Raw genomic sequence first — 72,089 nt, forward strand, 5'->3', positions numbered from 1 at the left:
ACGCGATAATTTTGTGCCATGAGTTTATGTTCAAGTGAGTTGTTTATTTATAAACATTTTGAGTTTGGAGTTAAATTTAGGTGTGGAAAACACTTGAGCGTGTGAGTGATTGTAAACTTTAATTTTCTGATTATCGTGGATTATTTGCTGCCGGCTCTCCCTGTGGACGTAGGTACCGATACTCGGATCGAATCATGTAAATTTTTGGTGTCCTTATTATTTCTCATTTATTTCTCTGGCAATTTCGTGTTGACGTAAATTGCAAGATCTTGTTATTTCTGCGTATTATATTCCAACATACTTGATTTTATTTTTGGAGTTCAACAGAAAAAATAATGATAGTAACTTGCCGAAATTGTTGTAAGGTACCCACTTCGGCATCATAATTTTTTCGAAGGATTATATGAGTTCAAAAAACGATTGCTTAAGTAACTTCGACGACTTTTTATTTTGGTTGAAATTTTGACGACTTAGATTGCCAAAAACCTTGACATGTCATTACTTCAATGAAAAAAGCTTGCTAGCATCACTTAAATTGGCGGTTTTATAAAGCTTTCACACTAAAGCGATCATTCAAAAAGTTTTGGCACTATCTCAATCGTTGGTAATGTTTTGGCCCTAGCGTTGCATATTAGTAATTTTAGAGAATGATATAGCACCTTGCAACACTTTATTATGTTGATGCATAGCATCATTGGTACTCAAATTTTGGAAAGGCATAACTTTTTTTTTTCAACTCTTGGTTTACATTACTTGGATCTCAAGATCTAGCAATGCTAAAGGGCAAGGCCAGCCAGGGCAGGGCACAGGCCGTTTATGCGACAGGCCAAGCGGCGTCGTGGTCAGGTGGTAAAATTCAAAAGCAGTTGATCCTTCTCAAGTGAAGAAGCAGCTAATTTCTACACGAACTTGAAAGTAGTAAAACCAGTATTTCAAGTTACCTAACAATAAAATCTTTTACTTGTCAAATTGAAGACACTTGATGATCTAGTAAGATCCCCTTATCAAATTGAAGAACCATTATTTGTAGTGGTTATTATCAATTGTTCTAAAAACTTAAACGGTTAAATGAATGAATTATTTATTGTTTAAATATTCTAATATCTATTATGAGATTCGAAAATAATAGTCATAATTTGAAGTTGCTGACCAGCCAACGATCATGGCGCTACCTTTCCGATGACGATTGTTTAGCAATATTTGGGGAAACTGAAAAGAAACGTCATTCTCTAAGTCATTCTCTAAAAGTCAGAGAATCATTTGATGTAATCGGTAAGTCAGAGAATCATATATTGCGATCGGTATTCTTTGCGATATATGAGACGAGGCTTCTTTTTTAAAAGCGGTATTCTATTCTTTATTGGTTTACATCAACAGCTGCTACTTAATCGGGATCACTAAACCCATTTTGCGTGACTCAGGTTGCCAAAATAGTAGTTGACAATCTTTGGAATCATGGCTGATGGAGTCAGACGTTTTTAAAATTATGCACCGAAGTCCTTAACTCATAGTCGGTCCGGCGTGGCCTATGTTATTGTGAGGAAGTGTCAATCAATGTATTCGTTTAAGAACAATGATTGCACATTTTTTAAATACTCTAGAACTCTACTGATTAAATATAAACATTTAGAACTCAATCGGCCTGTCAATGCGACGTGTAGGACTTCCATTGTACTAAGCTCTTGGTTGGATAGGAAGTTTTTTGTGATTTTCATTTCTATGTCATCCCTTGGTGGTCGATAAAATTTTGTGACTTCCTAGGATGAGTCGCCGACCCTTTCATTTTATTGCACATGTGGAAGCGAAAACCAAATTCCCTAATAGTACTCATCTTGGGATAGAAAAGCAGGACAATAGATTCTTAAACAAAACATGCTTTTACATACACTGAGTCAGATACAAAAGTTTACAACCAAAAATACTTCAATGGACCAACTCTCAAAAGAAGCTGTCCTATCTGACCTACACTTCAGATCCCCTCAACTCGACTTCAAGTCCTCCATTCTATGGTCCTGAAAAGTTAAAGCCCACGACGGGTAAGATATAAATCTCAGCTAGTTCACGCTCTAAACTCCGATGAGGAGGGTGATACACCTAGAGTGTCCTAATCACACAACTACACAGTCGTAGAGACTTACCTCATCTCAACTCCTCCCTACACGTCAACACAATTTATATAACACATAAGTGCAGTAATAACACCCAATCAATTGGAGCGCCTTAAACCACATCTCCCTCAATCACCACCTCTCAGTCAATCATGCACTCCAAATGATTACAATCACACAGATACGATCTAACTGTCACCCAGCGGATCTAACTATCACATAGTAGGTTTATCCATCACACAGCGGATTTATCCATCACAAAGCGGATCTAACGGACACACGGCGAATCTATCCATCACACAGCTAAGCATCATCTCGCCCCATCGTGTCTGCCTCAAGATGGCTTTTAACATAAAAGCATTGTTCACTCAACACACAGCGGGAGACGAATTCTCTTAACCAACACACGATTATCCAATCTTGGCCAAGGACATTGTGCTTCGCACTTAAATTCCTCAATTAAAATAATGTCTAGCCTAATTTCATTATGATAATAATACCCGATAAAATAATCGTGTATGGGTACATGGTCGGCTTGAGCCAAAATTTCAATATCTTTACTTTAGAAAATCCCACTATTTATCTAGTGTCTGAAAAAAATTTTGGCGTTGTAAACCGACACTCCGGAAATTTTCTAATTAATTATTGAAATTACTTAATTTTAGGATAAATACCCAAAAAATTATAGTTTCCACTCAATTGCACAATTCAACACTCAATTGCAAAAATTAACCACACCATTACAATCAGCATAAAATTCCGGTCACCGACTATTTCGGTCTAATTTCTGGAAAATAATTTAATAATTAATTAATTAATTACCGAAATTAATTAAATAAAATATACATTAATTCAATAAATACAAACTTCAGCTTAAAATTGCTAATCTAACCATCTATTGAACTAATTAAATTATCATAACCATTTTAACTATAAGGCTACACAATAAACTAACTAATTACAATTTCTAACCACATAAATCATAATCTAACTAACCTAAATTAATTAAACAAACTAATAATTAAATTAATTACACTTAAATTAATCTAATCACCCTTAAATGTCATTAGCCTATTAAGTGGAGTTTAGTGCATAAACTCACTGGTTTAACGTGAAAATCGGTTTATTGCGACGGCGGCCGAAACTCGGGCCTACGGTGATGCTGAGGGGAGCTTGGGCTGGGCCAAACAAACCTTGCAAGCCCACAGCAACTGTTGGGCTAGACTGAGCTTAATCGATGGGCTGAGACGCACGAGCCGGGCTGATTTTGCGGGTTGCAGCGGCTGAACTTGCGGGCTGAAAAAGGGCTGGGCCTGACTTCAAGTGGGCTGATGACCTTGGCTTGACGGGCTGAACAAAATTGCGTGGGCTGCAGACAGTAACTTGCTGGGCTGAATTGGAGCTGGCCGCGGCAAAGAAACGGAAAGGGCTGCTGCTTGAGGAGACGTGGAGCGATGGGCGAAGGCAAGAGGCGATCGTGGCTGTTTCGGTGGAGTTGGGGCAGAGAAAGGCGAAGCAGCAAAAATCCACGTGGAGAGGATCGTGGGGTTGCCTCGCTGGGTTGACTCGGCAGCTGCAAGGGGATGAAGGAAGACGCGCGGCAGCAGCTGGCTTCGCTGGCTTCGGTCAGCGATGGAAGGAGACAGGCGCTGGCAGAAGTTGATGGTGGACCGAAGATGGTGGAGGCGTGTGTGAGCTGCAGTTGGGGTGGCAGGTGGCGTCGCGGCAAGGGAGAGGGGAAACGGACGTATGGCAGGGAGCAGCGAAAATGGAAGGGAAAGATGAAAGAAAAGCAGAACCGAAGGAGGGTCGGGGAATTGGTCGCTTGAAGAAGAAGGGGGAGGCTGAGACGTGCTGAGGAAGTTTGAGAAAAAGAGGAGGTACAAAGTCTACAAGCTTATCCCCTTAATTAAAGGCTTGTCTCCCCTAAAGCCCTCATACAAATCTCTAATGTCCCCCATTTCTTTCTTGAAAATTTATCCACATGCCAAATGTTGCACCCCAATGCCTAGCTTCGAATTTCTTTAAATTTGGACTTCAATCCCTCACTAATTCTTCAATTTGAGGTCCAATTGTGTTGAAGAAAAAACCCACAAAATTTCTACAAGCCCCTTGAACCAAATAGCTCGGTTTGGAAGCCAAAAATCCATTCATTTTGGCCCATCCGAATTTTCATTATTTTCCGAATTGTCCGGATCGATTTTTCGTAAAAATTCCGAACTCGACGAAATTTCTCTGAAAGACAAGACAACGTCCTATAATTTAATCGTGACATGCTCGAACGTCCGGTTCCCGAAATCGAATTCAATTTCATGGTTAACGTGATTTTAGTTCAATCTGACATATCGGGTAGCTTTGAGAGATTTTAGCGCGGTTATATCTCTTAATGGTTTCACCTAATAAATTGGTTAACTCATAAGTGATCAGTTCAGAGAAAAAAGGACCATAGGCACGTTGACGAAAAACCCATTTCGTTTTATCGAGACGGGTCGAAAATTAGGATGTCACAAAGTCATGGATGGGACCCTTTTTTTTTTTTTTCAGATCAATATGTTGAGTGGTGGGTTACGTAGATAGATAGTGCAGATATTTTGATCTAACTAAAGATGAATATAATTGATGTTCATCTAAGCAAAACTGGCAATCATAAGTTTGGTTAACATGACCCATAAAAAAAAAAAAAAAAAGCGAAAAAAAGAGAGAAGAAGGGTAATTAATTTTGAGAAATGATTGAGTGACGGTTTTTAATTTATTATAACAATAACAATATTTTTAAAATATAAAAAACTAAATATTAAATAATTATAAATTATTGCGGGGTTAATTTCTTTAGGAATTTGTGGCTCATAACAAAATGGTATTCTCACATTAACCTAAAGATTATTATACTAGCAAAGATTGTTAATTTTTGAAAAATGAGAGTGTGACGGAGCCTTTACTCTCCTATAAGTAATGGTGTTGTCCCACCACACATTTTCCCTAAGAAAATCACCAAGTAAGATTTCTCCAATTAGAAAAAAAAATATTAGCCAAAATAAAGATGAGCGAATAAAAAAGGAACTTATTAGCATCGTCTCATGTAAAATATTTTTACAGTAAGTGTACAAAAGAATGATTCAAACATTTTTATTTCAAGAGAATATAAATTTAGGATCACTAGCCACAACACCTATGCAAAATAGTTTTCACACCTATAGTCGTGAATGAAAAATATCTATGATCTATTGAAATGTGTTCTCGAAATTGAACTTAAATATTTTATACCACCAACGTTAAAACTCCATAAGTATATAGAGGGATGACTACTAAATATTATACGTCAAGTAACATTTATCTTTGTGCAATTAAAGTCAAAAGAGATCGACAACCTAGAAGTCAAATGTCTGGCTATCTAGAAGTCTACGGAACACTTGTAACTCCATGAAGCGGTTAAAAGTTTCAGTACACACCACCTTTAGCCTGTAAAGTAACTCTGATCCAAAGCACTTTGTACATAATAAGTGAAATTTGAACATATTATTTTTGGTGTCGAAGCTGGACATTTCCCAGTGCATTGACTACTTTAGCGGCGGGGAAGAGAGACTAATTTGTTTTATAATATTTAAATGGAAGGATTTTTTATTTTAGGGTTAATACCCTGAAAAACCCAAAACTGGTACACCCATGACAAATTTACCCCAAATTATTTTTTTGATCACCAAAAATCTCAAACCGGTATACCTTTGACAAATTTATTCAAAATTGGTATACTTGTGACAAATTTATCCTATGTTAGTTTTCGTTAAATTTTACAGTCAAATTATTAAGTTAGATGACACGTGACGGTTATTTGGTATACCAATTTGGGATTTTACGCTCCATTTGTCACAATTTACAATTTTTGTGATTTTTTTGTGGTATTAATCAAATTTGGTGGATGGTATATTTGTCACAAATTTACCAATTTGAAGTTTTTGCCGTCAAATAAATTAGTTTGGGATAAATTTGTCATAAATGTACCAGTTTAAGTTTTTTATTATTTTTTATTATTTTTATTTTTTTTATGGTCAGTTGGGATAAATTTGTCACGGGTGTCGGTTTGGAGTTTTTCATGGCAAAATATAGTTTGTGGGAAATTTGTCATAGGTATACCGATTTGGGGTTTTGTATGTTAAAATATAGTTTTGGGTAAATTTATCACAAATATACTGGTTTGGAGTTTTTTAGGGTATTAACCCTTTATTTTATGCATGCAAATACATCACAAAACACTAATTGAAAGTCCACGGAATGTGTTATCCATGTGTAAGATATTTACAATTAACTTTTGTATTAATTGCTATATAGCTATTTTTCTTATATTTGGAGCGATATTCACCCTTTAACTACAAATTAATGCTCTCTCTCTCAACATTTTAATTTCCTTTCAGTTGTTCAATTCCATGAACATGAAACATGAGATCCATATTGCACCATTACTAAAGAGAGGTAACGGTAACCATTGGGGGTTCGCCTCAGTGGCCACCCTTCCAACTTGGAAGGGGGAGCTGAGGGGTTCAAATCCTCATCTTTTCAAGGGGGATTGGGGTGGGGACGATTTCATTTCAGGAGTGGGTTTTGACTTCCGCGCCCTATAAGGAGGCATGACAAAAGTCTGAGAGTGAGCGTTAGAGTAGGATTAGAGTAGGACCGACCCAAAAAAAAAAAAAAAGAGGTAACGGTGCCGTAAGTCTCTAAGTATTTGATGCTAATATAAAATAGAATACATATTTATTTAAAATACTCGTTACTAAGTAGGGCCAAGCATCTCTAAGTTGAGTGTACTTTTAGTTTTTCGCAATATGATATAACTGGTTGACTTCGTTAAAATACTTAATCGAAAATTAGTTTCATGTAAAATATAACATGGGAGAATTACCAAAAAAGTCCTAAACCTATTGCAATTGTGTTAATTTAGTGCTAAACTTTTTTTGGCCAATTTAATCTTAAACCTTTTACAATTGTACTAGTTTAGTCAATTCAGCCAAATTTGGCTGGACAGTCTTGACGTGGATGTCGGCCGGCGGAAGTTGATATGGCAATTTTTAAATTTTAAAATTTTTAAAATAGTTTTTGAATTTTTTGAATTTTTGAATTCTTTTTTTCCCACCTTCTCCCTTCTCGGCCGGCCAGCGTCGGCCCGAGGTGAGGGCCGATGAGGTCTGCCTGCTGGCCGGTGGTGAGGCTCGTCCTCACCGGCCATTGGCGAAGGCGAGCCTCGCCCAGCGACGGCGAAGGCGAGCCTCGCCCGACGACGAAGGCGAGCCTCGCCCGGCGACAGCGAGGCTGCCGTCGCCGCATTTGGCGAGGCTTGGGCTCGCCTAGCCAAGGTGATGGTCGATCTTGCTAGTCGTTGTTGTCATCGCCGTCATCATCATCATTTTTGTGGCACAAACCTATCTACTCTATGTGAGTTTTGAAATTCAAGAATATAATGCTGAAATTGAGATAAACAACAGACTACAATAAGATGAGAATCTTTACACTTTTTTGTCGGCTCAGCCCATCGAGATCCGGTATCTTATTGCGGAAAACTTGCTGAACTCCTCTTCTGCTCTGTCTTGCCAGTTTGTCTACTTTGCTCAACAAAATCAGAGTCCACATAAGCCAAATAGAAGTTGAGATAGCTAGTCTAAACACCTAGAGGGGGGTGAATAGGTGCACAAACAATTTATCGAAATACGATCGAGGTAGAGAGAGAGAGAGAATTGAACACAGGATTTATAGTGGTTCGGCTTATTCCAAGCCTACGTCCACTCTTCCGCACTGACAGCCCACCGGCTGGATTTCACTATGATCAAAAGAGAAGTTACAGCACAGCTTTGCCTTGATTCCCAAAGTGTAGATGTTCTACCACACCTCCTCAAGGTTTCTCACAAATATAGACTCTCTTTTGTATACAAGTATTCGCTCAAAGGAATTGTCTAAACAAAAGGAGCTTCAGACTTTGGAATTTTTCTATCACGCACACCTCGAACAACTAAGACCGTCTTCCTTATATACTCCTTTATGCCATCATACCCGTTGGCACTTACCAAAGGAATTCCTCCAATCTACCCGTTGGACAGAATCAATTAGGAAGATTGTTCGAGCTATTAAAGGAACGTGTTGATAGCCCATCAATCGTTCGCCCATACAATCGGGATCTCGGTTTCCATAAGTAGAACCTTCCAATAATATTTAGACAATCATCGAATCTTCAATCATTGAATCAATCTTGATCAATCAAAGGATTCATTACGTCTTTTCCAGCCATGAGATCTTCTCCAGATGATAAGGTTAAATCCTTAACGGAACATCCAGTTCGGATAACCTTTCTTCAACGGATCGAGACTGTCAATGAGGATAGACTTTGAGTCTTGAGTCTCGGCTGTCCGTAAGTCTTCGAGACTTTAAATATCGTAGTCCGCAAGCCTTCGGACTAGGCGATAGAAAAGTTTTGTCAGCTTCAAAATACTTCAAGAGGATTTCTCCAACAATCTCCCCTTTTTGATGGTGACAAAACTTTCCTGCAGATTTGGATAACTTTGACCTGCAAGACAATTCTCAAACACATATGCATATCTTATAGAGATAAATGGCTAAAAGAATAACCCTAGAATCTGCAACCACAGACAATAGGTTAGTCTAATATATAATAAAGCCATCCATAAGATATCAATACTCGTTAATAGAAGCAGTCAAGTCCAAGTCTAGTTCAGTTCTCATCCAGACACAAAACAAAGTCAAACAGAGTTAAAACAACAAACAATCCAACAAACAGTTAAAAGTTTAATGATAAAGTTTGATCAAATCTTGCATCTCTCCCCCTTTTTGTCATCATTAAAAAGAATGAGATGAAGTCAAGATTGCTTGGGAACGCGGACAAGCTGGAAATCTTCCATAGCGAACGATGCCTTCCAGCCTTTTGAAGTCTTCCTTCAGCTGTGCAATCTCCTCACTCTTGGCATTGGCCTGATTTTGAACAGAGAGGGCTTGCATCTTATCATTCAATGAACATGAAGAAGCTTGACTTTCATTCTTCAAGCTTTGAACTTCGCATCCCAAGGCATAAATTTGACCTCGCATTTCCAAGAGAATATCCATGATTCTGCGAAAATCTGCTCCATTATCAGTCTGAGTACTTGCTTCGGCTCGATCTGATGGAGTAAATGCAGACGATGGTAGATCAGCATAATCTCGCAGGTTTGGCAATGAATCTTCATGACCTTCTTCTGGAAATTGAGATGCATAAACATCCTCTGGGTCTGCAGGCGAACGACTGACTCCTTCACTTGCATTAGGATATGAAGACTTTCCTCCTTTCTCCTGATCTCCCCCTGTTTCCATGCCTATAGGTGGAGAAGAGATTTCCTCAGGTTCTCTTTCTTCTTCAGGTCTTTCCTCCTCTGCTTCTTTTTCAGCTTCTCTTTCTTCTTCTTCCTTCTCCTCTGCTTCTTTAGTCATTTGTTCCGATTCTTTCGTGGAACGGGACGACTCAAATTCTTCAAAGCCATTGCGAGATGGTGATGTCTTCGTCATCATCTTCATCCTCAACGAGGAGAGCTCTTCTTCTCTTGGATGGAGCAACCATGGGCTCCTTCCCTTTTCTCTTAGATGCGAAGAGATTTGATGAGATTTTGCAGAGTCTTCTCCTTGAATTTCTCCAATTCCTTGCTCGGTTCCTTCGGACGCATTTTGGTCACCATTTTCAGTCCTACCACCATATGATCGCATGGTCGAACACAAAAGATTTGTGGTGGCTGAATATTCAGATGTCGAATAACTTCGTAACAAGGCTTGGGTAAGGGAGTTGACCTCTGTCCTTCATCATTGCTCTATACATGTGAAACATAACGGTGTGAGGAGAGAAAACCTTTTTCCAAAGAGAATGGCATACATCGGCTTGGCCTCGAACTTGAAACATCGGTCTTGGAAGTTGATTTCGGTCGGAGGCAATTAATCACAATCTTGTGAAGCAAGATGTTGAATGCACTCATCCTTAAATAGGTGATATTCTCATATGTTCTCCTGTCCTTCACCAGTTCAAGTGTGGCTCGAGCAATGGAAACTTTGATCGATTGATATTTTCCTCTTTCAACTCCTAACACATCTGCCAGCATGTTCATGTCCACAACATAATCTTGGTCTTTAACGCTGAAGGAGAATCTATTCGCATCCAAAAAGCTAAGATTTGAATAGAAATATGCAGTCAATTCAGCATAAGCCTCTGTATTGTCAGAACAGAACTTTTCAAGTTGAAGATGATTGAACTTTTTCCTTAAGTTCACACTCACAGCATCCAGAAAATCAAAATCCACACTCCTCGGGTTTATTACCCCACGCTTCAGCAATTTCGAGTACAGATCTTTTTGTTCCTTTGATCTGAACAAATCTCCCCTTTTTCCTTGAGATTCAGCCGCAATACCCATTTTCGGTTGAAATAGGCTGTACAAATTGTCATCATCATTTCCATCTGAGATTATTTGATCCACGAGGATCACTTGGGATATTCGCAAGGGTTTCCTCAGCCACCCCTTTACGAGCAATTCCCAAACTTTCCATTTTCCGCAGAAAAATATATTCGTTCCTATATCCTTTGTCTTTAAGGAAGTCATCAACATAGTTCAAAGGAGTACGAGTTTCTTTTAAGGGACGATATAGCTTGTAAATAAAAGCGGGCTTTTGAACTCTTACGGGGTCTGCATCCTCGATGATTTCTTCCTGTTGCTGATGAACAACGCCTTGAGGACTAGATGGTGGAGAATGACGCTGCTGAGAATGTTGTGGGCTCGTTTGCTGTTCTGGATTCTCTTCCTCCTCAGTAAGATCGAAGTGCGTAGGCCCCTCACTCATTTGCCGTGGACCCCTGCTTGCGATTCTTGAAGACTTTCTCGAAGATGACATCTTTCTTAGTTTTTGGAAGATTCCTTGCTTGATTTTCCGCGGAAAGATGACAACTTTTTGAAGATTAATCAAAGAAGACAAATGGAAATGGAGGATCGATGCTTTCTAGGGTTTTCAAGAGTGAAGTGAAGAGGAATCGTCAGTGCACGATCGGTTAAAAAGAGAAATAAACGAACCGTCATAAAGGAAATAAAAAAAATGCCTTTTCAAAATAACTGTCTTCTTCCGCAAAAATAGCAATTTCAAAAATAACTTCCTTTTTGAAAATGAAACGATGCAATATTTACGTCGATTAAATATAGCAATAATTAAAACACGGTCGACGATCGTACCTTTTCAAGATTAAATTAGAGAGAGAAAGACTTACGGTCGACGGTCGTGCCAAGACTGTCTTTCGATAAAGTCTTGTAAGTTCGAGTCGAAAGTCTTTAGACTTTGATATCCTTATACCTCAAAATGTTGAGTACGGAGCGTATAGATTCAAATAGATTTTTCTCCAAAGGCTTTGTGAATATATCCGCCGGTTGATCCTTTGAGTCAACAAACTGAATTGAAACATCTCCATTTTGAACATGGTCTCTAATAAAGTGATGTCGAATTTCTATATGCTTTGCTCTTGAGTGGAGAATTGGATTTTTGGTGAGGTTGATGGCGCTGGTGTTGTCGCAATTAATCTCCGTGCATGAGTCTTCAATTTCAAAGTCTCTTAGCTGTTGTTTTATCCATAGAATTTGCGAACAGCAACTTCCAAGAGCTACATACTCCGCTTCTGTTGTTGAAAGAGACACAGTGCTTTGTTTCCTTGAAAACCAAGACACTCGGCCCCGCTTCCAAGCAAGCGGCAAGTTTCGAAGTGCTCTTTCTATCAACTCGCAACCGGCCAGATCTGCGTCGAATATCCCGGAAGATTAAAGTCTCCCTTCTTAGGATACCAAAGACCGATGCTTGATGATGAAGCCACGTATTTAATGATGCGTTTTGCAGCACTGAGATGAGATTCTCTAGGATCTGATTGAAACCTAGCACAGATGCAAACACTCAACAAAATGTCAGGTCTAGAAGCAGTAAGATAAAGGAGTGATCCAATGATGCTCCTGTATAGCTTTTGATCAACTTTCTTCCCTTCTTCATCTTTGTCTATCTTTAAAGAACTTGACATTGGTATGACGGTCTTTTTGCACTTTTCCAGTCCAAACCTTTTGACAAGATCATTAACATATTTTTCTTGATAAATAAAAGTTCCCTCCTTCAATTGTTTTACTTGAAGACCAAGAAAGAATGTTAATTCTCCCATCATACTCATTTCAAACTCATCATGCATAGACTTGGAAAATTTCTTGCACAGACTTTCGTTAGAGGATCCAAAAATAATATCATCCACATATATTTGAACAAGTAAGAAACTTTTGTTTTCCTTTTTGATAAATAAAGTCGTATCTATTTTACCTTTGACAAAACCATTTTGTATTAAGAACTTACTTAATATGTCGTACCAAGCCCGAGGTGCTTGCTTTAAACCATACAAAGCCTTTTCGGTCCGAAGACTGAGTCGGCTTCTTTGGGTCTTCAAACTCTGGTGGTTGTTCCACATAAACTTCCTCATGGATAAATCCATTTAGGAAGGCGCTTTTGACGTCCATTTGGAATAACCTGAAATTCTTATAACAAGCAAACGCAAGTAATAGTCGAATAGCTTCTAACCTTGCCACAGGAGCGTAAGTTTCATCATAGTCTATTCATTCTTCTTGCGTATATCCCTTGGCGACGAGTCTTGCTTTGTTTCGTACGACTTTTCCTTTCTCATTCATCTTGTTTCGAACACCCATTTAGCTCCAATAATGGTTTTACCTTTTGGTTTGGATGTCAATTCCCGGACATCATTAATGTTGAACTGTCTGAGCTCTTCTTGCATAGCTTCAATCCAGCTTTCATCAGATAAAGCTTCTTCTATGCTCTTTGGTTCAATTTCAGAAACGAGAGCAACGGCACTAGACTCTTCTCGCCTTTTGGATCTGGTGCGAATTCCTTCATTAATTTCGCCAATTATAAGATCTTTGGGATGACTGGACTTATGCTTCCAGTTACTTGTTGACTTGTCTGATTGATGATCTCTTTCTTTATTTGGATCTTCACTAGCAACTTGATGCTGTTCTTCCAGAGACTGAGATGCTTCTTGAGTTGTAAGCTTTGGAGAGAGTGCGGAGTTCGAGACTCTTCTTGATGAGTCGACTTGATTCATCTTGCGTTGAGTCTTGAAATTTGACATTCATTGACTCCTCCCGAGGCCGGCTCTTCTTGTTATAGACTTTGTAGGCTTTGCTTGATGTAGAATACCCAAGGAAGATACCTTCATCTGATCTTTCTTCAAACTTACCAACTCGATCTTTTGCATTTTTCAATATAAAACATTTGCAACCGTATACATGAAAGTATGAAACAATAGGCTTCTTATCTTTGAATAACTCATAAGGGGTTTTCTGAAGAATAGGTCTTAAGAAGACTCTATTGATGATATAGCATCTTTGTTGAAACAGCTTCAGCCCAAAATCGAAGAAATTTTACTTTCAATTAAAAGAGTTCTAGCCATTTCTTGAAGAGATCTGTTCTTTCTTTCCACAACTCCATTTTGCTGAGGAGTATATGGAGAGGAGAACACATGCTTAAATCTAGATTCATCACAAAACTTTGTAAAATCTTGATTTTCAAATTCACCTCCATGATCTGTTTTTATACTTGAGATAACACATCCTTTTTCATTTTGAACCTTTTTAGCAAATTTTTCAAAATACGAGAAGGATTCAGACTTACTTGCAAGAAAATATACCCAAGTAAAACGGGAGTAATCATCCACAATTACTAGGCAATATTTCTTACCCCCAATACTCGTGTTCGGTTGGTCCGAAGAGATCCATATGCAGCAACCTGTAATACATGATTAGTAGAGACATGATTTATTGGCTTAAATGAATTTCTTACCTGTTTTCCCAGAATACATGGAGTGCATGGATCAATCTTTTGGTATGGCAATTTGGGTAGACCTCGAACAAGCTGCTTTGATGAGATTTTGGCTAATTGCTTCATGTTGACATGACCAAGCTTTTGTGCCATAAGCTTGCTTCGTCTTGAATTGAGATAAGACATTACGATTCATTTGGTTTCACATCCGGAAGATAGATATTTCCATGTCTTCGACCCATGAAAGAGGCGAGTAGAGTCTTTACTAATTCAGAACACGTTCCTTCTTGAAAGAAGATCTTGAAACCAAGTATCACACAATTGACTAATGCTGAGAAGATTGTAATTGAGTCCTTCCACTAAGGAAACATTACTTATTGTGAGAGTTCCAATTTTCACGGTTCCAAATCCCACAATACTTCATTTGCTGTTTCCTCCGAATGAAACTTTTCCACCATTTACTTGAGCAAGCTTTATAAAACAATTTGAGTCTCTGTCATGTGTCTTGAGCATCCGCTGTCAAGATACCACTTTACTGTTTCTTGACGGAGACGCAATTAAAATAAAGTCTCAAGCTTTCTTTGGTACCCAAATTTTCTTGGGTCCTTTGGTGTTAGTAACATAAGCGGTATTAGCCCATATTTTCTGAACAGGTTTCCAAACCTTAGGACACTCTTTTTCAAAGTGATCCCGACATTTGTTGCATTTTGAACATCTGAGAGCATTTCTACCTACAGATTTTACAAAAACTTTCTTGTAATGATTTTTGTAAGCCTCTCTCGATGGTCTTTTCTTAATCCTTTCTTTTACTTTAGGAAAATCAATCAAGGGAATTGTTTCTGCTGTCATACCTAGACCCGACTTATTGAAGTAAGGTCTTTGAGCTGAAAGAATTTTTCAAGTTTCTCGAGACCCTATTGAAAATTTCTTTGAAATATTTGATAAGTCTGTTTTTAAAAGAGTATTTTCTTTTAAAAGATTATCTTCATTTTCTTTAAGAGTGGAAACAGTCAAGTCTAGACTTTTAACTCTTTCTACTAAAACATTTTCCTTTTGTTTTAGAGCTGAGTTTTCCTTTTTCAGTTCGGAAATTCTTTTAAGAGAAGTCTTAAGACTAAAACACAATTCATCAATGTATTTAGAAACTTTGACAGGAATTTTAAAATTACTTGCCTCAAATTTACTGTCCGAGTCGATCCAGTCCGAGTCGATTGTGCCATCGGACATAGATTGGCATATTCATTATCACTTTCTTCACACTCGTATCACTCCAGTTTCGGCTTTGAGAGCTTTTCGAAATTTTTCAGCTTTTCCTCTCTTCTTCGAAGAGGACAGTTAGTACGATGTGTCCCTTCTTTTTGCATTCAAAGCGGACTACATCTTTATTTGGTTCCTCATCATCAACGAGACTTGGTCTGCTGTCTTTAAAAGCTTTGTTTCTTTGAGTTGAACCTTCTTCCTTTTCTATTCAGTTTTCTGAATCTTCTTATCATGAGAGCAAGCTCCTCATCGTCCATATCATCTTCGACTCGTATCATCATAATCATCATTTGATTTTAATGCAATGGATTTCTTACCTTTTGGATCTTCATCTTCATTGATCCGTTCCACTTCATAAGACCGAAGAGTTCCAATCAGCTCGTCGATGAGATAGTGGCATAATTCTTTGCGTCTCTCTTATCGAAGTCTTTATGTGATTCCAATCCTTGGAGAGTCCACGCAATAGCTTGTTTACCTTCATGGGATCAGAAATTTTTTGTCCTTGATTCTCCAGACCATTGACAATATCTGTAAAACGGCTAAACATGTCAGTTATAGATTCTCCTGGTTTCATTTTGAAGGCTTCATATTGACCGAGAAGAATATTAATCCTGGTTTCCTTCACTCGATCTGTTCCTTCATAGGTGATATGCAATCTGTCCCAGACTTCTTTTGCTGTAACACAAGAAGATATTCTATTATATTCAGTTGGTGACAAAGCACAATATAAAGAGTAAATTGCTTTTGCATCGAGTGCTTGTCTCTTGTTTATTTCTTCTTGAGTCATTCCGCTGGTCTCGACAGTTTCTTTCCCTCTTTCGAGACCGATGCATTTGTAGGAGTAATTCCTTTTTCTACAACGTCCCATTCAGAGGATCCTTTGATCGTAGGAAAGCTTTCATCTTGTTTTTCCAGATGTTGTAATCTTTTCCATCAAAGTAGGGTGGTCGGGTATTGCTTTGCCCTTCCATCAGCCCGGTGCTAGCATACTAGCCATGGATCTTTAACTCTGAAGTAAAACACTTCAAACAAAGTGAGTACACGGGCTCTGATACCAATTGAGATAGCTAGTATAAACACCTAGAGGGGGGTGAATAGGTGCACAAACAATTTATCGAAATACGATCGAGGTAGAGAGAGAGAGAATTGAACACAGGATTTATAGTGGTTCGGCTTATTCCAAGCCTACGTCCACTCTTCCGCACTGACAGCCCACCGGCTGGATTTCACTATGATCAAAAGAGAAGTTACAGCACAGCTTTGCCTTGATTCCACAGTGTAGATGTTCTACCACACCTCCTCAAGGTTTCTCACAGATATAGACTCTCTTTTGTATACAAGTATTCGCTCAAAGGAATTGTCTAAACAAAAAGGAGCTTCAGACTTTGGAATTCTTCTATCACGCACACCTCGAACAACTAAGACCGTCTTCCTTATATACTCCTTTATGCCATCATACCCGTTGGCACTTACCAAAGGAATTCCTCCAATCTACCCATTGGACGGAATCAATTAGGAAGATTGTTCGAGCTATTAAAGGAACGTGTTGATAGCCCATCAATCTGTTCGCCCATACAATCGGGATCTCGGTTTCCATAAGTAGAACCTTCCAATAATATTTAGACAATCATCGAATCTTCAATCATTGAATCAATCTTGATCAATTAAAGGATTCTGTTACGTCTTTTCCAGCCACGAGATCTTCTCCAGATGATAAGGTTAAATCCTTAACGGAACATCCAGTTCTGGATAACCTTTCTTCAACGGATCGTAGCTGTCAATGAGGATAGACTTTGAGTCTTGAGTCGGCTGTCCGGAAGTCTTCGGACTTTAAATATCAGAGTCTGCAAGCCTTCAGACTAGACTGATAGAAAAGTTTTGTCAGCTTCAAAATACTTCAAGAGGATTTCTCCAACAGAAGTCGTCTGTTGGCCCGCTATGTCGAACACTTTGGACTCTTGAATTACATCCTTCATGCTCACACTCGTTTGATGCCTAGATTCTCGAACTACTTTCATTTTTTATTTGAGCAACATTCCCAGGAGATCATTTTCATCTACTCCTTCCTTCATTGCCTTCAATCTTTGGTCGTTACTTCTTTCAGCAATCCTTTAACTATATGGTCGATTTCTTCCATCTCCTTGTGCAGTTTAATCGGCAAAATGGTGCATCCTTTTTTTGGCAAGTCTACTTCAGGATGAAACCTTTATTCGTTACATACACTCAAATCATTTTTATCCATTCTGTTGAGTTGAGAAGTTGGAAACAAGCAATCTCCCTATATACTATCTTGCAATCACAATCCAACCACTATCCATCATTTGCAAAATCATAAGAAAGTTGTCTTCATAAATTTTTCAAGTTCCTTATGTGGCAAGATGCTTAAAGATCCACACATGATTTGCAAAATAATTGCAAAATTTTGAAAGGTCGCAATTGACCGTAGGGTAAGAATTGAGGATGTCAAACTAAATTATGCTACTCCTTTTCTAGTTACATGCTTTTAAACAGTTCCACTATATCAGGATAGACTATTGGCCTAATCATCTTGACTAAACTCCATCCAAGGGTACTATATAAAGGATAAGAAATAATGTAGAGTGATTTCAATATATATATATAGAAAATTGTTAAGTGATTTGTGATTGGTTAATATGTGAATTTTTTTTATAGGTTCTATATCTCTAATGTAATCGTAAAAATCGGCTAGTTGTGTGAACTTATCTAATGCAAAGTATAATAATTCAAGAGTGATAATGATAATAATTTAGGTGAAATGAAATATAGATGAAGATTAAGCTAATCATGATTTCAATCATAAAATAACATGAAATGTAATTAAAATAACAATGTGATCTCATGCAGGGGCAGTAATCAGCACTCGAGCAGAGATCCCATTGATATGCATAAGCAGTTTTTAATAAAACAATGTGATCTCACGAAGGGGCGGTAGTCCGCACTCAAGTAGAGATCCCAGTGATTTGCGTGAACAGTTATTAATATAATAATGTGATCTCACGCATGGGCAATAGTCCATGCTTGAGCAGAGATCCCACTAATATGTGTGATAAAAGAAAATGTGACCTTTTACAAGGGCGGTAGTCCGTGCGCGAGTAGAAATCCGACAAAAGTAAAATAAGGCTAATAATATGAAGTGATAATGCTAACCAAAACTTGATTGATTATATCATTGAGTGATAAGAAAACTTATAGATAATTGATATAAGTGATTCGAGATGATTACAAGTGATCGGAGATATCTTAAAGAAGTGATTATAAGTGATAATGAGTGATTACGGGTGTTTGGGAAAAGATACAAGTGAAAGATATATGAGAGTGAAAAGATGTAATAAAATGAGGCTTTTAGGATGCATGAAGGTAAGAGCACAAGAGTGCAAGGGAGTTGAAGGCAAGCGGTGATCCCCCCTCATCTTCTAGTCCTCCTTTTATAAGTAAAGCTTGGACGAAGTAAAAAAAATTTTGGACGAATTTACAGCAGCATCTTCAGTCCATCTTCAATCCATTTATAGCATGTTGAGATTTTCCAAATGGAAAATGATGATGTGCTCTGAAAATTCCTTTTTTTGTCTTCTATGATTTTTGTCCGTTTTGGTGATCGGTCTCATTTCCATCGTCATCTAACAAGTTGATGCCATATCAATCATCTTCATTGGTGTAATGAGATTGATCATCTTTAGAGGAACTTTGAGATTTTGAAGGTAGCGTAGTGATTGAGAATTCTGACATGAGTTTTGCCAACACACAGCCATATCCTTCTGGTGATTGCATGGCAGCCAAATGAGCTTGGGTCAGTGATTTTTGCTGAATTTTTTTAGTAATTTTATGATCAGGTGATTTTTAATTTCGCCGATTTAATCGGTTAAAAAATACTTCCTCATAAAGATTTTCTATGAATTTGATATTGTCCCACCATTTAGTCTGAATCTTCTAAGTAGGTGGAGGGGGTGTGAAGGATAAGAAGACTGTCTATAATCAAATTCTCAGGCTGTTACCTAGGAAACTCGAAAATTGATCAAAAAATGCATAAGATTTGAAAATTGTGATTCATGATTTGATTGGTTTGAATGGGTGTAAAAGATTTTCAAGCTAATTCTAAATTGTGGAGGTAATATTTCAATGATGGGACTAAAGTGACTCCACTATTTTGGAACCAGAAAAGTGATTGTTCAGTAAAATCTATTTTGAAATAAAAAAGCCAAGTGTGACAAATTTACCCCAAACTATTTTTTTTTACTATGAAAAACCCCAAATAGGTACACTTGTGACAAATTTACCCCGACTGACCATAAAAAATCATAAATTTGTATATTTATGACAAATTTACCCCCAAACTATTTTTTTTTACTATGAAAAACCCCAAATAGGTACACTTGTGACAAATTTACCCCGATTGATCATAAAAAATCATAAATTTGTATATTTATGACAAATTTACCCCCAAACTAATTTATTCGATTGCGAGAAAACCCCAAACCGGTAAATTTGTGATAAATATATCATTCGCTAAATTAGATTAATATCATAAAAAAATCACAGAAATTGTAAACTGTGACAAATGGAGCGTAAAATCCCAAATTGGTATACCAATCAACTGTCACACGTCATTTAACTTAATAATTTGATAGTAAAATTAAACAAAAACTAACAGAAAGTAAATTTGTCACAAGTGGACTTGTTTGGGGTTTTTGGTGGTAAAAAAAAATTGTTTAGGGTAATTTTGTCATGGGTGTTCCCGTTTGGGGTTTTTCAAGGTATTAATCCTAGATTTTATTGCCAAACTTTCTTTTTATATTTTGGCTTGGGTATCTTTGAGAGCTTTTATTTCTAATCTTTGCTGATTTATTTCATTATTGAGATCATTCATATTGATAGGTCTAGATTGCATTTTCTTATTTCTATTAATAATATCTTTGAGATTATAAGTTGTATTAGAATTAGTCGGGATCTTCATAGAAGACTGGAGTCTATCTAAATATTGTTTTCTGGCTTTTGGATCCCATATATTATCAGCTGTTTCTTACAAGAATTGTTCTTCCTTTGTTAAAACATTGATTTCAAGTGTCAGTTCTTCTTCAGGAGAGGAATTATTTTCTTCAAATTCAAATGAAGTTTCTATCTCGTTGATTTGGAGGCCCGCTTCTTCAGGATAGTCTTTTGAAGAAGAATCATCATTTGTAGCAGCCATGATGCTATTAAGCTGATAAAACGTCTCCTCATCTATGAAGAGTTCATTTAATTTTTTGTTTATTTGGCAATATTTAGAAACGTGCGCTCTTTTCCCACAATTGTAACATTTAATGTCTCTATTAATTTTCCTTTTTGGTTTTTGTTTGGGTTTATCATATTTATTAGCTCGTGATTTATTTTTGTAATGATTTTTAGATTTTCTTTCTTCAGAAGGACAATTTTCTTTATATTTTGGTTTCGATGGAGTGTATGAAGGATCATATTGTGCACAGAAATATCCTAAATCTTTTTTTTTGCGTAATTGTTCTTTCTTTAATTGCTCTCGCAATTTTATTAAATTACACATTTGGGTTCCTTATCTATAAACATAAGAAATTAGTTCTCCATATGATAATGAGTGATAAGGAATTTGGCCATTATATTCTTCTCTTATTTTATTACAAACCTGATCTTCTATTAAACGAGGTAAACCGGCTAAGAATCTTTCCTTCCAAAAGAATTGGTTTACGTCTGGTCTAACCAAAACCCTTTGTAGAAAAAGATCCTTATATACTTGGAATCTCCCTAACGATTTACATTTCACATTCGAAAGAAGATCTTGATTTACGTTTTTTTATATGGGAAGGATCTTTTATAAAATGCTGTGATATAGAATAGATGAGAGTACATACATCATCTTGAATGGCTTGCCCATTAGCATCTTCAATACGTTGTCCATATTCATCTATTTTATGTGCATTTAAGATTTGAGTTCTTTGTTCATCAGTAAGATAATTATCCCCTCAACCTTTTAGTTGTCCTGTAAATCTAGCTACTAAAAGGTTAGCAACGGCATGATTAGAAATTTCTTATTGAGTTTTATAAGCATTTGCTACCATAACTATTTGATTAGGAATATTGACAGTATTATTTTCAAAGACACCATCTATATTCCATTCATAAATGGTATCGGAAGAATACTTATTGAACTCTTTGTGATGACACTTCAAGGACAATATCAAGAGGAGTGGCTCTTTGATATTAAATTTTTTGGAGATTTTTGCATGAGAGTATTTATTACAGGAATTGATTCACTTTCAAACCCTTCATTAGATTTTTCAAGGACATTTATTTGAGCCAAGGGGAGATATATTGGTTAACTTGATATTTTCTTTTAATAGGTTTGTCACCCCATTTTTGTCCAAAAAGACATTGCAAATGAAACAATTTAATTATGTAAACTTTTCTAGTGAACCTGTTGACATATAAATTTTGGTGACCCGTTTAATCATTTCCATTGAAAACCAGAAGTAGGTATCACTTTTTAGTGGTCGACGCCATCAATGATGCCGGCGATCTTTATTTTACCTAGCTGATTTAGAAAAGAGAAGTAGATATCACTTCTTTTTTGCCTTCCTCAGTCGTTGATCCACTTCTGCTGCCGCTGCTTAAGCCACTGCTGCGGCAGTTGGGGCCATTGGTGGCCTTGTGTTGCTCGAGCTCTAACTGGAGCTTGAAGACGGAACCGCAGCGCTTGCACTTCACTTTAGCTTTGCGGTGGACCATCTAGGCGTGGTACTCCAATATGCTCTTTGAGAACTTCTTTCCACAGCAATTACACTTCTGCATAGTTTTCAATTTGAGGGAGAGTTCAAAGGCAGAGTTGAGGAGAAAAAGAGACTGAGGGTTGAGGGAGAGTTCGAAGGCGAGAGGAGGCAAAGTTGAGGAGAAGAGGAGACTGAGGGTTGAGGGAGAGTTCAAAGGCGAGAGGAAGAGAATAACACATGTACATGCAATGCATGTGGAGGTGATTTGGTAGGGCCCTAGATGAAGGAACGCGGAATTCAATGCCCTGGAACGGAGAGATCTCCAAGGACCTTGGGATGTGGCTTCTCAAACTCATCGATCCCTGTGAAAACCATTCTTTAGAAACATCAAATGGCAAGGAAAAGAATACCTTGAATGTCAAAATTTGATAAGGAGACACTTAAGTAATAAGTATCAAAAGTTACTAAAGTGACATTTAAGTGCTACTTTTTTTTTCTTTTTTGAAAAATGAGATACCCGAGTGTCAAGTCCGGCGAAGGTGGTTGGAAATCATTTGTGGCAATTTTTTAATAATATAACTTACCTATTTGGCATGCCGGAAAGCTGAGTCAATAACGAAGAACCAAAACAACGTCATTTTATCTTTTTTTTTTTGGATTTTAATATAAATATTAAGTAAATTAAAATACTTATATTTATTTTATATTATAAATAAAAAGAAGGCAGAAGGTGAGGGCTCAACCTTTGTCACCAGAAGGGTCGGCGATGGTGGAGGGCAGGTTGGCCGGGGTCGTCGGACCCGGGCCAAATGTTGGCTACCTCGGCCGATTGATGGTGAGGGCTTGCGAGCCCTCGCTTAGATCTAGGGCGAGTGTGACATCCTGAAATTCGACCCTGTTTTTGATAAAGCGAATGGACATTTCGTCGACGTGCTTATGGTCCTTTTTCTCTAAGCTGATCACTCACGAGTTAATTAACCTATTGGGTGAAGCCGTTAAAGGATGTATCCGAGGTAAAAAAATCCCTAAAAGCTACCTAATTAGTTGGATTGGACTAAAATCATGTCCGGTCGATTCTAACCATGAAATTTAAATTGGTTTCGGGAATCGAATATTCGAGCGTGTCACAATTCATTTTTAGGATCGTCTCATCGTTTGTCAATTTATTGACGAGTCCAAAATTTCAATAAAGAAATTATCGGAGAAAAATTGAAGATCAAAAGAAAATAGAAAGGGAAAGGAAAAGAGAAAAGAAAAATAAGAAAAATATTATTATTTTATTTCTTTTTCTCTCTCTCTTTCTCTCTCCTTCCCTCCCCTCGTGCGAGAAAGCCCCTCTCGAATGCCTTGCTATTTTTCACTTTCCCTTCTTCACTTTTCACCTTTTGACTTTTCAACACTTATCCTTTATCTCTTCTCTCTCTCTTATCTCTCATCTCTCCTTCTCTCTCGCTCGACACTCTCTTCCTCCCCCTCTTTGTTCGTGCGAAGCCAGTGGACGGAAGCAGCAGCTCGCCGAAACCGCCGCCGCCGCATCGGAGCTGGACCGCATGCTCGCGCATGCTGCGCGCTCCGCCATCGCCCCCTTCACACCCCGCCGTCCCCGCCGTGCGCCGCCCAGCCCCTGTTCTGCCTCTACTAGCCCCCGTTCCGCCCCTGTCCGACCACCTCCGGGCACCGCCTAGCTCCGTCCGGCCACCGCCCGGCCTCCTCGGCGTCCCCCTCACCCTCCGTCGGCCTTCCCTCGCCGTTTTGGCCACCGGAGCAGCTCCGGCCAGCCTAGACCAGTAAGCCCGCGAGTGGGTTTCCAGCGACTTCGGCCCGCTTTTGGGTCGTTTCCGGGCCCCGAACCCGAGGCCCGCTTTGGGGTTTATCGTTCTTCGAGTCGCCCCCGTCGGATTGATCCGATTTGCGCGTGATTCCAATGAGTAGTCTCACTAATCCTTGCTTAGTTGGCTAATTATTCTTAGGGGTTGGTTAGGTTTAATTAAATGCAATTAGGTGGTTAGATTAGAATGAATTAGTGTTTATTAGTCAATTGTGATGCGAATTAGACAAATTGATTGTGCAATTAGCAAGTAGATGTAGTCTACTATTTATTGAAAGTATCTCAGGATTTTTCCCGACCCCTAGTGGGCTTCAATTAGGCTTTTCGGGCCTAAGTGGAATTTTTGGTATTTAAATGTAATTTTCGGAATTAAATTAATTAATTAATTATTTTCCGAAAATTCAACTAGATGGCTAGTGACCGGAATATTATGTTGATGATCGTGGTGAAGTCCGTTTATTTAATCGGGCTTTATTTTTAACTAAATTGAATTTTTAATATTAATTATTTAAATTTCGAAATTAATTAATTAATTAATTATTTTTCGGAAATTAAGGTTGAGATGGCCAATGACCGAAATTTTATGCTGATTGTCGTGGCGCAGTCCGTTTATTTAATTGAGCTCTATTTCATGTTGAATTGAATTATTTGTGAAAGAAGGAATTATTCTTTAATTGAATAATCTTTGGTTATTAATTGAAAAAGAACTGGGCATCGTTGATAATGCCAAAAGGATTTGAGTGGACTACAGAAAATGGTGGAATTTATAAAAAAGAAATTATTATATTTTGGCTAGGGTCGAGCGAGTACCCACACATGGCATTTTATCATAAATGATAAAACTGGTTATTTGATTGTTTGCTTGGAATGGCATGTATACTGGCTCGATGACTCCACGGAGCATCTTGAGACAGGATGGTATGATCTACTGGCTCGATGACTCTACAAAGCATCTTGAGACAGTACGATATGATAAATTGTATGATCTAGCGGCTTGATGACTCTACGGAGTATCTTGAGACAGTACGGTATGATAAGTTGTATGATCTACCAGCTCAATGACTCTACGGAGCATTTGGAGACAGTACGGTATGATAAATTGTGTGTATACCAGCTCAGTGACTTTATATGTCATCTTGAGATAGGACGGTATGATCTATCGACTCGGTGACTCTACAGATTATCTTGAGACAGTACGGTATGATATGCCGGCTCGATAATCCTATAGATCATCTTGAGACAGTACTGTATGATTTGATAGCTCGATGACTCTATATGTCATCTAGAGATAAGATAACATACTACCTATATATCACTTAGGGTGAGTAGTCTTGGATGTTGATCAGACTTATAGAAAGTATGGAAGGAGTCAATCAAGAGATAATTTGGATGACATGTAATCGACTAGGTCGATTGATCGATGATTCGATCTGATTGGGTGATGTGATGTGATGTGATGATGTATATTTGATATATATACTAACTTGCAGGAATGAACTGAGGCCAAGGTAAGTCCTCTGACCTGTGCGTGTTTAGGCAGCCTATAGTATAATAGTTTACTAATCGGGCCTTAGTGGGGTAGAACTTGCTGAGACGTAGTCTCATCCCAGTTTGGGAAAAAACATTTTAGGACCTCGATGAGGAGCTGAGGAGGAGGAATCTGAGAAAGAGAACTCTGAGGCGAAACCTGAGGAGAAGAATTTTGGAAGAAGAAGATAATCCCGAGAGGGGCCTTGAGTACGACCCGGATGGACTGAGATTCCATCTTCTTTTGTGAACTCCTTTTTATGTTGATAGAGTGAAAGTAAAAAGTTGTGAATAGTTGTGAAGTACTATGGTTTGTGTTTTGTATAAATGTTTGGTTGTAGATTTCAATATGAAAAATATGGCCTGCTTTTCTATCCCATTGTTTTATTGTCTGGGGATTTATAACTGCTTCCGCATGTGCTTAATAAATGAAAGGGTCGGCGATACATAGTCCTGGGATATCGTATTCTCTCTCTCTCTCTTTTTAAATTAAAATTAAAATAAAATTAGTTCTAAATTTAATTTAATTAATATTTATATTAATTATCTAGCCATGTTCGCAAAACAACGTCATTCTACGGTTGTCTCGTTAGAAAATCGCCACGTCAGCATTTTGATCGGATTTTCTAGCCGTTGGCATTTAACGATCAATTTTGCTATGATTTTGGCACTTAAATGTCACTTTTGTAATTTTTGATATTTAAGTATCCCTCCATATCAAGTTTTAGCACTCAAAGTGTCCATCACTCTCAAATGGCAACCGGATTCCAAATATCACTTATACGTTTGTATATTGCTTCCTAAATACACTCAAATCATCATCATCTACTCTATTGATTTGAGATGCACCAGATATGCACGAATGCATTTCATGTAAGTTGCATGAAAAATGCATGTAGGATGCATGTGATATGCACGAGCTTGCAGGCCGACGAAGCTTTAGGTGATCGGTGAGCTTGAGGTATTATTTGTGATAAGGTTAGCCATTTCCGAGTCTTCTTTGGGTCAAAGGCCCGCTTTGAGGAGGTTTCTCCTCAGGCCTATATTTGAAATTTTCCCAATTCTATATATTGCCCATTTGGGTACTTTAGGTGCTTGACCTAGCGAATACATTGTTCATTGTTTTTATCATGAAATTGAGTTTGTCGAATCGATAATATCATACCATTGGCAAGAAAAAATCAATTGTCTTGACTTTGACGGCATGTGTACTGTATTTGTTGATGAAGTGATGATATAAAGGGAGAACGTGAGGCGGGATGCCTTTGGAGAGAGGAGTAATGGATTGAGATTGAGTTTGCTTGGTCATTCTCATGATGTCTCTTGAAACAAAAGCCGGTGAGTAGTTCCGTTTAGACCTTGCCATCTTAGACATCTTTCTACCTTCTCTGGCCTCAATCATGATGGGACACTCAAACGATCTAAGAATAAGTTTTGGCATTAAGGCGAGCGTTATACAAAAGTCATGACATTTTAGTATTCTTTTCCCAATTATTAAAAGAGTGAAAAAAATGTTCAATTCTTTCTAGAAAGGAATCCATGCAGTGGTAAAAAAGATAATATTAGTAGTTTATTTTCCATTTAATCAAAATTATATATCAACTTATCAATTGATTATGACGTTGCACAAGGGATGAAAAGAGTCACACTTGCCTCTAGCATATACATGAAACGGAATCTATATTATTAAGCTAGAACTTGCGCTCTTTTTGTCTCACTTATAAAATCCCAATATTACCCTTGTATTTGACAGTAAGATGATAAGACACCTTTTTTTTTTAATCAAGAAGGCATCATATGTTTACATGACTAATAATTTATTCTCAGCAAACGGAATCAGCCATTTTATGCACACAACGGAGCAAACAAGAGCACAGAATCAGATCAAACAGAATGAGGGATGGTCATAATAAGGGGACCAAAACCTGTTGTGTACCACTTGGCCCCGCGCCATTTCTATTTTTATCCAATACTGATAGAGACTTAAGGTTTAGAGAAAGTACTTATTCTCTGAGCAATCATTCTGATGGCTCGTGCATGAAGAGATGAAGCTCTCGTGGAAGAGAAAAGCGTCAAGCTCTTGAGCTGCATGAGGTGTGATGAAAAATAATGCGAAAGATTTGTGCCAAATTTTGTACTTAAAACATAAGTAAGACAATATGGAAGAATTATATGCCAAGTCAATCACCATGGTGCTAAAACTGTCCAAACAAACATCTTAATACCACAACTTTTTAGGGGATCACTAAGTGTTTCCGGCAACTTTTGGAAAAATAGACTTAAATATTATTTTAATAATGTTGACTTACTCGAGTTATTTAAATGGATGCTTTTAAAAAGTTTGGGTACTAAAATGATTTCTCCTAAAGTTTTGGCATCAAATTGATCCATCGTATAGTTTCGACACTAAACTCTATATTAAGTGGGACCTGCTTCGCTGTTCAAGGGGCAATGCATTTTTCAGATCATTCATGTAAGACTTTTAACGCTGGCTATCATGTTAAAAACATAATTTTTTTCTGAAGTACACTTTGCATATACATTGTCATATATTGGCCAAAGGTCAAATAAAAGCACCAACTTATACCTCTGGACAAAAATAGTCTCAAATCACACGAAAAACGCATGACGAAAAATGTCCAATGGATATAAAGAAACGACTTTAGACCCTCTAGAAAAAAATAACTCCATGTTCAAACGACTCATAAAAGGCATGAAATTTTACTAGAGTGACGAAAATTTCCATCATTGTTTTTTCGTCAAATTTATTTGACATCTCACGTGACCAATGATTATTCGTGCACAATAGACATGTCAACTAAGCTAAAACAACGTTGCCACTTAGACTATAATGGATTATTTGCTCAGTTCACTTTTTTTTTTGGCTCAGTTCACTTAAGTAGAAATCATTTGGAACCCTAATTTGCAAACTTGAAACTCTAACCAAAATTCACGATTTTCCAAAAATCTACAAATTAGCTCAAAATGTAAATTTAATAAACCATACTTTGTGGACTCATCTTGTGGCGAAACCCTTGCCATCTAATCTACGAATTCGATTGGGGCTAAACTCTTTTTCTCTTTGTTATCTGAAGAGAATGAACGAAAATACTATTGAAACAACGTCTTCTTAGTTTAAATGTCTACGGCGTTGATTTGGCTCAACTGACGTGTCCATCCGTCAACATCATTAGCCATTGTAGAAGAAGAATAAGCCTTTTGGTCAGAAAAGCTATTCGATATTTTTGTTGCTCGAGCAAAACTTTGTGCTTTAATTTGGGATCGTTTGAAAAATGGGTTTAGTTTTGTCCTAAGGATGAAAGCTTGCGTTTTTCTTTTATTCGGTGGATATTTGTCCTTTAAGCGAAAGTTTTTGCTTTTTTCGAATCTTTGAAAACTGGGGATATGTTTGTGTTGAGAGTACAAATTCATGCTCTCATTTTTTTGGAATTTTTGGCCGTCATTTCACTAGCAAATTGTATTCTTGAAAATTGTGCAAGTAGACTGCATGAACAGGAATAAATCTCATGGAGCATGATGCCATCATGAGAGGAAAGAATACAATGGGATGTGGTCCTCATTTTGTTTCTGTTGCTTCTAATTCAGTCCAGTCCAAGTACTTGCATGCAGTGTTTTCTCTCTTTTTTTTTTTTTTTTTATAAGAGTGACTTTACAAAGAATTAATAATTCGTGCATCCGATGTATCTTTTTTTAGCTAAAGATGCCTTAGAGTTTCGAAGGCACCAAAGAAGTAAAACACGGTTTACTAGGTCAATCCAAGAAGAGCATGCTGGTGAGTAGTGAAGAATTAAGAAAGAGGACGTAAAACACATTTAACTAGCTTGAGAACCACTTTTCTAGTCAAGAAGGCATCATATGTTTAAATGACTTTTGGTTTATTCTTTAACAAACATGACAACTGTTTTAGACACGCAACAAAGCAAGCAGAGCACAGAGTCTGATTAAATACGATCCAACGATCCGATTCTAGTCAAGGTCAAGGGGACTCCATACTGGGGATGAGTAGTGACCGTAGGAATAGGGGCATGCTTGTAAGAAGGAGATAGCTGCACTGAGAAATTCTGCAAAATCAAAGTCAGAGCAACTTTGGCTTCAGCGAAAGAAAAGTTTTGGCCAATGCAATTTCTTGGACCCCAACCGAAAGGGAGAAAGCAGAGCTTGTTCTTGGTTGCTTTCGAGACTCCCTCGGAGAATCTCTCTGGATTGAACTCTTTGGCATCATCACCCCAATTCTCTGGATCATGGTGGATCAGGATCGTCGGCACAAAAAGCACAACTCCTGAAGGTACTTGTATATCTCCCAACTTGGTTGTCTTTTGAACTGTTCTCATCATCATAAATCCAGGCGGATACAACCTGAGCACCTCATTCAGTATCATGCTTACCTGTACAAAAATCAAGTTGTGGTCAGCCCGTTTTTATCCAAAAAGACATTGAAGATGTAACAATTAAATTATCTAAACCTTGCCTAGTGGACCAAATTTATCAAACATAACATCATTTCTGTGATCTACGTTGTAACTTCGAATGGGAAGGCACAATCCATCTGTCTCCATTCTCCATCGCCTAAATATATATATTTTCTTTTGGTTCAGGGGAATGAGTGGGGAAGAACAGCAATTAGATTTCAGGTCAGGGGGTTACAACATTTTCCTTCAATTGTTGGCCTTCCATTTTCATCTGTTCTTTCTTTTTCCTTTTTCTCTTTTTGCAAAAAACCATTTGTTTGATGCGAGTTTTGAAATTCAGGAATATATGTCTTGAAATCTAGATAAACAGCAGACGACAACACGATGTGAATCCTTACAATTTTTAATTGGCTCAACGCATCAAAGTCAGGTTTGTTGTTGCCGAAAACTTGCCGGACTTCCTCTCTTGCTCTGTCTTGCCATTTCTGGTGCTTGCTTAACAAAATCAGAGTCCAAGTAATCAAAACAGAAGTTGTCTCTTGACCTGCTAAGTTGAATGCTTTACACTCTCCAATCACATCCTCCATGCTCATGCCCTTTTGATCCACGGACTCCTGAATTTCTTTCATGTTTGATTTTAGCAACAGTCCCAAGAGATCATCGTCATCTGCTCTTCCTTCCTTCATTGCCCTCTCTCTTTTGGTCACTATGTCTTCCAACAATCCTTCTACTTTGCGGTTGATTTCTTTCATCCTCTTCCGCAGTTTGGTAGGCAAGAGGCTGCATTTTTTTATAAGAAAATTAGTTTCAAGATGAAAACTTCATTCAGTAATTTAGTTTCTACAAGTTATACGTGTCCCGGTACATAAATGCACTCAACCAATTTCATCCATTCTATTGAGTTTAGAAGTTGGAAAGCAGCAATCTCAATGAGAGCTGGACAGAAGATTTGCCTTACTAAACATTGTTTTGACAGAAAAAAATTGCAGCGTGCTATGACAATCCAACCACTATCCATGATTTGCAAAATCATAGGACATTGACTTTAGAACTTTTCAAGTTCCTTGTGTGGCAAGATGCTTAAAGTCGATCGACAAATGATTTGCAAAATCATGAGACAATTGTGGAAAGTTGCAACTGACTCCATGGATAAGGATTGAGGAAGTCAAAGTGAATTTTGTTACTCTTTTTTTCTTGTCAAATGCTTTTGAAACAGTTTAAGATGTTTGGATAAATTATTGCTAAATCATTCTCCACTCACCTCCACCCGGGAATAAACACGAGCTGAAGAATCTTGCTAGTGAGGGCAATTTGTTCTTGTTGAAGGGGGAGGATACTCATGACTTGGTCGTAGGTTACACCGAAAGCAGCTCTACAGAGTACATCACCTGTCAAATGCTGAAGGTCAGGCCAAACATCCACTTCGCCCGCCAAACTTTGCTTCTCCCATCCCCTAATCATCTCCTCGCAACTTGACAATGTTGCAGTCACTACATACTGTAATTATTCAACAATTAGAAAGCTAAATGAATCGAATGTACAAAGTTTTTACTTATCAATTAGTTTAAGTTCCGTAAGATGTTGGAGCTGGTCAAGAAACTATTAGCTGCAAGCAGTAATACCTTCAACTTCTCATAGTGAAAAGCCGGGTTGATGATCTTTCTATGTTTGACCCATTTCTCACCCTCAATCATGACGAGCCCTGATACTAAGAGATCTTCCGTGGCCTTGGGATGTGGCTTTTCGAACTCATTGATCCGTGAAAATATTTGTTTCAACATGTCGGAGTCCATGATGGTCAATACAGGCGTTGGCCCAAACCATGTAAAGCAAAGCTTCCCTGCAACAAATATTTTTATATAATTTATTGACCATCGGCCGCTTCATAGCTGTCATTCATTTTTCATGTTACTTTTCCTAAAATCGACACTAAATATTGTAAAATTTACATTATTGCAGGATTTGTTCTACTTGCCTTTCATGAATATATCTCGATTGAAGTGCTGAAAAGAGACCAGAAAAATGAATATTCTTTAGCAGGTTTTTAGCTAAAAAAAACAGCTTCTAATGAGTTGAAATTGTATACTGTTTCGTACAGGAAATTGAGTTTGTCGAATCATTGATATTATACCTTTGGCTAACAGTTCAACCGTATCTCAACTTTGACGCAACACGTACCGTATTTCTTGATGGAGTGATGAAAGAAAGGGAGCAAGCGAGGCGCGATGTCATTTGAGAAAGGAGTAATTGTTTGAGATTGAGCTTGCTTGCTCATTCTCATGTTGTCTCTCAGGTCTTGAAACGATAGCCTGTAAGAGGTTCCATTTAGACCTTGCTGTCTCAGACATCTTTCTAGCTTCCTCGGCTTCAGCCAAAACAAACACAGTAATTTCCATGCACAAGTCAAGAAGGCGATCAGAACAAGGGAGAGAACGATTGAATATGCTGAGGACAGTTCCATATTCGACGCTAAACATTTGACACGCTCGTCTTGTTTCTGTGAGGAAATAAATAGGACTCTGGGGGAGCAGAAAGACATCGTTGAAAAAAGAATGCGTTGACTTCCTTTTGGTAAGGGAGAACAACCGCCTAGAATGTTTCTTAGTTTCTTAGGATGACATCTGTTTTACACGATATTGTAAGGAATTCGTTCACTTGTTACCCGTCCAGCCATGCACGCTACAATGATAATAAAAAACTAAGCGGCATGGCGTTTTTATTTCCAATCTTCAACCCTTCTTTTCAAATTATTTCAGTGCACTGCGAAAACCAATGGTCAACCACATTCATCAGCCAAGAAAGGAATTCAAATGTGATCATTTTAGGGTGAGTGTTAACTTATAATTACTTAACAAGATCTCATTCGTCTGATGTGGGACATTAAAATGTTACATTCCAGGAGTGGTAAAATGGACAAGTTATTCGTGAGTGGTAAGTTATTGAAATTGTTGGTAAATGTCAAACGTTGTCGGTAGAATTAGGTGACTCGCAACTGGCTTGGTAATTTACCAACTATGTACGGGGTGTATCAATGTCAAATTAATAGCAATACCATGCTTGTTTCACGACGATTGAACTTCACTAGAAATGTAGTTTCGGAGTAAGCAATGTATAGGAAAGAATGATATGATTTTCCAAAGTATGGGGTGGTTTTCGCAAGTAAAGTGAAGCCTATATTCAGATAGTTGTTACCGAAAATTTTTTAGAAATGAAACTCCGAGCTCAACACTAGGAATCTTTTAAAACAAGTTCAAAAAGTTTCGCCCAACCCAAATCAAAAAGTATTTTCTTTTTATCAAGGAAACTCAGGGATTGAAAGGAAGCCATATAGGGAAGAATCGAGCTGAGCGGCACTACAACAAAAAAAGGCATAGAGGACTGGTTAATGCTATGTTATTTCTGTCGTCTTGAAAGGATTCGAGACTTGACGACTAGTCGAGAGGGAGTATTTTCTCTTGTGAGAGTAAGTGGGAGTGTTGTACGAGGGACATGCTGTAGCTTTGCTAGTGTTCTAGCAGAGCAGGAATTGTTGCTGTCGTGAGGAACTTTGTAACCCGCAACCTACTTGATTTTATTTTTGGAGTTCAACAGAAAAAAAAAAAAATGATAGTAACACGCCGAAATTGTTGTAAGGTACCCACTTCGGCATCATGATTTTTTCGAAGGATTATATGAGTTCAGAAAACGATTGCTTAAGTAACTTTGACGACCTTTTTTTTTTCTTTTGGTAGAAATTTTGACGACTTAGATTGCCAAAAACCTTGACATGTCATTACTTCAATGAAAAAAGCTCGCTGGCGTCGCTTAAATTGAAAAAAGTCTTGGCACTATCTCAATCATTCGTGATGTTTTGGCCCTAGCGTTACATATTAGTAATTTTAGAGAATGATATAGCACCTTGTGACACTTCATTATGTTGATGCATAGCATCATTGGTACTCAAATTTTGGAAAGGCATAAAAATTCTTTTTCAACTGATTCACTCCTCGGCTCTTGGTTCATCTAGCAATGCTAAAAGGACAAGGCCAGCCAGGGCAGGGCACAGCCCGTTTATGCGACAGGCCAAGCGGCGTCGTGGTCAGGTGGTAAAATTCAAAAGCAGTTGATCCTTCTCAAGTGAAGAAGCAGCTAATTTCTACTCGAACTTGAAAGCAGTAAAACCATTATTTCAAGTTACCTAACAATAAATTGCTTACTTGTCAAATTGAAGACCCTTGATGATCTAGTAAGATCCATTATTTGTGGTGTCATTGCCAACTGTTATGTATTTATTATGAGATTTGAAAGTAATAGTCATAATTTGAAGTTGCTAACCGGCCAACGATCATGTCACTACCTTTCTGATGACGATTGTTAAGCAATATTTGGGGAAACTGAAAAGAAACATCATTCTCTAAAAGTCAGAGAATCATATGATGTAATCGGTATCTTTGTGATATATGAGACGAGGTTTCTTCTTTAAAAGTGGTATTCTATTCTTTATTGGTTTACATCAACAGCAGCTGCTGCTTAATAAATTCATTGAGCTGACATCAAGCGGCGGCTTGAAGTTCCCCTCACATCACTAAACCCATTTTGCGTGACTCAGGTTGCCAAAATAGTAGTTGATAATCTTTGGAATCATGGCTGATGGAGTCAAAGACGCTTTTAAAATTATGCAACGAAGTCCTTAACTCATAGTCGGTCCGGCGTGGCCTATGTTATTGCGAGGCTGTGTCTATCAATGTGTTTGTTTAAGAACAATGATGGCACATTTTTGAAAAACTCTAGAACTCTACTGATTAAATATTTAGAACTCAATTGGCCTACCAATGCAACGTGTAAGACTTCCATTGTACTAAGCTCTTGGTTGGATAAGAAGTTCAAGACATTTTATCAACCTCATTTCTATCCGATTTTGTGGTAGTCATGGAAGGGACCAATTTTTTTCAGATTATGTTGATTGGTAGGTTACATAGATAGATAGTGCAGATATTTTAATCTAACTAAAGATGAATGTAATTGATGTTCATCTAAGGAAAACTGGCAATCATAAGTCTGGTTAACATGACCCATAAAAAAAAAAGTGAAAAAAGTGAGAGGAAGGGTAATTAATTTTGAGAAATGATTGTGTAATAGTCTTTAATTTATTATAATAATAAAAATTTATTCTAAAATATAAAAAACTAACTATTAAATAATTATAAATTATTGAGGAGTAAATTTCTTTAGGAATTTGTGACTCATAATAAAATGGTATTCTCACATTAACATAAAGATTATTATACTAGCAAATACCATTAATTTTTGAAAAATGAGAGCGTGACGGAGCCTTTACTCTTCTATGCGTAACGGTGTTGTCCCCACCACACATTTTCCCTAAGAAAATCACCAATCTTATTTGATGGGTTTGCTAGCCCACCAAGTAAGATTTCTCCAATTAGAAAAAAAAAAAAATTAGCAAAATAAAGATGAGCGAATAAAAAAGGAACTTATTAGCATGTCTCATGTAAAATATTTTTACAGTAAAAGTAAAAAAGAATGATTTAAACATTTTTGTTTCAAGAGAATATAAATTTAGGATCACTAGCCAGGCACCTGTGCAAAATAATTTTCACACCTATAGCTATTGAAACGAACACGGTCATCAAAACTGAACTTAAATATTTTATACCACCAACGTTAAAACTACATAAGTATATAGAGGGATGACTACTAATATTATACGTCAAGTAACATTTATCTTTGTGCAATTAAAGTCAAAATAGATCGACAACCTAGAAGTCAAATGCGTGGCTATCTAGAAGTCTATGGAACACTTGTAACTACATGAAGCGGTTAAATGTTTCAGTACACGCCACCTTTAGCCTGTAAAGTAACTCTGATACAAAGCACTTTGTACATAATTAGCGAAATTTGAACATATTATTTCTGGCGTCGAAGCTGGACATTTCCCAGTGCCTTGACTACTTTAGCGGCGGGGAAAGAGACTGATTTGTTTTATAATATTTAAATGGAAGGATTTTTAATTTTTTGCATGCAAATACGTCGCAAACTAATTGAAAGTCCACGGCATGTGTTATCCATGTGTAAGATATTTACAATTACTTTTTGTATTAATTGCTATATAGCTATTTTTCTTATATTTGGAGCGATATTCACCCTTTAAATGCAAATTAATGCTCTCTCTCAACATTTTATTTTCCTTTCGGTTGTTCAATTCCATGAACATGAAACATGAGATCCATATTGCACCATTACTAAAGAGAAGTAACAGTGCCGTAAGGCTCTAAGTATTCAATGCTAATATCAAATAGAATACATACTTATTTAAAATACTCGTTACTAAGTAGGGCCAAGCATCTCTAAGTTGAGTGTACTTTTATTTTTTCCCAATATAATATAACTGCTTGACTTCGTTAAAATACTTAATCGAAAACCAGTTTCATGTATAACATGATACTCTATGTCAATTTTCCCGACTAATGCACGTTGATGGAAGAATTAGCAAAAAAGGCAAAAACCTATTCCAGTTGTGTCAATTTAATTATAATTTTTTTAGTCAATTTAGTCCTAAACCTTTTACAATTGTGCCAGTTTAGTCCATTCGGCTAAAATTGGCTGGCTAGCTATGACGTGGACGCCGGCCGGTGAAAGTTGACATGGCAATTTTTAAATTATTTATTTATTTTTTCCACCTTCTCCTTCCTTTGGCCGGCCGGCATCGGCCAAAGGCGAGGATTGACGAGGTTTGCCTCATTGGCCAGTGGTGAAGGCGAGCCTTGCCCAGAGACCGCGAGGCCGCCGTCGCTAGATTTGGCGAGGCTTGGGCTCGCCTAGCCAAGGCAACGGTTGACCTTGCTAATGGCCGGCGAGGCTGCTATTGCCAAATCTGGCGAGGAGCCTTGCCGGCCACCGGTGAGGTCGATCCTTGCCTTGGATTGGGCAAAGCCGAGACTCGCCTAGTGACAACGAGGCCGGCCTTGTCGGCCCTCACCTTTGGTCAATGCCGCCAAAGGAAGGAGAAGTGGATGAAAAAAATATTAAAAATTCAAAAAAATAATTTAAAAAGCCATGTCAACCTTTGTCGATAGTCGTTGCCGGTTGGCATCCATGTCGGCGCCGGCCAGTCAATTTTGGTCGGATGGACTAAAGCGGCACAATTGTAAAAGATTTATCACTAAATTAGCCCAAAAAAAAAAATTTATGATTGATTTGACACAATTGCAATAGGTCTAGGAATTTTTTGACATTCTCCCCATGCTGACATCCAAATTTTCAATTAAGGGACTGTACATACATGTCATAAGAAAACTAGGGATCGAATTCATCAATGACGATAAAATTTAGACAAGAAAAGTACAAAAAAAAAAGGTTATAAACATATTATATTAGTAAAATTCAATTATAAACCTTTTACTTGGATCAATTAAATCCTAAACATTTTGCATTTATGCTAATTGAGTCCATCCAATGGATTTTGGCTTGAAATCACTGACATAAATGCTGGCCATCATATATGGTACGACCGGCATGACGTAGACAAATTTTGCAAATTTTTGATATTTTTTCGATTATTATTATTTTTCCATTGTGGCCGGTGAGGGTCATGGCCCTCATTTAGGCCATGGGTGGCCTCGAGTGAGGGTTGCCAAGCTCTCACTAGATCTAGCAAGGGTGGCCCTAACCCAGGCTGTGATGGCCAAGCCCTAGCGGCGACTTTTATAATTTTTCTTTAATTGTTTTCCTTTTCTTTTCTTTGCGCTAGGCACTGGCGACCAATGCTTATACTAGCCAAATCGAATCTGTTAGCTTTTAATATTAGTTTACATAAGTTCACCACAATTTTTAGATCACGTTAAGCATTTCCGGCAAGGTGGTAATTTTAAATTCATACAATTTGACAAAGCACCCACATGCCGCAAGATAAAAGCATATATTTTTATCATTGACTTTTTCACCTTCTTGAATATAATTAACGGAGTTAGATGGAAGCCTGGCGTTTCACTTTTCAGTTTCCCCGCGATGCTTTTTCCATTGTTGACCATACATAAGAAAGAGTAGCTTCAATTAGGAATGTGCAAAGGAACCAAAAACCGCTCGGAATGAGACCAGATCGGCCTAGAATGGCGATTCCTACGGGGACTGGTTTGGTTCTCGGTTCCAATTTAATGGAATTGGTGAGTATTGGTCCGGTTCTTGATTCTAGGCATGGATCCGTTTACCTATCTACCAAGACTAGACACACACACACACACACACACACACACACACAAAGAAATTCCATTTCAATTACTTAATTATTTTTTAGTTTTTTGACCAATATATATGTTCGTATATATGTAGTTATTTAACATTATTGATTAATTTTGTCTATTAGGATTAATCCTTGTATTTTTTTTTTCATTCTAATAATCTGTTTACTTACTTTTTCAGCCGAAAACAAAATAAACAAAGAGGAAGGATGGGACCGATTGGAGATGCTCATAATGTTGTGGCATTTTGTCGTCATAATACAAAATTAAGAGTCAATGGCTAGTTTTAAGAGCACCATCATATCTCTCCTTAGCCATCTTGGCAATTAAATTAGATTGACGTTGAAAAGAAGATGGGTTAGCGATTAATATTTTAACTGCCGTGGAGGTTAGGACTTCTAATGTAGAGTTTAATTTTCCACATGTTCTTGTTGTTGGGGAACCCTAAGAGGACCACACCATAAACTTTAAAGAAATTAAGTGCCTAGCAAATTAATATTGTCTATTTATTTCGCCCTATAGTTTTCAATCTTTAATCAAAATCAATGGCTCACATTTTAACACAAATTTAAGGCCGTACAAGCTTTGGTTAGAAACTAAGTTCACCATTATATTGATTGATGAATATAATGTTGTAGGGATTGGGGATTAGTCCCATGGACCCACTTGGGAATCGGACCGGATCGATAATCCAGTTCCTGAGTGGATTCATGAAACCAATCGGTCATTATTAAATGGTTCGAGTTCCAACATGAGAATTGCTCCTGGACCATGCTCATCCTTAGCTTCAATGCCACTCTCTCCCTCACCTACTCACACTTTTTATTCCAACTTTCAAGCTTTTTCTTCTTTACTTTTAGTGAACTTTTCACTTATTTTTATGCAATTACCTAAAAAAAAAAAACTTCTTTTTTGTGCTTGGTAAACAATTATTGACATGACAAACACGATATATCATAGTGCACTATATAAAAATATAACTTCATCTCAACACAATCTTAACATATTTTGATTCACGTTAATAGTATGTCTAAATATGTATTATATTTATCGATTTTGCACTTAATTTTACTTTTATCCGATGCGCAGTTTGTAATTAGTTCTTGAAGTGAAATTGACAATGTTCCGTAGCAACTGTATTGGTGTCAAAATCATATATGCTGATCCTATGTTAGTTTGATGTCTTTCAAGTCATCTATATACTTCCAAACTTAAGAAATAAAAACACTGTGATTTTTCCCCAACTTTTAGCTTGCTGCATCCAATATGATGTAATTAATCAATTTAAATAAGTAGTGTCCCAAACTTTTAACGATCTCTCAATTATGAATTTTTTTTAAAGAAAATTAAAAGAAAAAAAATTACATTCAATGTATACCTACTCATCTCACCAATTTAGATAAGGAGTACGTTATCATTAAAAATCATTAAACATCCTCGGGCATACGATAAATATGTTAGTGCATTACATATCTATGATTTAATCCTCTCCAAAAGCTTGGTAAAGATAGTTCAAAGTACAACTTTTAATCTTAGAAAAGATTTGGCTGAAATAATTGTGGGGAGAATTACCAAAAAAGTCATAAACATTTTACAATTGTGCCAATTTAGTCATAAATTTATTTTTTAACCAATTGAGTCATAAACCTTTTACGGTTGTGCTAGTTTAGTCTTTCGGCCAAAATTGGTTGGTGGCACTAATGTGGCCACCGACCACAATTTTTTAAAATATTTTATTTTTGGAATTATTTTATTAATTTTTTTAATCTTCTCTCTCTCTCTCTCTCTCTCTCTCTCTCTCTCTCTCTCTTCCCCCCTCCTTCTTCCTTTGGCTTTGACGACTGACCAACCCTCGCCAATTGCTAGACTAAGGCGGCTGGGCGAGCTTGCCTCATTGTTGTTGGGTGAGGGCAGCCACTGGTGAGGTGAATCCTCATTGGATTTGGTGGGGGCTTGCCTCACCTCGCTTGATTTGAGTGATGGTGAGGGCTCGCCTCGCCATCGTTGGGTGAGGACTCCCTCACCGGATCTAGCGAGGGCTCACCCCACCAGTGTCTGGGTGAGCTCTTAGGCAGATTTGGTGAAGGAGTCCTCACCTAGCGATGGTGAGGGGGGCCTCACCATCGCTGAGTTTGGTGAGGCAAGCCCTCGCTAGATCTAGTGGGGGCTCGCCTCACCAGTGGTTGGGCGAGCTTGCCCTTGCCTAGCAATGAAAAGGCAAGTTCCTTGGCCACCTCAGTTCGGGGACCTATGAGGGCTAGTTGGTTGCTAGAGCCAAAGGAAGAAGGAGGGAGGGGTAATGATTTCATTTGGGTAGTGGTCAACAAACTAATGAAATAGGCATACAGAAGTGTATGTGTGTCAGATAGTTCTTCTACATGGAGTGCCGATGACTAAGTTATATTGGATCCAGACCTGAGGTTCTCAGTTTCAGCAGAACAGTTAGATGTGCCTTTTGACGCATTGCATAGTAGAGCGTGCAAAGAGCCAGGGTGTTGAGATGAAGTCAAGGAAAGAATGATCACAGGCCTAGAGTCAATCTAGCAGTCAGTGGATGCCATGGCAGTGATCAGATGCAGATTAAAGATCGCTTAGAGCATACAAAAAGCTACGCAAATAAGCGTCGAAGGTCTTTGAAATTCCAAGTCGGTGATCACGTTTTTTTAAAGGTGTCACCAATGAGAGGAACTTCGCGCTTTGGGAAAAAAGGAAAGTTGAGTCCGAGGTACATAGGTCCATTTATTTAATTGAGCTTTATTTTGTGCTGAAATGAATTAATTGTGATTATATGATTATTTTCCTGAATTAATTGGATAATTAATTGAAAAATAACGGAGTGTCAGTTAACAGCACCAAAAATGTTTTGGTGGACTACAGATAAGAGTGAGATTTGTGGAAAGAAAATCATAATATTTTGGCTAAGGCTGATAATGTACCCACACATGTGTACTTTTATAAAAAATAATAAAAATGGTAAAATTGAGTATGCCATATATAGAATTGCATGTATACCGGCTCGGTGACTCTATATGTCATCTTGAGACAGGACAATATGATCTACCAGCTCGGTGACTTTATAGGTTATCTTGAGACAATATGGTATGATGTACTGGCTTGATAATTCTACAAATCATCTTGACACGATATGGTATGATAAATTTTGTGTATACCGGCTTGGTGACTCTATATGTCATCTTGAGACATGATGGTATGATCTACCGGCTCGGTGACTCTACATATTATCTTGAGACAGTATGGTATGATATACCAGCTCGATAATTCTACATATCACCTTGAGATAGTACGGTATGACATTGATATACCGGCTCGATGACTCTCTTTGTCATCTTGAGACATGATAGTATGATTTGATAGCTTGATGACTCTATATGTCGTTTGGAGATGGGATACTATATATATATCACCTAGGGTGAGTAATCTTGGATGTTGATCAGACTTATAGATAGTATGGAATGGGCCGACCAAGAAATGGTCGTGATGAAATGTAATCGACTAGATCGATCGATTGATAATTCGATCGCAATTGATTAGGTGGTGTGATGCAATGTGTTCGTGTATATTTGATATATATACTAACTTGTAGGAAGGAACTGAGGCCAAGGTAAGTTCTCTGACCCGTGTTGTGCTTAGGCAGCCCATGCGACATATTGTTTTACTAATCAGGTCTTAAGGGGTAGAACTTGTTGAGACATAGTCTCATCCCGATTGTGGGACAACATTTTAAGTCCCTAGATGCAGTAGACTTGATTTTGAAGATCTTGGAAGTCCGGTATAGTCTGCTCAAGGCTTCAGTTGGAGTGTGGGGGATGATGAAGAGGAGGACGAGGTTCCGTAGTTTATGGAACCCCACCCCCATTTGTAGACCTTGATTCTGATTCTGAATTTGTTTAAGTTGAATCTGGAGTAATAGTTTGCTATATATATATATATATATATATATATATATATATATATATATATATATATGTGCACTGATTTGCAATGTATATAAGCGTGGTTGTTTTTGAAAGTTCGGAATTTAGTCCTACTTTCATATCCCATTGTTTTATTGTCTAGAGATATTTTATCTACTTCCGCATGCGTATTAAAATAAAAGGGTCGGCGATGCATCCTGGGACGTTGCTATAAATCGACTAGGTGAGGGATGGGCACGCGTTCAAGGATCAGGGCGTGACACCAAGTTTCCGGCATTCTCAAATGGCAATCGGATTTCAAATGTCACTCATAGGTTTGTATATTGCTGCCTAAGTACACTCAAATCATTATCATCCATTCTATTGCTTTGAGATGCACCAGATATGCACGAATGCATTTCATGTAAGTTGCATGAAAAATGCATGTGGGATGCACGTGATATGCATGAGCTTGCAGGCCGACGAAGCTTTCGGTGACCGGTGAGCTTGAGGTATTATTTGAGATAAGGTTAGCCATTTCCAAGTCTTCTTTGGGTCAAAGGTCCACTTTGAGGAGGTCTCTCCTCATGCCTATATTTGAAATTTTCCCGATTCTATATATTTTTCATTTGTGTACTTTAGGTGCTTGACCTAGCGAATACATTGTTCATTGTTTTTTTATCACAAAATTGAGTTTGTCGAATCGATAAAATCATACCATTGGTAAGAAAAAATCAATTGTGTCTTGACTTTGACGGCATGCGTACTGTATTTATTGATGAAGTGATGATATAAAGGGAGAACACGAGGCGGGATGCCTTTGGAGAGAGGAGTAGTGGATTGAGATTGAGTTTGCTGGGTCATTCTCATGATGTCTCTCGAAACAAAAGCCAGTAAGTAGTTCCGTTTAGACCTTGCCATCTTAGACATCTTTCTACCTTCTCTGGCCTCAATCATGATGTGACACTAAAATGATATAAGAATAAGTTTTGATATTAAGGCGAGCGTCATATACAAAAGTCATGACATTTTTAATATTCTTTTCCCAATTATTGAAAGAGTGAAAAAAATGTTCAAATCTTTCTAGAAAGGAATCCATGTAGTGGTAAAAAAGATAATATTAGATAGTTTGTCCTCCATTTAATTAAATTTATAAATCAACTCATCAATCGATTATGATGTTGCACAAGGGATGAAAATAGTCACGCTTGTGTCACGGTCCGTGAATCCTCCCGTACTCGTGACACTCGTGAGCGGTGCTTGGGGTTATCGAGTGAAGAGTGAGGAGGCAGAGGGGACGAACACAACTAGTTCGTGGGAGTGGCGTTAGGACGGTTCGTGCTAGGAGTTCTAGGATAAAAATATTATATCACTTAGGAGTTCTGAAGACGGGATTAGCCTCTCGTGCATAAACTGGTCGGGAGCTGATGCTGCTCTCCGGATGAGTCCATGGCATGCTGAAACTAGTTGTTAAGCCTAAAGAGATATGCTGTCTCACTTGATAGACTAGATGCCCAAGCGAAGCTGGGCGTGGTACGATCTCGTACAAAGAAGCTATTCACCGTATTGTTCGCTGGAACAACTATAGAAGGAAAGCTGGCTTAGCAAATTCCGCTCACCAAGTGTCACACGAGTCGTTCCGCGGCTAAGGGAACTGTCAGCCCGTAACACATAGTATCAAAGCAGGAATCCCTTCAGTAAGTGGGTGAGTCAAAGAATTGGACTTTGCGCTCTAGTGTGGGTTGAACTGAGAAGTACTAGTGGTCTACTCGGTCCTATGAGGGCGGAGAGTGAATAGCCGGGGCAAAAGGTGCTCGGACAAAGTATGGCTCTTTAAAGCCCCTAGGATGACAATGGGGGCATTAGGAAGAGTCAGTTCCTCGTCAAGCGGACAGTGGGTGTGAGAAGAACCGAATCCTCGCTGAATAGAGATAATGTTCCTGGATCGATCGGTAAATTCAAAGAAGAGGTCTACTGCCACATTTTCAACAAGGAAAGAACCTCCATTTGGTTTGTTGGGGTCAAGATGCTTAGTAGGAAAAAATGGTGCTGCCAAAAGATGCAATTGGCGAAAAATGCCACACTTGCCAAAGAAAGTGCAGGTGACCGAGAAGGGCCCAAACAGCTGAGATCAAAATAGACTACCAATGGAGCAAAACCTGTTTTGTTGGGCGAGCGTGACCATTCGATGTGAAATCCCAAAAGTGATGCATCAATGGTTAAGGTACACGAGGAAGCGACAAAATAGATCGCAACGAGGGTGTTGCGAAATTGAGTGGGGAAGAATGTCATGGTCCGTGAATCCTTCTGTACTCGTGACACATGTGAGCGGTGCTTGGGGTTATTGAGTGAAGAGTGAGGTGGTAGAGAGGATGAACACAATTAGTTTGTGGGAGTGGCGTTAGGATGGTTGGTGCTAGAAGTTCTAGGATAGAAAAATTATATCACTTAGGAGCTCTGAAGGCGGGGTTGGCCTCTTATGCACAAACTAGTTGGGAGCTGATGCCACTCTCCTCACGAGGTCATGGCAGGCCGAAACCAGTTGTTGAACTTAAAAAGATTTGCTGTCTCACTCGATAGACTAGACACCTGAGCGAAGCTAGGCGTGGTACAATCTCGTACATAGAAGCTATTCATCGTATTGTTCGCTGGAACAACTATAAAAGGAAGGCTAGCCTGGCGAATCCTACTCGCCAGGTGCCACAGGGGTCATTCCATGGCCAAGGGAACTGTCGGCCCGTGACACTTGCCTCTAGCGCATGCATGAAACGAAGTCTATATTATTGAGCTAAAACTTGAGCTTGTTTTGTCTCACTTATAAAATCCAAATATTACCCTTGTATTTGATTGTAAGATGATAACATAATTTTTTTTTTAATCAAGAAGGCATCATATGTTTACATGACTAATAATTTATTCTCAGCAAACGGAATGAGCCGTTTTATGCACACAACGAAGCAAACAAAATCACAGAATCTGATCAAACGAACAAAGGGAAGGTCATAATAAGGGGACCAAAACCCGTTGCGTACTACTTGGCCTCGCCTCATTTCGATTTCTATTCAATACCGATACAGACTTAAAGTTTAGAAATTACTTAAGAGTAATCATTCTTATGGCTGGTGCATGAGGAGGTGAAGCTCTTGTGGAAGAGAAAAGTGTCAAGCTCTTGAGCTGCATGAGGTGTGATGAAAAATAATGCGAAAGATTTGTGCCAAATTTTGTACTTAAAACATAGGTAAGTCAATCACATGGAAGATTTTTATGCCAAGTCAATCACTATGGTGCTAAAACTTTTAAAACTATCACCTTAATGCCACAACTTATTAGGGGATCACTAAGTGATATAAGTAATTTATATCGTTGGAAAAATAGACTTAAATATTATTTTAATAATGTACACTTGCTCAAGTTATTTAAATGGATGCTTTTGAAAAGTCTGAAAAGTTTGAGCATCAAAATTATTCCTCATAAAGTTTTGGCATCGAATTGATTGATCGTATAGTTTTGACACTGAACTTTATATTAAGTGTGACGTGCTTCGCTGTTCGAGCTGGCAATACATTTTTCGGATCATTCATGTAAGACTTTTAATGCTGCCTATCATGTTAAAAACATAATTTTTTCTGAAGTACGCTTTGTCATATACATTGTCATATATAGGCCAAATGCCAGATAAAAGCACCAACTTATACCTTAGGACAAAAATAGTCTCAAATCACACGAAAAAAAGCATGACGAAAAATGTCCAACGGGTCCAACGGATATAAAGAAACGACTTTATACCCTCTAGAGAAAAATAACCCCATGTTCAAAAGACCCATAAAAAGGCATGGATTTTTACTCAAGCGACAAAAATATTGATCATTGGTTTTTTCGTCAAATTTATTTGGCATCTCACGTGACCAATGATTGTTCATGCACAATAGACATGTCAACCAAGCCAAAACAACTTCAGTGCTTACACTATAATGGATTAGTTGCTCAGTTTGCTTAAGTAGAGATCATTTGGAACCCTAATTTGCAAACTCGAAACTCAACCAGACTTCACGATTTTCCAAAAATCTACAAATTAGCTCAAAATGTATATTTAACCAAACCATACTTTGCGGACTCATCTTGTGGTGAAACCCTTGCCATCTAATCTACGAATTCGATTGGGAGCTAAACTCTTTTCTCTTCGTTATCTAAAGAGAATGAACCAAAATACTATTGAAACAACGTCTTCTTAGTTTAAATGTTTACGGCGTTGATTTGGCTCAACTGATGCGTCCATAGTACCCGTTAACATCATTAGCCGTTGTAGACGAAAAATAAGCCCTTTGGTCAGAAAAGCTATTCGTTATTTTTGTCGCTCGAGCAAAACTTTGTGCTTTAATTTGGGATCATTTGAAAAATGGGTTTAGTTTTGTCCTAAGAATGAAAACTTGTCCTTTTCTTTTATTCGGTGGATATTTGTCCTTTAAGGGAAAGTTTTTGCTTTTTTCGAATCTTTGAAAACTGGGGTTTTGTTTGTGTTGAGAGTACAACAAATTCATGCTCCCATTTTTTGGAATTTTTGGCCGTCAGTTCACTAGCAAATCGTATTCTTGAAAATTGTGCAAGTAGACTGCATGAACAGGAATAAATCTTACGGAGCATGATACCATCATGAGTGGAAAAAATACAATGGGATGTGGGCCTCATTTTCTTTCTGTTGCTTCTAAATCAGTCAAGTACTTGCATGCAGTGTTTTCTTAAAAGTGGCTTTACAGAGTTAATAATTCGTGCATCCGATGTTTTTTTTTTTTTTTTGGCTGAAGATGCCTTAGAGTTTCGAAGGCACCAAAGAAGTAAAACACCGTTAACTAGGTCAATCCAAGAAGAGCATGCTGGTGAGTAGTGAAGAATTAAGAAAGAGGACGTAAAACACACATTTAACTAGCTTGAGAACCACTTTTCTAGTCAAGAAGGCATCATATGTTTAAATGACTTTTGGTTTATTCTTTAACAAACATGACAACTGTTTTAGACACGCAACGAAGCAAGCAGAGCACAGAATCTGATTAAATACGATCCAACGATCCGATTCTAGTCAAGGTCAAGGGGACTCCATACTGGGGATGAGTAGTGAGCATAGGAATAGGGGCATGCTTGTAAGAAGGAGATAGCTGCATCGAGAAATTCTGCAAAATCAAGGTCAGAGCAACTTTGGCTTCAGTGAAAGAAAAGTTTTGGCCAATGCAATTTCTAGGACCCCAACTGAAAGGGAGAAAGCAGAGCTTGTTCTTGGTTGCTTTTGAGACTCCCTCGGAGAATCTCTCTGGATTGAACTCTTTGGCATCATCACCCCAAATCTCTGGATCATGGTGGATCAGGATCGTCGGCACAAAAAGCACAACTCCTGGACGTACTTGTATATCTCCCAAATTGGTTGTCTTTTGAACTGTTCTCATCATCATAAGTCCAGGCGGATATAACCTGAGCACCTCGTTCAGTATCATGCTTACCTGCATAAAAATCAAGTTGTTGTCAACCTGTTTTTATCCAAAAAGACATTGAAAATGTAACAATTACATTATCTAAACCTTGCCTAGTGGACCAAATTTATCAAACTTAATATCATTCCTGTGCTCTACGTTGTAACTTCGATGGCACAATCCATATGTCTCCATTCTCCATAGCCTATATATATTTTCTTTCGGTTTGGGGACAGGGAAGAACAGCAATTAGATTTTAGGTCAGGTGGTCACAATATTTCCTTCAATTTTTGGCCTTCCATTTTCATCCGTTCTTTCTTTCTCCTTTTTTTTGTGTGCAAAAAACCATTTAATTTGATGAGAGTTTTGAAATTCAAGCATATACTTGAAATCTAGATAAACAGCAGACAACAATACGATGAGAATCCTTACAATTTTTAGCCGGCTCGACCCATCAAAATCAGGTTTGTTGTTACCGAAAACTTGCAGGACTTCCTCTCTTGCCCTGTCTTGCCATTTTTGGTACTTGCTCAACAAAATCAGAGTCCAAGTCAGCAAAACAGCAGTCGTCTCTTGACCCGCAAAGTTGAATGCTTTACACTCTCCAATCACATCCTCCATGCTCATACCCTTTTGATCCGAAGACTCTCGAATTTCTTTCATGTTTGATTTTAGCAACAGTCCCAAGAGATCATCATCATCATCTGCTCTTCCTTCCTTCATTGTCTTCTCTCTTTTGGTCACTATGTCTTCCAACAATCCTCTTACTTTGCAGTTGATTTCTTTCATCCTCTTCCGCAGTTTGGTAGGCAAGAGGCTGCATTTTTATTTTATTTTATTTTATGTTTTTATAAGAAAATTAACTTCAAGATGAAAACTTCACACATTAATTTAGTTTCTACAAGTTATACGTGTCCCGGTACATAAATGCACCCAACCATTTTCATCCATTCTATTGAGTATAGAGGTTGGAAAACAGCAATCTCAGTAAGAGCTCGATAGAAGATTTGCCTTACTAGACATTGTTTTGAGAGGAAAAAATTGCAGCGTGCCCTATATGCTACCTTGCAATTACAATCCAACCACTATCCATGAATAGCAAAATCATAAGAACATTGACTTTAGAAACTTTTCTAGTTCCTTGTGTGGCAAGATGCTTAAAGATCGATCAACACATGATTTGCAAAATCACGAGTCAATTGTGGAAAGTTGCAACTGACTCGATGGATAAGGAATGAGGAAGTCAAAGTGAATTTTGGTACTCTCTTTTCTTGTCAAATGCTTTTGAAACAGTTAAAGATCTTTGGATAAATGATTGCTAAATCAATCTCGACTTACCTCCACCGGGAATAAACACGAACTGAAGAATCTTGTTAGTGAGGGCAATTTGTTCTTGTTGAAGGGGAGGATGCTCTTGACTCGGTTGTAGGTTACACCGAAAGCAGCTCTACAGAGTACATCACCCGTCAAATGCTGAAGGTCAGGCCACACATCCACTTCGCCTGCCAAACTTTGCTTCTTCCATCCCTAATCATCTCCTCACAACTTGAACATGTTGCAGTTACTACATACTGTAATTATTCAACAATTAGAAAGCTAAATGAATTGAATGTACAAAGTTCTTAACTATCAATTATTTTAAGTTCCGTTAGATGTTGCAACTGGTAAAGAGACTATTAGCTGCAAACCATAATACCTTCAACTTCTCATAGTGAAAAGCCGGGTGGATGATCTTTCTATGTTTGACCCATTTCTCACCCTCAATCATGATGAGCCCTGATACTAAGAGATCTTCCGTGGCCTTGGGATGTGGCTTTTCGAACTCATTGATCCGTGAAAATATTTGTTTCAACATGTCTGAGTCCATGATGGTCAATACAGGCGTTGGCCCAAACCATGTAAAGCAAAGCTTCCCTGCAACATATATTTTTTACATAATTTATTGACCATCGGTCGCTTCATAGCTGTCATTCATTTTTCATGTTACTTTTCCTAAAATCGACACTCAATGTTTTAAAATTTACATTATTGCAGGATTTTCATGAATATATCTCGATACACCTTCTTATGAGTTGAAATTGTATACTATTTTATACCAAGAAATTGAGTTTGTCAAATCAATGATATTATACCTTCGGCTAACAGTTCAACTGTATCTCTACTTTGATGCAATGCGTACCGTATTTCTTGATGGAGTGATGAAAGAAAGGGAGCAAGCGAGGCGCGACGTCATTTGAGAAAGGAGTAATTGGTTGAGATTGTGCTTGCTTGCCCATTCTCGTGTTGTCTCTCAGGTCTTGAAATAGAAGACTGTAAGAGGTTCCATTTAGACCTTGCCGTCTCAGACATCTTTCTAGCTTCCTCGGCTTCAGCCAAAACAAACACAGTACTTTCCATGCACAAGTGAAGAAGGTGATTAGAACAAGGGAGAGAACGATTGAATATGCTGAGGACAGTTCCATATTCCACACTAAACATATGACACGCTCGTCTTGTTTCCGTGAGAGGAAATAAATAGGACTCTTGGGGAGCAGAAAGACATCGTTGAAAAAGGAATGCAATGACTTCCTTTTGGTGAGGGAGAACGTCCACCAAGAATGCTTCTTAGTTTCTAAGTGTGACATATGTTTCTAAGTGTGACATCTGTTTTACATGATATTGTAAAGAGTTCGTTCACTTGTTACCTGTCCAGCCATGCACGCTAGAATTAAAAAAAAAAAAAAAACTAAGCGGGATGACATTTTTATTTCCAATCTTCAACCGTTCTTTTCAAATTATTTCAATGCACCGCGAAAACCATTGGCCAACCACATTTATCGGCCAGGAAAGGAACTCAAATGTGACCATCTGAGGGTGGGTGTTAACTTATAACCACTTAACAAGATCTCACTTTTTTGATGTGGGACTTTAAAATGTTACATCCTTTGAGTGGTAAAATGGACAATTTATTCGTGAGTGGTAAATTTCAAAACTTTGTCAGTAGAATTAGGTGATTGGCAACTTGTTGGCTTGGTAATTTACCAACAATGCACGAGGTGTACCAATGTCAAATCAATAGTAATGCCATGCTTGTTTCACGAAAATTGAACTTCACTAGAAAAGTAGTTTCGGAGTAAGCAATGTCCAGGGAAGAACGATATGATTTTCCAATGTTTGGGGTGGTCTTCGCAAGTAAAGTGAAGCCTATATTCATATATTTGTCACCGAAAAACTCTAAATCTAATTTTTTAGGAACGAAACCCCGAGCTCAACACTAGGATTCTTTTAAAACAAGTTGAAAAAGTTTCGCCCAACCCAAATCAAAAAGTTCTTTTCTTTATCAAGGAAACTCAGGGATTGATAGGAAGCAATATAGGGAAGAATCGAGCTGAGCGGCACCACAACAAAAAAAGACATAGAGGACTGGTTAATACTATGTTATTTCTGTCCTATTGAAAGGATTTCAGCCTTGACGACTAGTCGAGAGGGAGTATTTTCTCTTGTGAGTAAGTGCGTGTGTTGTAGGAGGGACATGCTGTAGCTTTGCTAGTGTTCTGGCAGAGCAGGAATTGTTGCGGTCGTGGGGAACTTCGTAACCCGCAACCTACTTGAATTTATTCTTGGAGTTCAACAGAAAAAAATGATGGTAACAACGCCAAATTTGTTGTAAGGTACCCACTTTGGTATCAGAAATTTTTTCGAAGGATTATATGAGTTTGACAACTTCAAGACAACAATTGCTTAAGTGACTTTGACGACTTAGACCGCCAAAAACCTTGACATGTTATTACTTCAATAACAAAAGCTCACCTGTGTCAATTAAATAGACGATTTTATAAAGTTTTGACACTAAAACAATCATTCATAAAGTTTTGGCACTATCTCAATCATTCATTATGTTTTGGCACTAAGGTTACATGTTAGTAAGTTTAGAGAATGAGATAGCACCTTGTGACACTTCATTTTATTGATGCATAGCATTATTAGTGCTCGAGTTTTGGAAAGGCATAAAAATTCGTTTTCAACTGATTCACCTCTCACCTCTTGGTTTACATAACTTGGATCTTAAGATTTAGCAATGCCAAAAGGGCAAGGCCAGCCAAGACAGGGCACGGCCTGTTCATGTGACAGGCCAAGTGGTGTTGTGGCCACGCAATAAAATTCAATAGCAGTCGATCCTTCTCAAGTGAAGAAGCAGCTAATTTCTACCTGAACTTGAAAGTAGTAAAACCATTATTTCAAGTTACCTACCAATAAAATTGCTTACTTGTCATATTGAAGAACCCTTGATAATCTAATAAGATCCCTTGTCAAATTGAAGAATCATTATGTGTAGTACCACCGTTAATTGTTTTAAAAGTTTAGATTATTAGATGAATGGATTGTTTATTATTTACATATTTTAACAAATTTATTATAAAATTCGAAAATGATAGTCATAATTTGAAGTTGCTAACTGGCCAACGATCATGTCACTACCTTTCTGATGACGATTGTTTAACATTATCTGGGGAAACTGAAAAAGAAACATCATTCTCTGGAAGTCAGAGAATCGTATGATGTAATTTGCGATATATGAGACGAGGTTTCTTATTTAAAAGTGCTATTCTATTTTTTATTGGCTTACATCAACAGCTGCTACTTAATAAAGTCATTGAGCTGGCATCAGCGGCGGCTTGAAGTTCACACGACGTCGGTAAACCAATCTTGCGTGACTCAGGTTGCCAAAATAGTGGTTGATAATATTTGGAATCATGGTTGATGGAGTCATAGGCGTTTTTAAAATTATGCGACGAAGTCCTTAACTCATAGTCGGTCCGGCGTGGCCTATGTTATTGCGAGGAAGTGTCAATCAATGTATTTATTTAAGAACAGTGATTGCACATTTTTGAAAAACTTCTAGGATTCTACTGATTAAATATAAACATTTATAACTCAATCGACTTGCCAATGCGATGTGTAGGGCTTCCATTGTACTAAGCTCTTGGTTGGATAGGAAGTTCGAGATGTTTTGTCAACCTCATTTCTATCTGATTTTGTGGTAGTCATAAGGGGCCAATTTTTTTCAGATCAATAGGATGATTGGTGGGTTACATAGATAGACATCACAGATATTTTAATCTAACTAAAGATGAATATAATTGATGTTCATCTAAGGAAAACTAGCAATCATAAGTCTGGTTAACATGACCCATTAAAGAAAACGAAAAAAAGTGAGAGGAAGGGTAATTAATTTTGAGAAATGATTGAGGAATAGTTTTTAATGCACTATAATTATAATAGTCTATTTGAAATTATAAAAAAACTAAATATCATATAATTATAAATTGTTGCGGGGTCAACTTCTTTAGGAATTTGTGACTCCTAATACAATGTTAATCTTTTATTAGTCTAAAGCCTATAATGCTAGCAAAGATCATTAATTTTTGAAAAATGAGAGTGTGACGGCGCCTTTACTCTCCTATGAGTAACGGTGTTGTCCCCACCATACATTTTCCTTAAGAAAATCACCAATCTTATTTGATGGGTTCGCTAGCCCACCAAGTAAGATTCCTTAAACTAGAAAGAAAATATATTAGCCAAAACAAAGACGAGTGAATAAAAAAAGGAACTTATTAGCATCGTCCCATGTAAAATATTTTTACAGTAAGTGTAGAAAATAATGATTTAAAATTTTTATTTCAAGAGAATAAATTTAGGATCACTAGCCACAACACCTGTGCAAAATATTTTTTCACACCTATTGTCGTGAATGAAAAATATCTATGATCTATTGAAACGAACACGATTGTCAAAATTGAACTTAAATATTTTATACCACCAACGTTAAAACTCCATAAGTATATAGAGGGGTGACTACTAATATTATACGTCAAGTAACATTTATCTTTGTGCAATTAAAGTCAAAAGAGGTCGACAACCTAGAACTCAAATGTCTGGCTATCTAGAAGTCTATGGAACACTTGTAACTACATGAAGCGGTTAAATGTTTCAGTACACACCACCTTTAGCCTGTAAAGTAACTCTGATCCAAAGCACTTTGTACATAATTAGTGAAATTTGAACATATTATTTCTGGTGTCGAAGCTGGACATTTCCCAGTGCCTTGACTACTTTAGCGGCGGGGAAGAGAGACGAATTTGTTTTATAATATTTAAATGGAAGGATTTTTAATTTTATGTATGCAAATACGTCACAAAACATTAATTGAAAGTCCACGGTATGTGTTTTCCATGTGTAAGATATTTACAATTAATTTTTGTATTAATTGCTATATAGCTATTTTTCTTATATTTGGAGCGATATTCACCCTTTAAATACAAATTAATGCTCTCTCTCAACATTTTATTTTCCTTTCGGTTGTTCAAGTCCATGAACATGAAACATGAGATCCATATTGCACAATTACTAAAGAGAAGTAACGGTGCCGTAAGGCTCTAAGTATTCAATGCTAAGTTGAGTGTACTTTTAGTTTTTCCCAATATAATATAACTGGTTGACTTCGTTAATATACTTAATTGAAAACCAGTTTCATGTTAAACACAACATGATATTCTATGTCAATTTTCCCAACTAACGCACGTTGACTGCACATACATGTCATAAGCTAGGGATTGAATTCATCAATGACGATAAAATTTAAACAATAAAAGTACAAAAAAAAGGTTATAAACATATTGAACCACCGCTTTGGTGGCCACAATGATTTGGACTTTCTCCCCCTTACGAAGGGGAGGAGTTCAAATCCCCTCACGGTTGCTTGAGGTCTTAAGTGTGACGTCGGGATGGTGTTTCCTCCTCTAGCATCACTCCGGGGTTTATCTGGCTGCCAACTATACGGGGTTTCCTGGGTATAAAAAAAAAAAAAAAAAACGTATTGTATTAGTACAAATTCAATTATAAACTTTTAATTTGACCAATTAAATCCTAAATATTTTGCATTTATGCCAATTGAGTCTATCTGATGGATTTTTGGCTTGAAATCATTGACCTAAATGCTAGCCATCATATATGGTACGACGGCATAGACGTGGACAAATTTTGCAAATTTTTGATATTTTTCGATTATTATTATTATTTTATCTTATTATTATTATTTTTCCATTGTGGCCGGTGGGGGTCATGGCCCTCGTCTAGGCCATGGGTGGCCTCGAGTGAGGGCCATGAAGCCCTCACCAGATCTAGCAAGGGTGGCCCTTGACCAGGCCGCAATGGTCGAGCCCTAGCGGCAACTTTTATAATTTTTCTTTAATTTTTCCCTTTTCTTTTCTTTGCAGTAGGCACTAGCGACCAATGCTTATCATAGAATAGGGAAAATAATTCAAAGAATTTTAAACAAATGAAAAAAACCTAGATGCCAGCATCGGTTATGCCACGTAGGACAATTGATGTTGATTAGAGCCACATCAATGATTTTTGGTTTTAATTGGCTAGAAAGACTACATTGGAAAATAATCTTTTAAGACTAAATTAGTAAAATTGGAAGGTTTAAAATTGAATTGGTGGTCGTACAATAGATGTGGGATTTTATATTTTTGTTGCTTTACTTTTCTTTTCCTTGCATCTACTAGCCAAATAGAATCTGTTAGCTTTTAATATTAGTTTAAATAAGTTCACCACTAACTTTCAGATCACGTTAAGCATTTCCAGCAAGGTGGTAATTTCAAATTCATACAATTTGACAAAGCACCCTCATGCCGCAAGATAAAAGCATATATATTTTTATCATCGACATTTTTCACCTTCTTGAATACAATTAACGGAGTTAAATGGAAGCCTGGCGTTTCACTTATCAGTTCCCTACGATACATTTTCCATTGTTGACCATACATAAGAAAGAGTAGCTTCAATTAGGAATGTGCAAAGGAACCGAAAACCGCCCGGAACCGGACCAAACTGGCCTAGAATGACGATTCCTATGGGGACCGGTTTGGTTCTTGATTCCAATTTAATGGAATTTGTAAGTATTGGTTCAGTTCTTGATTCTAGGCGTGGAACCGTCTACCTATCTACCCAGATTAGACACACACACACAAAGAAATTCCATCTCAATTACTTAATTCTAGGCATGGAACCATCTACCTATCTACCTATATATGTTCATTATTATTATTATTATTATTATTATTATTATTATTATTATGATATATGTAGTTATTTAACATTATTGATTAATTTTGTCTATATTAATCCCTATACTATTTTTCATTCTAATAATCCATTTACTTACTTTTTCAGCCAAAAAAAAAAATAATAATAAACAAAGAGAAAGGATGAGACCGATTGGAGATGTTCATAATGTTGCCGTGTTTTGTTGTGATGATACAAAATTAAGAGTCAATGACTAGTTTTAAGAGCACAATCAAGTCTCTCCTTAGCCACCTTAGCATTTAAATTAGATTGATGTTGAAAAGAAGATGGATTAAGCGATTAATATTTTAACTGTTGTGGAGGTTAGGAATTCTAATGTAGAGTCTAATTCTCCACATGTTCTTGTTGGGGAACCCTAAGAGGATCACACCATAAACTTCAAAGAAATTAAGTGCCGAGCAAATTAGTATTGTCTATTTGTTTCGCCCTATAGTTTTCAATCTTTAAGCAAAATCAATGGCTCACATTTTAACACAAATTTAAGGCCGTACAAGCTTTGGTTAGAAACTAAGTTCACCATTCTATTATTTGATGAATATAAAGTTGTAGGGATTGGGGACTAGTTCCATGGACCCACATGGGAATCGGAGCGGACTGGTAAATCGGTTCCTGAGGGATTCATGAAACCAATCGGTCCTTAGTAAATGATTCCTATTTCCAATGCAAGAATTGCTCACCTGGACCATGCTCATCCCTAGCTTCAATGCCACTCTCTCCCTCACCTACTCACTTTTTATTCCAACTTTCAAGCTTTTGCTTCTTTACTTTTAGTGAAATTTTCACTTATTTTATGCAATTATCTAAAAATAAATTCTTTTTTGTGCTTGGTAAACAATTATTGACATGACAAACACGATATATCATTGTGCACTATATAAAAATATAACTTCATCTCAACACAATCTTAACAAATTTTGATTCACGTTAATAGTATATGTCTAAAAATGTATTATATTTATATTTTGCACTTAATTTTACTTTTATCCGATGTGCAGTTTGTAATTAGCTCTTGAAGTGAAATGGACAAAGTATGTTCCGTAGCAACTGTATTGGTGTCAAAATCATAAATGCTGATCCTATGTTAGTTTGATGTCTTTCAAGTCATCTATGTACTTCCAAACTTAAAAATAAAAACACTGTGATTTTTTTTCCAACTTTTAGCTTCCTTCATCCAATCTGATGTAATTAATCAATTTAAATAAGCAGTATCTCAAACTTTTAATGATCTCTCAATTATTAATTTATGACTCAATTGGTCAAAAAAATAAGTTTAGAATTGAATTGGCACAACTGCAAAATGTTTATAATTTTTTTTTTTTTGGTAATTTCCTGCATAATTGTGTGTAGTACTATGCTCATTGTGCTGGCAGGCACATGTTTATTACTAGTTCTAAATAAGAATTCATGGCTATGTACTCTAGGCAGTACTCGTAATCGTTCTTCATCTTTTGAAGAAGATTATCACTTATCTTTTGTTTATCTTCTTAATTACAAGCGGTGGAACATTCTTTGTTGGCAAATATGTGCTTGGATGGTTGGACGATTAAACCCTAAGTTGCAAACCCGAAACACTAACCAAACATCATGATTTGCTTGAACTCTAAAAATTAGCTAATATTTTATATTTAATAAAAACCTATTGCGACCTAATCTCGTGTCAAAATCCTAGCCCTCCAATCTACGAATTTAATTCGGGGCTGAGCTCCTTCTCCCTGTGTTATCCGAAAAGAACCAAAATCCTACTCAAACAACGTCGTTTTTGGTTAAATGTATGTGGCGTCTTCTGTCTTAAGGATATAAGTTTGTACCTTTTCTTTTATTTGGGCAATATTTTTGTCCTTTAAGCCTAAGTTTGTGCTTTTTTTTTTTTTTTTTTTTTTTTTGAATAGTTTCAAAACTGGGTGTTATTTTTGTCTTGACTATACAAGTTCATGCTTTCTTTGGCATTGTTGGCCGTCAGATATTTGGAACACATTTCACGAGCAAATTGTTTTCTAGAAATTAATACATGTAAGGTTGCATGAGCAGGAATAATTGTAATTGAGTATGATGAAATCAAGAGAGGAAAAAATATATTCGCATGTGGTCTTCCTTGTGTTTCTGTTGCTTTGCCTTCCGTAATGCAAGTACTTGCATTCAGTGTTTTCCGTCTCTTTTCAATATAAGCAACTTCATAAAGTTAACGATTCGTTTTTAGAATTAGAACGGATATATAATAAATTTTTGGCAAAAGATTGAAATAAATTTCACGTGTTGAACAATTCTTTTGGAAAGCACCAAAAGAGCACGGAAAACCCAGTTAACTAGGTTAATCCAAGAAGAGCATTCTGTCGAGATGTGAAGAATTTCAAAATGAAAGCATATCATTAATTAGGAACCACTTTTTAAGTCAAGAAGGCATGATATATTTACATTGACTTTTCCTTTATTCTCAACGAACATAACAAACCATTTTACGCACACAATGTATGAAACAAGAGGACAGAATTTGATCAATTACGAATCAAGGAATTCGATCTGATTCTAGTCAAGATCAGGGGACTCCATATTGGGGATGAATAGTGAACAAAGGAATAGGGACATGCTTGTAAGAAGGAGACAGCTGCACTTTGAAACTCTGTAAAATCAAGGTCAGAGCTACTTTGGTTTCAAGGAAAGCAAAGTTTTGGCCAATGCAAGTTCTAGGGCCCGAACCGAAAGGGAAAAAGCAGAGCTTATTCTTGGTTGATTTTGAGACTCCCTCAGAGAATCTGTCCGGATTGAACTCTTTGGCATCATCACCCCAAATCTCTGGATCATGGTGGATCAGGATAATGGGCACAAAAAGCAAAACTCCTGGAGGTATTTGAATATCTCCCAACTTGGTTTTCTTGTGAACTGTTCTCATCGTCATAAATACAGGCGGATATAACCTAAGCACCTCATTCAGTATCATGCTTACCTGCATATAAATCAATTTGTAGTCAGCTTGTTTTTGTCCAAAAAGACATTAATAATGCAACTATCAAATTAATTAAAACTTGCCCGGTGGACCTAATATATCAAACTAAATATCATTCATGTGATCCGTGTTGTAACTTCGAATGAGGAGGCATGATCCATGTGTCTCACTTCTGTCACTAGCGGAACCTAACTTGAGTAACTATTGCCTAAATACTCATTTTTTACTTTTGTTTTGGCGGAAGTACAACAACTATATTTCGGGGCAGGTGGTTACAATTTTTTCCTTTATTTCTCGTTTGTAATTTCTTTTTTCGTTTTTGCAAAAACCTATTATCTGATATGAGTTTTCAGTTTCAGGAATGTATGTCTTGAAAGCGAGATGAACATCAACCTATAATACGAGGAGAATCCTTACAATTTTTAGTCGGCTCAACCCATCAAAATCAGGTTTGTTGTTGCCGTAAACTCGCAGAACTTCCTCTCTTGCTCTGTCTTGCCAGTCTTGGTACTTGCTCAACAAAATCAGAGTCCAAGTCAGCAAAACAGAAGCCGACTCTTGACCCGCTAGGTTGAACGCTTTGCACTCTTGAATCACATCCTCTATGCTCATACCCTTTTGATGCCCGGATTCTTGAATTTCTTTCATGTTTGATTTTAGCAACAGTCCCAACAGATCGTCTTCATCTACTCCTCCTTCCTTCATTGCCTTCTCTCTTTTGGTCACTACGTCTTCCAACAATCCTCTTACTTTGTGGTCAATTTCTTTCATCCTCTTCTGCAGTTTGGTCGGCAAGAGGCTGCATTTTTTATTTTATTTTTTAACACAAGTCAACTTAAAGATGAAACTTTATACATTAATTTGGTTTCCACAGCTTTGTGTCTTGCAACATAAGTACACTCAATCATTTTCATTAATTCTTATGAGTTTAGAAGCTGGAAAACAGCAATCGTGAGGACAATTCGATCGAATATTTGCCTTATTAAAAATTGTTTTGACAGGAAAGAAATTGCAGTAAGCGCAATATACTATCTTGTAATCGCAATCCAACCCCTATCCATGATTTGCAGGAAGAAAATTGTCTTCAGAAACTTTTCAATCCTTGTGTGGCAAGATGCTTTAAGATTGGTGCATGATTTACAAAATCACAAGAAAATGGTGGAAGGTTTAAACTGACTTCATGGATAAGGATTGAGGAAGTCACTGAAGTCTGTTATTATATGCTTTTGTATCAGTTAAAGATCTCAGGATAAATTGTTGCTAGATTAATCTCGACTGACCTCCAGCCGGGGATAAACACGAATTGAAGAACTTTGTATGTGAGGCTCATTTGTTCTTGTTGAAGGAGGAAGATGCTCTTGGCTTGTTCGCAGTTACCACCGAAAGCAGCTCTATAGAGAACATCACCACTCAAATGTTGAAGGTGAGGCCACACATCCACTTCACCAGCCAAACATTGCTTCTCCCATCCCTAATCATCTCCTCACAACTTGAACACGTTGCTGTCACTACATTCTGTAAGTTTTCAACAGTTAAAAAGCTATAGAGTAAGTAATTTTTAGTTATTAGATTTTCATGGACTACGAGTTTCATGTGCTGTTACAATGAAATATGATGGGATTATTAATTATTTTAAGTTCCCTTAGATGTTTCATGTGGTCAGGAAACTTTTAGCAACGAGCAGTAATACCTTCAACTTCTCATAGTGAAAAGCCGGGTTGATGATCTTTCTATGTTTGGCCCATTTCTCACCCTCAATCTCCAGAAGCCCCGATATAAAGAGATCTCCAATGGCCTTGGGATGGGGCTTTTCAAACTCGTTGATCCGTGAAAATATTTCTTTCAACATGTCTGAGTCCATGATGTTCAGTACAGGCGTTGGCCCAAACCATGTAAAGCAAAGCTTCCCTGCAATAACCATTTTTTAGAAACTACATAAATAATCTAGGCGTCAAATGACTACCGGATCCCATATATCACCCATTTCTGCACGTTAGGTGCTTAAACTAGCAGATAAATTGTAAGTACCCCACTTAAAACCCATGTAGCAGGTCAATTTACATGCGAAAATGAGCAATAAAGTAGCTTTCCGATGGTAGCTGACTACATAGCTGCCATTAACATGTCATGTTACTTTGCCCCTGAAAACAACATTCGATGTTGAAAAAAACAGCCTTACGGCAGGATATGGTCTACTGGTTTTTCAGTATTATATCTCGATTAAACTGCTGAAAAGAAACCATGAGTACATTCTTTAGCAGGTTTTTAGCTAACAACTCCACCTTCTAGTGTGTTGAAATTGTAGATTGTCTTTTACCTGGAAATCGAGTTTGTCTATCAACAATATAATATCATTGGCTACAAAAAGTCGACTGTATCTCGACTTTGATGGCATGCGTACCATATTTCTTGATGGACTGATGAAAGAAAGGGAGAATGCGTGGCACGATGTCATTGGAGAAAGAAGTACTGGATTGAGATTGCGCTTGCTTGGTTATTCTCAAGTTGTCTCTCAGGTCTTGAAAGAAAAGCCGATAAGTAGTTCCATTTAGACCTTGTCGTCTCAGACATCTTTCTAGCTGCTTCGGCTTCAACCAAAACAAACAGAGTAATTTCCCTGCGCAAGTGAAGAAGGTGATCAGAACAAGGGATAGAACAATCGAATAAGCCAAGGACATTTCCATATTCTGCGTCAAGCATACGATGAACTTGTCTTGTTTCTGTGAGTCGAAATATATAGTACTCTTGGGGAGCCGAAAAATAGACAGAGGCATAGACAAGGAAATAAAAAAAAGGGGAAAAAACATTGACGTACATGAGCTCATCCAAGAAACAATCTTTTGCGTAGATGTTGAAAGAAAATTGCGTAGATGTAGAACGTAAAATTGCGTAATCTTTGAAAGAAAGCTATCTTATTCCTTTTTTATATCCATTAATGATCCATTACCTGTCCAGCGATGCACCTGTCCACCGGTGCGTGTTTGAGTCTCTCTCTCTCTCTCTATATAAATAAAGCTCACGCGAGTCACGTTTGACACGTTCGCATGCGACCTTTAACTAGTAATTTTATTTTCAGGGTCTGTCTAGAATATTCAAACTCAAATGCACTTAAATCTCAGCTACCAGAATTTCAACAACATAATAATGAACCCAAGGCACTAAATTATTAATACTATTTATAACATGAATATCCCGAAACCATCAATGAACATAATCAAGCACAAATTTGATCGAGGCGACTAAAACTTGAGGGAATCGACCTCGACGTGTGGAAATTAACTTACGTAGCATAAACAGGCAGTAATTCACTTGCCTCAGGTGTTGGACGAGCAGTGACTGCGGTTCGGCAAGCTCTCGGACTCCTGGGCTGCAATGGTCAGAGTTGAGGCCCGGCACCAGCGGTCGATGGCGTGAGCTGCGACGTTGTGCAAGACGTGGTGCTCGCGTGCACAGTGAACGAACGGAGAAGGAGGGGCGGGTGTGACGGAGATTTCAGTGGGGGATTGAGTGAGGCTGGTAATCGTGAAAAGAAGGCGGCTTCGATCCCCTCATAGTTTGGTCACCCCTCCTCGTGTTGCTGTCCATCTTCAAACGGTGAAGTGGCTGATGGGTCTTCAGCAATTCACGCCAGTTGGAGGAGTACGTGTGCGTGAGTGGTGGACCGAAGTGGCGAGAAAAAGGAGCGGCTGCTTGCTGACCGTTCGCTCCTCTTCTACGGCAGTGGAATTGTGGGCCAGTTGGGGGGAAACGTGCCGCCTTTCGGAAAAGTTGCGTTGCTGTAGCGCGGTGATGAGGCTGAGGTGGTGGTGACCGTTGCGGTGGTGACTTGGCTAGGCCGAGTGAACTTGGAGGTGGATTCGAGGATGAGCTGAAGTGGCAAGTCCTTGTCGTGATGTGGTTGGCGTGATCCAACGGCAAGCTTGACGATGTGGCAATGGCTACGAATCGCTCGAGGCTCACGATTCCGTCGAGCGAAAATCCAGATGTCACATTCTTTGACTGTCGAAGGTTTGAAGGACCTATGTGGGAGGTGAATAAGCTTTAGAATGAGGGTTTGATAAAGTTTGGATGGACTAGTAGATGGCGAACATTTTTGTAGAAGATGAAGGTGTAAATATGTTTGGAAGGACCAGTGTGTAGAAGGTGAACAGTCAATTCAACGACAGTGAAATCAGCGAGAAGCGTGAAAAGACTAGAGAGACCTTTTGCAGAAGCAGCTCTTGCTAGAAACGATGTAGGAGGTGTGATTAGTGCCCCTACAGTCCTCGGAAAAAGAAGGCTCGAGGCCCTTTCCAAATTGATTTGAGTTCACATTCGTGTTTAACGGCTAGCTCTGAAAGTCATTGAGAGCAACCTGGAGAAGATCAAAGCAATTTTCCATTTTTGTGAAAGCAAATCGGTGAGTTGAATGGACTGTACAAGCAGAAGGCTCTAGTTCAAAATTATGCGGATTTATTTGCGGGAATATAAAAGAATTTGTCATCTGAAAGTCAGAATCAGTCCGAGATAATTAGTATTCTTTCCGGTGTGTGAGTGGAGGTTTCTTTTTGAAGTGTTCTTGTCCTTATCATTGTTATTCTTGATTGGTTTGCGTAATCAGGTTCTACTTAATAAATTAATTTTCTTGATTTGATATCAAGTGGAGGATTTCATTAAGTTAAGATAACATGAACTAAATCAGATCTGCGTGAATCAGGTGGTCGAAAATCAATAGCAGATAATCTTCATTTAATTGTCAGAATCGATGGCCGATGCAGATTTGAGGAGGAAGAGAAACTTTTTTTTTTTTTTGTAAGGAAATTAACATAAACACATATTTTTGGTCAAATGAGCCATAAATTTTTTTGAATTATGCAATGAAGTCCTTAATTCATTTCAATTGCGAAAATGTGTCATTCAATGGCAGGAGAAAAGCCTGTCGCTATTAAGCTTCGTATGTTTAATGGAAAATGAATGAATTGAAAAATATTTTCCTGAAAACGAACGATTATATCTCTTAAAAAAATTAATAGAAAATGAACATAAATTATTGTGTAGAAAAATAGGGTAATGCAATATTATTCTAATATATGTTCAAAGAGATTATGCAACAAATTGTTTATAAGGTATATTTTCCTAAAACAATAACTATATTACTTAAAGTTAGGCCCAATTTGTGCTCAATCTTGAAATTGGCTTATAACCAACCGGTTTGGTTCCAAGTTGGCTCCTAAGGGAATTGAAAACCGACTCTAATAGGGCTGATTCTAGGTTCATGATCTAGAAATGGCTTATTTTGAAACCAATTACCCCTGGTATTTCCAAGGCTTGCATGTTGACCTAGAAAACAAGGTCAACACTACTAGTGCGATTGGCAGATCTCTATGGACCTTATATATATTCTTTAAGAGCATGTAAGCTTTGATTCGATGACTAATACGGGTGTAGGAAGTTTCATTCACTTTCATTGCCGTTAAAATGTTATTCTTAAAGTGTTTACCAATGAAATGATTGCATTATTTTGTGAGGATACACATGTAAGTTGTGTTAGAAAAATCTCATATCGAAGATTGATGTATTGTAGAGTGGTTGATATATCTTAGTTGGCCCATAATTCATTAATTTAAGCTTTTAAGTGAATGCGAGTTTAATTAGATATATTGACAGGCTCAGACTTGGACTCTCTCTTGGCGATCTCCCCAAGTGAAGGTATTGGCTTCAGTTGCACGCTCCCAGCACATCTCTAATAAAAGGGATAAATCAACTAATTCTATCATGTGGAAGGATTACCAAGAAAATAAACCTATAATTCAGTCCTAATTTTTTTTGTCTAATTCAATTCTAAACCTTTTACAATTGTACAAATTTAGTCTATGTGGCCAAATTTGACCGGTCAATCTTGACGGAACAATTGTGAACAATTTTTAATAATAATAATATTATTTTTTTTTTCGAATTTTTAATTTTATTTTTCTCTTCTTCCTCTTTGGCTTCTTTCCTTACCCCGCAATAGCCAGCGAATGACAAGGGTCACAGTCCTCACCAACCTTTGTCAGTGGCTTCGCACAGATTTGGGTGAGACCTAAGGTAGTAGGCAAGGAGGCTTTGCCCATATCTAGGCAAGGCCAGCCTTGCCCTAGCCTTGCCATGGGCAAAGGCAGCCTCGCTTGTGGCTGGCGAGGCCATGGTGGCTCGTGACGGAACTGATTCGTTGGATGACTCGAGGATTGAGGAGGAGGAGGACAAGGAGGAGGGCGACGAAGAGGGGGTCAAAGTCTGGTTGAAAGCGAGCTTGGCGTTGGATGACTGCTGCTCCTTGAGCTGCAGGTTGTGGTAGCACTTGGAGTAGAGGTCTTGTGTCACGAGGCTCTCGAAGAAGACACAATTTTTCATGCAAAGGTGCGGAGCTTGGCACCGGTTCTCTTTCGCCATCTTTTCTTTTTTTGGGACCTGTCAAATTCACACATCAAAATCGAAGCGATTTTCAAAGACCCGACGATCGCGATCTCAAACACCTACGAAACCTACAAATAAAAAACCTAGCAAATAGATCTAGATCTACCCATCTAAGGGTCTCTTTCCTCCAACCACACCAAATTGAAATTACCATCGCCCAAGACCTTAGGAAGTCAACCAAAGCAGCATCAACACTGACACACGACACAACACGACACAACACAACACGCCGACACATTATTTCTAAAAAAATGGAGAATTTTGATACGTTGAGATACGCTGTATACCATATATATATATATATATATATATATATATATATATATATACATGATAAATTATCATTTTTATGATTATTTTGATCAAATTATTTTGATTCATATTCAAAAATAAATAAATAAATATAAAAAAAAAAGAGCTTATAATGAATTTGTACTAAAAACATTAGTCCACGATTTGTTAATATTATTCATTGTTTCAATTTGATAAATTCAATTCCATTCCAATAATGAATAAACTTAGAGGAAAAGTAAAAAGAAAAAAAGAAAAAAAGCAATCACATTCTAAACTCTTGTGTCGAGTCTATCGGAAGTGAAGAGATAAAAACAAACTTGGAGGATGAATTAGTGCCACGGGAAGCAAGAGTCAAAAGAGAAGATAACACTAGGGTTTTATTATTTCCCTCTTTATTATTTTTAATTTTTTACATATTCATATTTTGACTCCTCATTTATTAAGTATTTTTTTTTTTAAATTGACCCTGTGTGTATTGGAATCACGTGTCGAAATTCCAAACTTGCATGTTGGAATTTCGAACTCGTGTGTCGGAGAGTATTGAGAGAGTTGATCAAGTGTCGGGGAGTGTTGGCTATGTGTCAGAATGTTTGACACAACACAAAGGCTTCCAGAGAGTGTTGGTGTTTCCTAGACGAAAATTGGTCTTGCCAAGATTTGGGCAAAGCCGCCTCGCTTTTGTGGCTCTGGTCTCGCTCGAATCTGGGTGAGGCCACCGGTGAGGGCTTTGTGACCCTCGCCCAGTGGCTGGCGAGGCTTCGACGCTGGCGAGCCTTGTCGAAGACTCGCTAGCCACTATGTAGTAAGGAAGCCAAAGAGGAAGAAGAAAAGAAAAATGAAAAAAAAAAAGGAAAAAATTAATAAATAAAAATTAATAAAAAATTCAAAAAGATATCATCAAAAGTTGTCACATCAGCATTTGCTGGTTGACCGGTGTTTACGTTAACATTGACCGGATAGATTGAATTGACATAATTATATAAGGTTTATAACTGAATTGCTAAAAAATGTTTAGGACTGAATTAATACAGTTACAATGGATTTAAGATGTTTTTTGTAATTCTCCCATTTAAATGGGGAAGATAACTAAGGGTGATATCATGGGAGATAGAAGTAAGGTATTTGAGAGAATATCAATGATTATATATAAAAATCTCTTATCCTTTGTTTTCATGAAGTTGTCAATCCCTTTAGGCTCAAATGAGCGGTGATGCTATTAATAGAATAACTTAGTTAAGATCTGGAGATGCACTAATCAGCATCGAACTGCGTGCGTTCTATTCTACTAATGCACTTTCTTATTATAATACGCCGTGTATGTTCTTTTCTTTTCATAATATTTTCCAGAATGATGTTGCCATATCGATCATTTAGGTAATTTAATGGCAACGAGTATCATGTTAATTTCTTGTGACATTTGGTGCTGTTTCTCCAATTGAAATTTCTTGGGCACGCCCATAATCTCTCATGAAGTTCTCGTTTTTGAATAGTTTTTTCGAATTTTCGGGTTATCGTAGCCATAAGTTATCACTGTCTTCATTTGGCTCTGTCTTCTTTGAGGTAATTAGCCTCAAGAGCTAACGATTTCTTTAACAAATAGAACATATCAAGATATGATTAAATTCGTTATCATCTTAAGTAAAACATAACATGTTGATTGCCTTAGTGGTTGATTGTATTAGGGTGTGTTTGTTTTGTGGAAATTTAACGTTGGGGAAATAATTTCGTATAAATGGTCAAATGCATCACTTAAAATAATTAGTTAATGAAAAATGTTTTAATTGTTGACAATAATTTTTGTCTAAACACATTCACGGGCGATGAAAATATTTTTTATTCATTCATTTTTGTAAGCAATATAAGTGATTATTTTTAGGATAATATTTTACAAATTATTCATTTTCCAAGAATCAAGTGCACCCCTAATTCCACGTCGTATGCACTCAATCAATTTTCATTTGTAGGAACAATTGTTACACTTTCGGTCTTACTAGATAGATGAGGAGCCTTAATAATTCACGGCCACAAATCGTAATCTTGAGATTGAATAAAAAGATGGCCTAACAATATATTGACCTTGGCTACAGAACTGCCAACCATGTGATGTCAGGACCTTTAGCTAGAAAAAATCAAATAAACACAGAAAATATCAAGCAAGAATTAATCGAGCAGGCCCTCTGATACCAATCGTTAGCCCAAATATGTAGAATATGGTCACTATCAAATGTTTATGCACAAATATGAGTTAGACAAATTATAAAATGCGTGACATGCATATACATAAAAGAGTAGGGATGGAGACACGCTTAGCTGATCTATAGAGGTTTGGCCCAAATCGGTGTTGGGGAGTAAAACTGAAAAGAGTAAATGAGAGTTTCCTATCTCCTTAAAACTAAGGGCAACCATATTTATAGAAAACAATCAACTAGCTATTAGATACGTTTCTATTGGAAAAATTACCAATTTAGTCCTAAACCTATTATAGTCATTCTAGCTAATTGTCCTAAACATTTGTGCAAAATTCCAATTTAGTCATTCTAGCTAATTGTCACTGAAAATCATAGACATATTGATCCACAAATTGTCAACGTATCATGTAAAATAGCGGATAATGACTATATGCTATGATAGTTAATTTTTGTGACAATTGATAGTTAATTTTTGTGACAATTGGTTGAATGGACTAAATTGAAATTTTGCGTAAAAAATTAGGATTACATATAAAATTGAAAAGTTGAGAATTGAATCAACATTCATATAATAAATTTAGGACCGGTTTGGATAATTTCTTACGTTTTGAAAGGTTAGAAATTTGACCATGAGCCTTCGGAGTGTCCATCCATAAAAGTCCCGACACCGGCTGAATTAGGTGGGGCTGACAAATGTTAAATTTAAAATGCGAGTGTGAGGTGTCCGACCTTGTTCTTTTGGGCTAAGACAGTCTTTGAAATGTTGTAAAAGAATACTCAGATACAACTAATATAATTCATTTTTTTTATTTTTAATTTATTTCTATTCTAATTCTCAGTTTAAGGCTTTTGTCTTATCTCCATACGGGCGTGAGAGTCGAAACCCACCTAAAGCTAAATCGTTCTCACCCCAATTTCTCTAAGAAGGTGGGGATTTGAACCCTCCATCTCCTCATTCCCATGTTACTAGGGCAAACCCTAGTGATTAAATAAAATTATATTTAAGTGGTTTTTGTGATACCAAAAACCAAATAAGTTCATGTGTCGATGTTGAGGAAGTACGAGCCTGACCCGACCCACGTGCTTAATTTTGAAGAACTAGACGTGGAAGACAGAGTGAAAGCCCGATTCAGATTGTGGATTGGAAGGAACAAATTTTGTGAGACTATCCCGTTGGTCAAAGTGGTCTAGCAACACCATGACATTGAAGGAGCAACCTGGGAGAGCGAAAAGTCGATGAGATAGCTGTAATCGCACCTTTTTGCTTAAAGTATTGTAATTGTTAAAATTTTGAGGACGGAATTTTATAAGAGAAGAAGAGTTGTGACATCCTAAAATTTCATTCCGCTTTCAATTGAATAAATTGGGGTTTTCATTGACGTGCCTATAGTGTTGTTCTCAAAGCTAATCACTCTTAAGATAACTAGACGATATGGGGAAGTCATTAAGGGATTTTAATGGAATAGACTTGAGGATTCGACTACTCGACCGTGTTCATCTGCATAGATCATTTCGGCACAGTTAAAAATTGATTAAAGATCAGAGATAGGTCAGTTTAATAGAGATGTGTGGTTAAACGTGGGTGATTCCACTAAATTATAAAATTCTCGTCGATCAGCACTAGATTGATTTTCTATCGTTTTGGTACCCTGTGTCCGTATTTGAATCGCGAGATTTTCACGACAATCGAGAGTCGCCAATGCGTTGAAGAGGTTTATTGTAGTTCGAAGAAAATTGACCATGGGTCATTTGTACTAAAAATTTCTGAAAACTATCAGGTCGCCTAGGTCATGCAAAAATCACGCCAAATTGAAATTAACCGTGAATTTGAATCCGGTTTCAGAAATTGAAAGTTCAGTCATGTCACAAGTCATTTTAAGAACGTCGACTTAGTTTTTAAACCGGGATTTTTGGTGAAAAAGTCAAGTTAGGTTTGTTTCGTTTAGAAAAATTAGAGGATCGCTTTTTTATTGTGAAATTGGGATGCAAGTAGGATCTATTAGCGAGGAAAAATGCCAATTTTATCAAGGACTCGATGGTTGGATTTTTGGAAGCCGGATTGAGTGGATTCAAGGGAGGATTGAAGTCCAATTTAGGGGAAATTCATTCAAAATTCGTAGCACCCCCATGGACCCAACTTGTGGACCTCTTCAAGGCTTCTAAAAGGGATTTTTTACTCTGAAAATGGCTATGCAAGCCAGCTGGGCAAGGTAGGACCGATCAAGGGGACCAAGGGGATGAGGTGGAGACAAAAGTGGTATGACAAGCCAAGTTTGTTCCCCCTCCTTCTTCCCTCCATTTCGTCGCCCCCTATTTGCACTTGCTTGAGCCCCCAAGAACCCAAAACCCATCAGCCTCTCCTCCTCCTTCCGTTGATGCCATTTGCCGCCTATAGGACCACCGTAACCTCACTGTCGCGCCCTCGAAGCCCAATCGCTGTCCGCCTGCTCGCACGCTAGCCTCGCCCACATCTGGCTACCGTCTCGCCTCCACCGTGATCTTAAGGAGCCACTCGAGCCGTCGCAAACTGTTTCCGCCGCTTGAGCCGCCATGGACTGCCGTTCAACCACCGTTCGTGTGACATCCCGAAATTTCGGAAAAAGAAATTATTAGATGAAAAATCGGAGATTGGAAGAAAAAGAAAAATGATAATATTATTATTATTATTTTTCTCTCGCCTCTTTCTCCTCTCCTTCATGCATCCTCCTCCTTCGGCCGAAAGTCTTCTTCCTCCCTTTTCTTTTCTCTTTCTTCCCTCTCTTTCCCACTTTTCCACCCCCTCAATTACGGTAACTTTTTATGCTCTCTTTCTTCTTTTTCTCCCTCTCTTTCCCACTTTTCCACCCCCTTACGTATGCCAACTTCTTCTACTACAATTTCCCCTCAACTTTCTCCCATTATTTTATTGTTTCTCTCTCCCCTTTCCCCCTTCCTCCTCACGACAACCCCCTCCCTTCTTCCTCTTCTCTTCCTTTCTTTAGTTTCTTTTCTGGTTTGCTTCCAAAATAGCACCGTGTGTTGCTGTTTTTGCCCTAAGCCAGCCATCACCTTGCGCCATGGCCATGGGCTATCACTGTCCGCAAGCCGCTATCCACCGCCAAAGAGCTACACCACCCATCCGCGAGTCGTTCGCCTGCCGTTCATGCCAAATCAGAAACCACCTCCACCGAGACCCACTTTTGCCGAGCGCCTCCGTGACAATTTGGACGTAACCGTGCGTAGCCCTCACCACTGCCATCACGCTCATGTCGTCGGAATTGTCGTTGGGTGAGTTTAGCTCTTAATCCTTTGATTAGTGCATAAACTTGCTTAGGAGGTTGATTAGGTGTAAGGATGATTTAGACTAACTTAAGTATGTATTAGATATAAGTTAGAATGGTTAGGTTAGCATTAGAATGAATTAATGTTAATCTAATTCATGAGATTAACACATTTGAGGATGATTTGGGTGAAAACAGAGGCTGTTCTTCAGAACTGGTTCATGGACATCTACTGTTTGCAATTTTTGTAGATTGAAATCAGTAACGAATCTGAAGCCGATGTATTCTAAAGAAATGTTTTATATCTCTCAAGATACAACATATATTTTTCTCAAGATTTTTAGAGACTCAGAAGCAGGAGATATTAGCTCCGCCATTTTCGAACAGAACTGCAATTTTCGCTGGAACTAGTGACCTTTTAGGATTCTATGAGTTTTTATCAACTCTTGGAGTTCGAATTTTAAAATGATTTCTTCACAAAATTTTTGTCACCTCTTATTGTTTAACATACTAAAATTTCAAATCAAACGAACGTGTTTAAGACCTTGAACCAAACTGATTTCGGAAAACTAACTTTCTGAGAACGGACCTAATTTTGGCACTGGATTGAGTGATTTACTGGGCTGAATCTAGAAGGATTTAGGTTTAGGCGTCTTCATGAAAATTTTTTTTTATGTGTCATTTACAACAAATTCAAATTTGAGAATTTTGCAAGCTTAGTTGATTATGTTTCTAGATTTAAATTTGGAGACGTGCAAAGGTCCGGTTTTTGCCAATTAGGACCGATGTTAGTTTGGTGATGATTCTTGATGCTTTGCTTGCTTTAATTAGTGTTTTTAATGACTTGTGAATTTAATTTATTAGTTACTTAATTCTGGAATTTCACTGTTCATGACGCATTGTTCACCAGTTACTGTTCAGGCGACACTGTTCACGCGCACTATTCACCCGACAATAAAAAGTGGTCTAATTTCATGTGTATTGATTTTATGAAGTGAGTGGATGTATAAATGCATGGGCATCCGCGTAAATTAGGTGATGTTGTGTGCAATAGTATGGTGATTGGAAACTGTTGGTATTTAATTAGAAAATACCGGGTGTTAGGTTTTGGATGCCGAAAGTATTTTTAAATACTATATGAAACTGTGGGATTTTAAAAGAGATGACATGAATTTTCTAGTTCAATCTGACCGTGTGTCCTCACACACGATTATTTTACCATGCATTTCTAATATGAAGAAAATAGGCTGGGATCATCATTTTAATTGAGGTATTTGAGTGCAATGCACGGTATCATGGGTCGAAATTGAATGAATGCATGAATGATATGAGATGCCGTCATAGGCCTTTAGGGCCGGACGATGCTCCTTCAGGAATGCCTTAAGTCAACAGATGCTGGTCGCAGTAGAGGCTGGGCCGATGCTCCTATATGGAATGTTATCTAGATATAGACGTTGCCGTGCTCGATGGTGCGAGATGATGCCTGG

At 37.7% G+C, this 72,089-nt stretch overlaps 4 protein-coding genes across 4 annotated transcripts; all 4 read right to left on the bottom strand.

Moving 5' to 3' along the window:
- Positions 1-29,177: 29,177 nt before the first annotated feature.
- Positions 29,178-32,152, bottom strand: LOC120286385 (cytochrome P450 72A225-like). The gene is made up of 5 exons (XM_039318188.1): positions 31,925-32,152; positions 31,369-31,586; positions 31,008-31,243; positions 30,145-30,526; positions 29,178-29,722 (listed from the first exon to the last, which is right to left on the bottom strand). Exons 1-5 carry the CDS (start codon positions 32,025-32,027, stop codon positions 29,279-29,281), a joined length of 1,383 nt encoding a protein of 460 aa, XP_039174122.1. The 5' UTR covers positions 32,028-32,152; the 3' UTR covers positions 29,178-29,278.
- Positions 32,153-46,854: 14,702 nt separating this feature from the next.
- Positions 46,855-48,446, bottom strand: LOC104455007 (cytochrome P450 CYP72A219). Its single transcript, XM_039317422.1, has 3 exons — positions 48,418-48,446; positions 47,786-48,170; positions 46,855-47,383 (listed from the first exon to the last, which is right to left on the bottom strand). Exons 1-3 carry the CDS (start codon positions 48,444-48,446, stop codon positions 46,940-46,942), a joined length of 858 nt encoding a protein of 285 aa, XP_039173356.1. The 3' UTR covers positions 46,855-46,939.
- A 9,570-nt stretch (positions 48,447-58,016) lies between these two features.
- On the bottom strand, positions 58,017-59,754 carry LOC120295829 (cytochrome P450 CYP72A219-like). Its single transcript, XM_039317423.1, has 3 exons — positions 59,705-59,754; positions 58,842-59,223; positions 58,017-58,424 (listed from the first exon to the last, which is right to left on the bottom strand). Exons 1-3 carry the CDS (start codon positions 59,752-59,754, stop codon positions 58,017-58,019), a joined length of 840 nt encoding a protein of 279 aa, XP_039173357.1.
- Positions 59,755-59,834: 80 nt separating this feature from the next.
- LOC120295830 (cytochrome P450 72A15-like) lies at positions 59,835-60,461 on the bottom strand. The gene is made up of 2 exons (XM_039317424.1): positions 60,115-60,461; positions 59,835-59,939 (listed from the first exon to the last, which is right to left on the bottom strand). The coding sequence occupies exons 1-2, from the start codon at positions 60,343-60,345 to the stop codon at positions 59,835-59,837; spliced, it is 336 nt and encodes a 111-aa protein (XP_039173358.1). The 5' UTR covers positions 60,346-60,461.
- Positions 60,462-72,089: the final 11,628 nt, after the last annotated feature.

This window comes from Eucalyptus grandis, chromosome 7 (assembly GCF_016545825.1).
Source record: "Eucalyptus grandis isolate ANBG69807.140 chromosome 7, ASM1654582v1, whole genome shotgun sequence".
Lineage (NCBI taxonomy): Eukaryota > Viridiplantae > Streptophyta > Magnoliopsida > Myrtales > Myrtaceae > Eucalyptus > Eucalyptus grandis.

Coding starts and splice junctions, on each gene's coding strand:
- LOC120286385 (XM_039318188.1), bottom strand. CDS start 32,027: ATGAGAATGAGCAAGCAAGCTCAATCTCAAACAATTACTCCTTTCTCA. Junction 30,527..31,007: donor GTGTTTATTCCCGGGTGGAG/GTGAGTGGAGAA, acceptor AAAAAAATGCAG/CCTCTTGCCTACCAAACTGC. Junction 29,723..30,144: donor CGTTGAGCCAATTAAAAATT/GTAAGGATTCAC, acceptor ATTTTTGTACAG/GTAAGCATGATACTGAATGA.
- LOC104455007 (XM_039317422.1), bottom strand. CDS start 48,446: ATGGATAGTGGTTGGATTGTAATTGCAAG. Junction 48,171..48,417: donor GGTTGGATTGTAATTGCAAG/GTAGCATATAGG, acceptor ATAAAAATGCAG/CCTCTTGCCTACCAAACTGC. Junction 47,384..47,785: donor GGTCGAGCCGGCTAAAAATT/GTAAGGATTCTC, acceptor ATTTTTATGCAG/GTAAGCATGATACTGAACGA.
- LOC120295829 (XM_039317423.1), bottom strand. CDS start 59,754: ATGAGCCTCACATACAAAGTTCTTCAATTCGTGTTTATCCCCGGCTGG. Junction 59,224..59,704: donor GTGTTTATCCCCGGCTGGAG/GTCAGTCGAGAT, acceptor TAAAAAATGCAG/CCTCTTGCCGACCAAACTGC. Junction 58,425..58,841: donor GGTTGAGCCGACTAAAAATT/GTAAGGATTCTC, acceptor ATTTATATGCAG/GTAAGCATGATACTGAATGA.
- LOC120295830 (XM_039317424.1), bottom strand. CDS start 60,345: ATGGTTATTGCAGGGAAGCTTTGCTTTACATGGTTTGGGCCAACGCCT. Junction 59,940..60,114: donor TTCACTATGAGAAGTTGAAG/GTATTACTGCTC, acceptor GAAAACTTACAG/AATGTAGTGACAGCAACGTG.